The following is a 71,831-nucleotide window of genomic DNA, read 5'->3' as shown; positions in this document are numbered from 1 at the left end:
AACTAGTTTGTGCAGGAATGAAAACCATAAAGAGCATGAGCTGAGAGAGAGGAAGACGTGCAGCCTTCATCCCCGAAGACCACCGGAAGACCCCTTGGCTGTCACTGAGCATGCTCTAGCTGGGATGAATTAATATAAATGATTTCTTAGAAATAATTTGCATAACCCTGCCTTTTCCTAGAAATTATAATGACTATGTAGAATTAATCTGTATCAATATGAGAAATTTGTCTTTAATGGGCACAGACATTGGGAGGAGCGATCCCCTGTGTGCCCAGAGCTGCAATAAGGGATCCCTGCTTAACAGTCACCAAAGCTATTGAGTTTTGATTCTGGCTTTCCGAGGCATCAATAAGAACCTAAACCTTGGGAAAGAAACTTTCAGCTGTGTAACTGGTAATTTGGATGCATGTGAACCTCTGGACATTAAGCCAAGCCAAGCACAAGGTTCTGCACATGGGTCAGGGCAATCCCCATGATGAGGGCAGAGCAGGGGATGAAATGATTGAGAGCAGCCCTGTGGAGAAGGACTCTGGGATACTGGGGGGTGAAAAAATGGATGTGAGCTGGCAATCACAGAATAATCAAGGCTGAAAGGGACCTCTAGAGATCATCTAGTCTAACCACACCTGCCAAGTAGGTTCACCTAGGGCATGTCACACAGGAATGTTAACAGGCAGGTTTTGAAAGTCTCCAGAGAGGGAGACTCCAAAACTTGCAGCCCAGAAAGCCAATCATAACATGGGCTGCATCCAAAGCAGTGTGGAGGAAGGGGATTCTCCCTTTCTAACATGATCTCATGCTCTTTCTCCTGGAGGACAACATGCAGTTATTCCCCAGTACAAGACATACTGGACTGGTTAGTGACTGGAAAAGGGGTACAAGCCATCTGCCTCTGGAGGCTGAATCAGAGAATCTCCTGAGCTGGATATGACCCCTAAGGATCATTGAGTGCAGCTCCTGCCCCCCCACAGGACCAGCCAATTCAGAGCATGTGACTTAGTGTATTGTCCAGACACTTCTTGAACTCAGTCAAGATCAATGTTGTGACCACTTCCCTGGGGAGACTGTTGAGCACGCTCTCAGTAAAGCACTTCTTCCTAACATCCAACCTCAACCTCTCCTGTCCCAGCTTCATGCTGTTCTATCACTGGTCACCAAAGAGAGGAGATTGGCACCTGCCCCTTCTCTCCACCTCATCAGGAAGCCACAGACTGTGATGAGGTCTCCCCTCAGCCTCTACTTCTCCAGGCTGTACACACCAAAGGACTTTAGCCTCATAAGACTGCCTTTCCAGACCCTTCACCATTCTCACTGTCCTCTTCTGGACACTCTCCAATAGCTTTTGTGCCGCTCTTCTACCATGGTGAAAACACAGGGAGAGCAGAAGGGGAATGGAATACTTAAAAAAACAATTCTTTGGATGTTTCCTTGGAAGCAACACGGGATGAAAAGCCCATTCTTCAGTCAAGGAGTGCAGTACATCACCTTTGATTGAAAAGCAGCCCTTGGAAATGCAACATCTGAGAGAGTGTTATCCAATGGTCAGAATCACAGGATCAAACCTCAAAACAAGCAGTGTAAAGCAAAGAATTCTCTGTGGGTGGGATTATCACAGGGGAAGCAGAAGACTGCTGGCCTAAGATAAATTCTGGTAAATGTGCAGAGAATGGGAGACAGGTTATTGTTGACGAAGCAGCTTCCACTGGGATGGATTCCATAGTGCAACCTGGAGCTCCTTGTTCCTCATGCTGTAGATGAGGGGTTAATTGCTGGGGGCACCACTGAGTACAGAACAGGAACCACCAGGTTCATTGGTGTGCAGCACAGAATAGAGAAACCCACTGGCACAGGCAGCTGCAGCCATGTGGACACAAGCTCTGCTGCCCAGGAGGGTCCCGTAGTGCAGGGGGTGGCAGATGGCAACGTAGCGGTCATAGGCCATGACAGTGAGAATATAATACTCTGCTGTAGCACAGAAAAAAACCATCAGAAAGACCTGTGCAGAACATCCCATGTTAGAGAGATGGCCCTGGTGTTCCAGACGAAGTTGGCCATGGCTTTAGGGACAGTGCTTGAGATGTATCCCAGGTGGAGGATCGAGAGGTTTAGGAGGAAAGTGGAGGACTCTGCACTTGGAGTTGTTAAACCTCATCCCGTTGGTCTCAGCCCACCGGTCCAGTCTGTTCAGACCCCTCTGAAGAGCCTCTCTACCCTCAGGCAGATCAACACTTCCTCCCAGTTTAGTGTCCTCTGCAAACTTACTGAGGGAGCATCCAATCCCTTCGTCCAGGTCAGTGATAAAGATGTTGAACAAGACTGGACCCAGGACTGAGCCCTGGGGGACGCCTCTTGTGACCGGCCTCCGGCTGGATTTGGTTCCATTTCCCACCACCCTTTGGGCCTGGCCATCCAGCCAGTTTCTAACCCAGCTGAGGATCCACCTATCAAGGCCAGTGGCAGCCAGTTTCAGAGCTCAGAATGCTGTGAGAAACCGTGTCTCCTGGAGTGATCGAGCAGAGTGTGGTGCTCAGCCACTGCTTGGGGCTGAACCAGTTCACCAGGGATAGAACTCGAGTGAGAGGAATGAAGCTGTGACAGGGGAGGTTTAGGTTGGATGTTAAGAAGAGTCTCTTTACTGAGGGAGAGGCCGGTCACTGGAACAGGTGTTGGTCTTGTGTGAGCTTTCTGGAAATGAAAGGTATCTATTATTTTACAAACTAAAACTGTTCATGAAGTCAGCTTCAAACCCACCAGAGAGGTCATTGCCTGTCATTGGCTTGTCCTCTGCTGCTGATCTCCTGGGAAGAAGGGAGCTCATGGCAAGCAGGCTGTGCTGCACAGAGACAGCTCTGCCCAGGAGCAGATCCTCTGCAGGTCACCACAGGGCTGAGGGCTCTGCCTGCAGGCACCAAGGGTAGAACAGCGAGGCAGAGAGAGGTTAAAGGCAGTCAGGAGTGTGAGGATGACTAAGAGCTCACTGAAGGAGAAGTCTTCAGAACCCTTGACACGATAACTCTCTGGGTTCCCAGTGTCGTGGTTTAACCCTGGCTGAGAGCCAAGATCCACGCAGCTGCCTGCTCCTTAAAGGAAAAGAGCAGGGGAAGTGGAGGGGTGGGGGGGTGGGGGGGGGGAGGACAAGGGAAGGGAAAAGGAAGGGTCAAATAACCCCAAAACCAAGAAACTAAGAGGCCCGTGGGTTGGGATAAGGATAGTTTACTAAGATAACAGAAAGATACAATGTAACAATACTAACAGGACTTTAGAGCAAAAACATATGAAGCTGTTGCTACACAATGCAGTTTCTCACCAAACCACACAACTCAGGCCGTGCCACCCAGAGCCGTCCCAGAACCCGACCGTCCCCCAAGAACCGCGCGTCCCGGAGCCGCCCCAGGCCTTCCTCCCGTCAGCCCCCGATATCCTGGGCAGGACGTAACTGGCGTGGAATACTCTCTTTGGTCAGTTGGGTCACCTGTCCTGGCTTCGCCCCTCCTTTCTCATGAAGAGCTGAGAAAGTCTTTGACTCTCTGACAGCAACTAGAAACATCAGGGTGTTATCAGCACTGCTTTCATTTTAACTCCCAAACACAGCATTCCATCCGCTGCTACAAATGAAGTTAACTCCATCCTGCCTAAAACCGGGACATTATCCACCCCTTATTCCATACCATTTATGTCACAACCAGATCCAACCATTTCTCTGAGTTTGTTGAGTGAATGAACATTTAGTCCATGATGATTTTCAGGCTTCATTCGCCGTAACAGTCTCTCATGGTGTCAGTATGCTCCATTGGATCATTGCATGCTGCATCTTGGGCTCTCGACCGATACACCTGACACGGTCCATGCTCATAGTCTGTGAATCAAAGATGTTCATTTTCAAAGGGAAGGAGGAAAAAGTTCTTGGAACATCAGGTCTTGGTCCCGTCATCGTGGCACTCTTCCTTCATTGACTTGTATGACTCCGGCTGTAACTCCATTGGTACAACATACAACAACATACAGCAATAATAGCAATAATGGACGTACAGTAATGGGTTATTTTGCAATTACTATAATACAATTTCTACCTTATTAATTATATTGGCTATTCTCACCTAAAATCAAATCCCTCTGGGGTACACATCGAACTTCTCCATCCTTCTGCATTACCCACCAAGTACAGCCAGGTCCTTCAGCAAAAACAATCCCAGACATGCGTTTACCTTTGCCTGAAGCAGGGATGACCCAAACTGTTTTCCCTAATATACTCTTCATATGCACCACTGGGACTCTGTCTCCTTCTACAGTACGTGGGAATTTTGACTGGGCAGGACCAGCTCAATTGGTGGATCCCCTAGAGTTAACTAACCATGTGTCTTTGGCTAAATGTGTATCCCAGTGTTTGAATGTTCCACCACCCATCGCTTTCAGGGTAGTCTTTAAGAGCCCATTATATCGTTCAATTTTCCCAGAGGCTGGTGCATGATAAGGAATGTGGTACACCCACTCAATGCCATGGTCTTTGGCCCAGGTGTCTATGAGAGCGTTTCGGGTATGAGTCCCATTGTCTGACTCGATTCTTTCTGGGGTGCCGTGTCACCACAGGACTTGCCTTTCAAGGCCCAGGATTGTATTCCGGGCAGTGGCATGGGGTACAGGATATGTCTCTAGCCAGCCGGTGGTTGCTTCCACCATTGTAAACACGTAACGTTTACCATGGGGGGTTTGTGGGAGGGTGATGTAATCAATCTGCCAGGCCTCCTCATATTTATATTTCATCCACCATCCTCCATACCAAAGGGGCTTCAACCGCTTCGCTTGCTTGATTGCGGCACACGTCTCACATTCATGGATAACTTGTGCAATAGCATCCATGGTTAAGTCCACCCCTCGATCTCGAGCCCATCTATATGTTGCATCTCTCCCTTGTGCTTTCTGCCAGAGACTCCAGGTAGGGCCATTCTCCCTGGCTGCAGTGTAAAGCACATTTTTAACATCTGTCCCTGTCCGGACAGGACCAAGGGCCACTGCATGGACTATCTCGCGTTTGATCTGCTCAAAGGCTTGTTGCTGCTCAGGGCCCCATTGGAAATTATTCTCCTTCTAAGTCATGTGGTAGAGTGGGCTCACAATGAGACTGTAGTTTGGGACATGCATTCACCAAAAACCTATAACACCTAAGAAAGCTTGTGTTTCCTTTTTGTTGCTTGGTGGAGACATAGCTGCTATTTTATTGATAATGTCCTTTGGGATCTGACGACGCCCATCCTGCCATTTTATTCCTAAAAACTGGATTTCTTGTGTAGGCCCCTTGACTTTACTTTGCTTTACAGCCAAACCATCTTCTAGAAGGATTTGAATTATCCTTTTTCCTTTCTCAAATACTTCCTCTGCTGTATTGCCCCATACAATGATGTCATCAATATACTGCAGGTGCTCTGGGGCTTCACCCTTTTCCAGTGTAGTCTGAATTAGTCCATGGCAGATGGTGGGGCTGTGTTTCCACCCCTGGGGCAGACGATTCCACGTGTATTGGATGCCCCTCCAAGTGAAAGCAAACCGTGGCCTGCACTCTGGCGCCAGTGGTATTGAGAAGAAAGCATTTGCAATGTCAATTGTGGCATACCACTTGGCTGCCTTTGATTCCAGTTCATACTGCAGTTCCAGCATGTCCAGTACAGCAGCACTTATACCTGGAGTGACTTCATTTAGGCCATGATAATCTACTGTCAGCCTCCACTCTCCATCAGACTTCCGCACTGGCCATATGGGACTGTTAAAGGGTGACTGGGTTCGGCTGATCACTCCTTGACTCACCCAGCAATGCAGATGCCGTTCCTGGAGGCATCCCCTCAGGCTGGCAGAGCCCACAGCTCACAGGATCAGTAAGGTTTCAGTTTCCTCCTCCTGGTTGGCTGAGTGGGGACTGAGAATTACTCTCACTGGTTTGGAGAAGGCACTAGTTGCCAAATCTGTTTCACTAAATCTGGGAGCATCAGATTGACCCTCCACAGCTTACAGATCACCAGCATCACCTGCGATGACCCTGGGCAGTGTCCTGCCACTGGAGGTGTCTGCAGGGCAGAGCTGAGCACACCCTGGCTGGGATGGGATCTGTGAGCAATGGCAGGGCAGAGGTGGGTCAGAGAAGCAGCACCCAGCAGACAGCTCCAAGCAGCAGAGACAGAGGCATGGAGTGAGAGGAAATGTAGAACAGAAATTCCCTCTCTGGGGCTAGACAGGCACCTCCTGTCATCCCCTGCAGCACGTATCTCTTCTCCTGAGACACTCCCTCACCTCACCTCACCGCTCATCTCCCACTCAGCTGAGCATCTGTCCTCACAGCTGGGGGGGTCCAGGGCATGAGACACCTCTGCCTCCCTGCCATGTCGCATGTTGCCACCTGGGAGCTGGTGTGAAAAGCTGGGAAAGGGGAAGTATTTCCTACATGCCTGGCTGTCTCTCTGAAAGTCTTCTATGATGGACTATGATTATAATCTCTCCACCTGTCTGTGCTGCTCTTATTGCTGACTGGATGGGAGTTTCAGCTGCAGAGTCAGGACCTGACCTTGTCCATCCTCTCACAGAGACATGTGTGTCAATGGGAATCCAGTGTCCTGGTTTTTCTCTAAGCTCCGGCGCTCTGGGCTGTGCAATCAGTGGTGGTGAGGAATGAGCTGACTTCATGAGATACTATCACTGGGACACTTGATAGTTCTTTGGGATGTCCTTCACAGCTGTGTGCTGCCCTCCAGACTGCACATCCCTCCCACAGCATCTGTGGGGAACCTGATGGAGAAGAGCAGAGATACAACAGGCAGGAAAGTACTGCTGGGCTGGTGAAAGGAACTCTGTGTCCTTGGTATTTAGTGGGGTGTGGAGACCTTGTTCAGGTTCCTGGAGGCAGGGTGAGACACTTAGTGACCTGTAGCAGATCCCCATGCTCTCAGCGGGGTGTGATTTCTTCTCCAGGTAACATCAGAGTGCAGTGCTCCTCTATCTGGAGAAGAAGCACGCACAAGGCAGCTGGGAACAAGACATCTGGACAGACCAGCTGGCCACCCCTATCCCCCCACACTATGCCACAGCAAATCCTTTTGCTTCTCTGTACTGCTCATCCTGAGTTCAACAGAGGTGCTCAGGACTTCTGACTTCAGAGAAGACAAGGCACGTTGTTCACAAGTCCCAGGATGAGAGGTGATGGTTTTAAACTAGAAAAGAGTAAATTTAGGTTGGATATTAGGAAAAAAAATCTTCAATATTTGTTGGTAGATCACTGGCACAGGTTGCCCAGAGATGTAGTGGAGGCCCCATCCCTGGAGATACTCAAGGTCTTTCTTCACGGGGCCCTGAGCAACCTGAACTAGTAAAGATGTCCCTGCTCACTGCAGGGGGTTTGACTAGATGACCTTTGAATATCCCTTCAAACCTAACACTTTCTATGATTCTGTGATTCCAAGACCCCAGGGGAGAAGGAGAGGGATTGGGAAGGGCTGTCCAAAAAGAAACGAATGTCTAAAGCTCTTTCTGCAACTAACTTCCTCTGGTATTGGGGGAACAGTTGCTGCCCCACTCTTGAATGTTGAAAGGGATTTTAGCCCTTTGTCAGATCTGGCCCCCAGATCCCTTCTGCTCCCAGGCAGACCCTGAACGAGAGCATGACCAACCCCTCAGGAGCCCATGGGCAGAGGCTCTGCTCTCCACAACACGTTCAGCCAGCACAAAGAAGGACTCCATCAAGGGAGCTGCATGAAGCTCCTGCCAAGCTGGAAAATGGGTGGGTAGGTGACAGGAGAAGGGTCTGTGAGAAATATGTTTGTTTTTTCTCCAACAAGACTGTCCTCACCCTCGACAGGTCTCTATGCCCAGAGGGAGCAGATGTCCAATGGAAGTTCCATCACTGGGTTCCTCCTCCTGGCCTTTGCAGACACATGGGAGCTGCAGCTCCTGCACTTCTGACTCTTCCTGGGCATCTACCTGGTTGCTCTCCTGGGCAACGGCCTCATCATCATCACCATAGCCTGTGACCACCACCTCCACACCCCCATGTACTTCTTCCTACTCAACCTCTCCCTCCTTGACCTGGGCTCTGTCTCCACCACTGTCCCGAAAGCCATGGCCAATTCACTCTGGAGTACCAGGGCCATCTCCTGTAAAGAGTGTGTTGCACAGGTCTTTCTGCTTGTCTTCTTGATCTCAGCAGAATATTCCCTTCTCACCATCATGGCCTATGACCGCTACGTTGCCATCTGCCACCCCCTGCACTACGGGACCCTCCTGGGCAGCAGAGCTTGTGTCTACATGGCAGCAGCTGTTTGGAGCTGTGGGTTTCTCTATGCTGTGCTGCACACAGCCAGTACATTTTCACTGCCACTCTGCCATGGCAATGGTGTGGATCAGTTCTTCTGTGAAACTCCCCCACTCCTAAAGCTCTCCTGCTCAGGCTCCAACATCAGGGAAATTGGGCTAATTGTGCTTACTGCAGTTTTAATCTTTGCATGTTTTATTTTCATTGTGGTGTCCTATGTGCAGATCTTCAGGGCCGTGCTGAGGATCCCCTCGCCTCTGAGCAGGGAAGGCAGAAAGCCTTTTCCACCTGCCTCCCTCACCTGACCATGGTCTCCCTGTTTATCAGCACTGTAATTCTGGCCTACTTGAAGCCCCCAGCCATGCCCTTCCCAGCTCTTGACCTGATGGCTACGGTTCTGTATTCCGTGGTATCTCCAGCTGTGAACCCCCTTATCTACAGCATGAGGAACAAGGAGCTCAAGGGTGTGTTGAAAAAATTCATCCTACTGCTGCTGTTTCAGAAGTGGTGAAATGGACAAGTGATCTTCCATTTATCTCAGACAAGTGGTATGTATGCTTTGGATGTCCTGCCATTGATGATCATGGTCATACATGAATGACAGCAGCCATCCTGCTTCTCCAAGGACACCAGTCCTGCCTGTCTGACCCAGAGGCCCTCTCTACATGTTCTATCACTACTCTGTGGCTGGAATCCTGTGTGTCAGCTCTCTAATAAAATGGAGTTGTGTCAGTTCAGAGTCTGAGACTTGGCATTTATTTCCTAAGCTGGTATCAAAAATATCTTCAAAGAACTGCAACCTAAAAGGGTGCAAGGATCATCTTCTCATCATTTTCTATCAGTGAGTCCATTGGTGATTCATCTAGAACCAGCTGTGCCAGGCACAGGTTAGCCCCTTTCTTCTTCTCAAAGAGAGGAACCTCTGCAGCACCCCTGCTACCTATATCAAATAAATGGTGTGGTCCTTCTCCTCTCTCTATCACCCTCATCACCTTGTTTACCTGTTTCTTTTTGTCAGACCCCCATGTGTTTCAAGTCCCTTGGACCGAAGATCCACTTTTCCAGCTGTAAAAGCAAATGAGAGATGTCTCATCCTCCCTTGGATGGCTCTAAGAGGATAGCAAGGTCATGAACTGAAGGACATCACAGGCAAGGAAATACGCATTGAATGGAGTTGATGCCTGACACAGCAAGAACCACAGCAACCAGCTTAGAAACAGCAAAAGAAGATGCAAATAATTCAGAGCATGTTGCATGTGGGAAGGGATAGCAGGGTAGGTGGATCTGAGAGTATAGAGATGTTAAAGAAGGTGAGATGGGGAGAAGAGGGTAAATGGGAGTGAAGGAAGACAAGGCAGCAGTCAGGGCTGTTTGGGGTACCTGTGAGGCAGCCCTGCACTTGATGTGAATTGCATCTCTGGTAAGGGACAACCCGGGTGCTTCCTCTAATGCTGACAATGGGGAAGGAATGACAGTGCCATTTTGCCTGGAAGGAACCTCAGGAGGCCTGTAGACCAAGCTCCTGCTGAAGCAGACTCATACCACATGAATAAGCACTGTGTCTGGATGGGTCTTGAAAACATCCAGGGATGCAGCTCATGCAGCATATTTTCTCTAGGAAATCTGGGGGAAGTTTCTGTCTACATCTGGCCTGATGCCCTCTTGTCTCCCGTGGCCTGTTGTACTTTTATTCTGTACTGTCTGAAAATGTCACCTTGGAACCTTATCATAGGCAGTTACACGGCTACGTTGTGGTGAATTGACTGTCCAGACCCCAGGTGCCCACCAAAGCTGCTCTATCACTGCCCCTCCTCAGCTGGACAGGGGAGAGAAAATACAATGAAAAACACATGGATCTTGATAAGGCCAGGGAGAGATCAATCACCAATCACCATCAGGGAAAAACAGATTCAACTCAGGAAAATAAATTAATTACCAATCAAAACAGAGTTGAGTGATGACAAATAAACCCAACTCTCAAAAGCACCTTCCCCCAGGCTTCTTCTCACAGCAGCCACCCCTGTAGCCCCCTCCACTACCAACACCTTGGCATGCAAACCCAACATATACATGTTCCCCTTCTCATTCCCAGGCTGAACAAGACCAGCTCCCTCTAGATGTTTTCTGAGAAGTGCTGAGCCAAGGGGGATCAGCACTTCCACTGGCTGTGCAGTGGACCTATAGCCCCGGATATCTACAATCCAGAGCCTTGTACGCAGGGCAGAAAAGCAGCCAGGCAGTCCCAAGCCTCTGTCATTGCAGTGGGCTACTCAAACCAGGGGCAGGACCTTGGATTTGTCCTTGCTGGCTAACATAATGTTCCTATCAGCCCACCACTCCAACCTGGCTAGGTCCCTCTGGATGGCAGCCCTGCCATGTAGCATCTTCTTCCCTAATTTCATGTCCTGCAGAACCATTATGAGCAAGCACTTTCAGCTCCTTTCAGTTCATGAGAAGCATCTTTGGACTGGCTGGGGCTGGCACGCAGTTGGTTTTTTCCTTGCAGCCTGTACAGTGCTGAGCTTTAGATTTGTGACCCAAACTGTGCTGAGATCACATGGATGCTTTAGCTATTGCTGAGCAGGGCTTGCACAGCATCATGGCCTTCCCTGTTCTCACTCTGCCCATCCCAGGGAGGTGGCTGGGGCTTGGCAAGGTTGTGGGAGGTGACACAGCTGACCAAAGGGGTTATTCCATCAACATGACATCATGCTTGGAGATAAAACTGGGCAGGGCTTTCTTTCCAAGGGGAACCTGGCTGGGCATCAGTCAGTGGGAGGTGAGAGTTGGTCAGCGACTGCCTTTACACCACTTCTGTTGGGGGGTGGGGGGCTGAGGCCCTGTGTTTCCTTCACTTTTTATGCTCTCTGTATCTTGAGCCCAAACTTTTTAGTACATTGACTCTTCTGTTTCTCTCTCCCAGCCCACTGTGTGGGCAATGATTGAATGTCTGGTGGGTTTTTAAAAACAATCTGGGGTCAATCCATCACAGATAAGTTTGGAAATGTGTGTGAACAAGACAGATATACTGTGTGGTTAGTATTTACACTGTGGTGTGGCTCTGGGAAGGTCTCAGTGGTGCTCGGTTGTGTATGGTTGTTTGGTCATCAGGTGAGAAACTGGCCTGTGTGTTACCCGTTGTGTATATTCCAGTCTAAGTACTGTTGTTGTTATTTCCCCTCCATTTTCTGTCCCAGTAAACTCTTCTTACCCGAAACCATAAAGTTTACCTTTTGTCTTCCCATTCTTCTCCCCATCCCAGCGGGGGAGAGCTGAATGAGTGGTTACATGGTGTTCATGTGCTGGCTGCAGCTAAACCATGACAGTTCTTTATGGAAACCAAAATGGAGCTCAAAGGGTTGATATAATGACAGCTCTGACAAGCATGTTACAAAAAAGGTAAGTCCCTGGTCGCAATGATCTTGTCTTTGCTTACGTGGCTGTAGTATGTAAACCTTTACTTGCTCAATGTATTCTCTTTGGTGTGGTTTATCATCCTGTGGGACAGATGTCTGCTTATTTATGGAGATCCACATTGTTGGTGTGAGAAGCAGCCAAAGGATGGAGTCTTACAGCAGCAGGGTGGGCCTGTTTTGATTAGAGACTGAAGAATAAACATACAGATGGTTTCTACACAGAATTTTGACGGCCTTGGTGCCCAGAGGGAGACCTTTTGATGCGTTATTTGCAAAATGAAAGCTGACACCCCTAAATTTGCTCATGAGCAAAAAGAAGTACATGCTAAAGATGTATGAATGTAGTACTCCACTCTCTACCCAAATTATGTGAGATGTCACCCCTGGGAGGGAACAGCTAAGATTAGGCTATATAGGGTGTTGACGAAGCTACCTCAGCATGGAAGAGGGAGACAAGTTAATGAAGAACCTGAAAAGGCAGTTGATGGGTTGTGCTCCTTCTCCTCTACCCAACAATGGGATGACTTCTTGGTAAGCAATTGCAACTTCATCCTTTGGGTGGGAATGCCCAGGATAGTATTTTGCTAGCATTTTAATGCACAGCCTGACTCTACTGTGGATGTCACAATGGACAGCCTGCCTCTGTACCGCATGTGTCATAACAGACAGCCTACCTCTGTACCAGGTGTTCATAATGGACAGCATGACTATGTACCAGGGTTGTCATAATGGACACTCTGGTTCTGTGCAGCAGGTATCATAATGGAAAGTCTGCCTCTGTCCAGGGTGTGTCTAGCACCCCTTGCCTCTGTACCAGGCTGCTGTAAAGGACAACCTGCCTCTGTATTGGGGGTGTCTTGCATCCTGTGTGTCTGCACAGGGTGTGTGGTAATGGACAGCCTGCCTATGTAACAGGGGTGTCATAATGGAAAGCTTTCCTCTGTAGTGGGTGTGTCTGGAACCCCGTTTCTCTGTACCGGGTGTATGTGGCACCCCATGCCTCTGTACCACACTGCATTAAAGGACAGTCTGCCCTTATACCAGGGGTGTCTTGCACCCCAAGCGTCTGTACAGGGTATGTCGTAATGGACAGCCTGACTCTATACTGGTGGTGTCTTGCAACAGATGCCACTGTACCAGAGGTGTCCCAATGGACAGCCTGCTTCTGTACCGCGGGTGTCGTAATGGACAGCTGTCCTCTGTAACCGGGGTGATGCAATGGACAGCCTGGCTTTTTACTGGGTGAGTCTGGCAGCCCATTGCTCTGTACCAGGGTGCTATAAAGGACAGCCTGCCTCTATACTGGGGGTTTCTTGCACCGTGTGCCTCTGTACAGGGTGTCACAGTGGACAGCCGGCCTCTATACTGGAAGTGTTGTATTGGACAGCCTGCCTCTGTAGCGGGTGTGTCATAACGAACAGCCTACCTGTGGAAGAAGTGTGTCTTGAACCCCGTGGCTATGTACATGGGATGCCAGAATAGACTGCCTTCCTCTGTAAGGCGGATGTCATAATGGACAACCTCCCTGTGTGCTGTGGATGTCACAATGAACAACCTGCAGCTGTAGCACGGATGTCACAATGAACAACCTGCCTTTGTACCGGGGATGTCACAATCAACAGCATGCCTCTGTCCGGGTAGCCTCGCACCCCGTGCCTCTGTACCGGGGTGCTATAAAGGACAACCTGCCTCTATACCAAGGTTGTCTTGCACCAGGTGCCTCTGTATGGGGTGTGTGGCAATTGAAAGCCTTCCTCTGTACTGGGGGTGTCTTAACACACAGCCTGCCTCTCTACCAGAGATGTCATAAGGGACAGCCTGCCTTTCTACTGGGGATGGCATAATGGATCATTTACCTCTGTACCAGGTGTGTCATAATGGACAGCCTGCCTCTATACATGGTGTGTCTAGCACCCCTTGTCTCTGTACCTGGGTGCACTAAAGGACATCCTGCCTCTGTAACCCCTGGGTGCACTAAAGGACATCCTGCCTCTGTAATGGGGGTTTCTTGCACCCCATGTGTCTGCACAGGGTGTGTTGTATTTGGCAGCCTGCCTCTGTAACGGGGGTGTTGTAATGGAAAACTTGCCTCTGTAGTGGGGGTATCTGGCATCCCATGCCACTGTACTGTGGTGCAGTAAAGGCCAGTCTGCCCTTAAACCGGGGGTGTCTTACACCCTGTGTGTCTGTACGGGGTGTGTCATAATGGACAGCACGACTCTGTACAGGGTGTATCATAATGGACAGCCTCCCTGTGGAAAAAGTGTGTCTTGAACCCCGTGCACCTGTACATGGGGTGCCAGAATAGACAGCTTTCCTCTGTAAGGTGGATGTCACAATGGACAGCCTGCCTCTGTACTGGGGATGTCACAATGAGCAACTTGCCTCTGTCTGGCTAGTCTCACACCCTGTGCCTCTGTACCAGGGTGCTATATAGGACAACCTGCCTCTCTACTGGGGGTGTCATAATGGAGAGCATCCCTGTGTAGCATGGATGTCACAATGGACAGCCTGCCTCTGTACCAGGGGTGTGATAATGGACAGCCTGGTTCGCTGCCACTGGTTTCGTAATGGACAGCCTGGCTCTGTACAGGGTGTGCCTAGCACCCCTTGCCTCAGTACCGGGGTGCTGTAAAGGACAGCCTGCCTCTGTATCGTGTGTTTCTTGCACCCTGTGTGTCTGCACGGGGTGTGTGGTAATGGACAGCCTGCCCATGTACCAGGTATATGGAAATTAAAAGCCTGCCTCTTTATCAGGGTGTTGTAACAGAAAGTTTGCTTCTGTACCAGGTGTGTCTGGCACCCTGTTCCTCTGCACTGGGTGTGTCTGGCATCCCATGCCTCTGTACTGGGGTTCTGTAAAGGACAGCCTGCCCTTATAACGGGGGTGTCTTGCACCCAGTGTTTCTGTACAGGGTGTGTGGTAACGGACAGCCTACGTCTCTACCAGGGGTGTCATAATGGACAGCCTGCCTCTGTAACAGGGTGACGAAAGGACAGCCTGCCTCTGTACTGCGGATGTCGTAATGAACAGCCTGCCTCTGTAACGGGGGTGTTGTAATGGAAAGCTTGTCTCTATAGTGGGGGTATCTGTCAACTCTTTCCTCTGTACCGGGTGTGTCTGGCATCCCATTCCTCTGCATCGGCAGCATCTAGCACCCCATGCCTCTGTACCAGGGTGCTGTAAAGGACAGCTGGCCTTGAACCAGGGGGTGTCTTGCACCCTGTGTGTCTGTACAGGGTGTGTGGTAATGAACAGCCTACCTCTATAGTGGGGGTGTTGTAATGGACAGCATGACTCCATACCGGTGGTGTCTTGCACCCGGTGCCTCTGTACCACAGTTGTCGTAATGGACAGCCTGCCTCTGTACTGGGGGTGTCATAATAGACAATCTGCCTCTGTCTGGGTCATCTTGCACACTGTGCCTCTGTACCAGGGTGCTATAAAGGACATCCTGCCTCTATGCTGGGGGTGACTTGCACCACATGTCTCTATAAGGGGTGCATAGTAATTGAAAGCCTTCCTCTGTACTGGGGGTGTCTTAACACACAACCTGCCTCTCTACCAGGGATGTCATAATGGACAGCCTCCACAGCTACTGTGGATGTCACAATGGACAGCCTGCCTCTGTACTGGGGGTGTCATAATGTACCGTTTACCTCTGTACCAGGGTTGTCATAATGGACACCCTGCTTCTGTGCAGCAGGTTTTGTAATGGACAGCCTGCCTCTGTCCAGGGTGTGTCTAGCACCCCTTGCCTCTGTACCAGGCTGCTGTACAAAACAGCCTCCCTCTGTATCAGGGGTTTCTTGCATCCTGTGTGTCTGCACAGGGTGTGTGGTAATGGACAGCCTGCCTATGTAACAGGGGTGTCGTAATGGAAAGCTTGCCTCTGTAGTGGGTGTGTCTGGCACCCCGTTCCTCTGTACCAGGGTGCTGTAAAGGACAGCCTGCCCTTATACTGTGGGTATCTTGCACCATGTGTGTCTGTACTGGGTGTGTGGTAATGGACAGCCTGCATCTATAATGAGGGTGTCCCAAAGGACAGCCTGCTTCTGTACCGGGGTGCCGAATGGACAACCTGCCTCTGTACTGGTGGTGTTGTAATGGACAACTGTCCTCTGTACATGGGGTGCTGCAATGGACAGCCTGACTTTGTACCAGCTGTGTCTCGAAGCCCGTTCCTCTGTACCAGGGTACTATAAAGAACAGCGCCTCTATACTGGGGGTTTCTTGCACCGTGTGCCTCTGTACAGGGTGTCACAATGGACAGCCTGCCTCTGTACCAAGTGTGTCATAACGAACAGCCTACCTATGGAAGAAGTGTGTCTTGAACCCCATGGCTACGTACGTGGGATGCCAGAATAGACTGCCTTCCTCTGTAACGTGGATGTCATAATGGACAACCTCCCTGTGTGCTGTGGATGTCACAATGAACAACTTGCCTCTGTCTGTGGCGCCTCACACCCCATGCCTCTATACCAGGGTGCTATAAAGGACAACCTGCCTCTATACTGGAGGTGTCTTGCACCAGGTGCCTCTGTACAGGGTGTGTGGTAATCGAGAGCCTTCCTCTTTACTGGGGGTGTCATAATGGACAACCTCCCTGTGTGCTGTGAATGTCACAATGGACAGCCTGCCTCTGTACTGGAGGTGTTGTAATTGACAGCTGGCCTCTGTACCAGGGGTGCTGTAATGGACAACCTGACTTTGTACCGAGTGTGTCTTAACGCACACCTGCCTCTGTAATGGGGATGTCATAATGGACAGCCTCCCTGTGTACCTAGACAGCAAGGCTGGTGATGCTCGTGCCAGCCCATTGTCAAAGAACCCAAAGTTCTGCTTCTCATCTCATGCTCTGAGCCAGGTATTAATTTCCTGACTCTTCTCGTTCCATCTCTCCTCATTGCCTATATATAGGAATGATGGAGAAAACCACTACCTTGCACCATGTGTCCCAGGGCTCTTAAATCCTTTTTAATGGCCCTCTGTTTTCTTTTATGGATTTCATTACTACCTACTTGGCAAATTAAAGGTGGATAATAATCTATGGGCCTGACCAAGGTTGGAAGTCATTTTAAGTCCCTAACTGAGGCTTCCTGAAGGCAGCAGACCTCCCTATGTAACAGGTTTGGCTTACAAATCAGACCCTCAGTTCTCTCCAGAAGGGAGTCCCCTAAGACAATGACACGTCTTTTCTTCTTAACAGAGGCTGCTTATGGGATCTTATCAGGTACAGTTATCCTATCAGCCATCTCATTATCTGGTTTCCAGTAGGGCCTCATATCTATTACTCAGGGGAACCTGGGGAGAAAGGACAGCCATGAAAGGCACCTACTTCCTACTTCCCTTGCCACATACCTGCTTCCATTCATCCCTTTCATTTAGTCTATCCTGCCTGGGGCAGGGTACAAGGTCACTATGATCCTAGATTCTACCTGCTGGTTGCTCACATTTCCCTTGCTGAGAGGACAGAGCCTGGCTCCACCGATCTGTCTCCATCTCAGCCTCCCTAATGCTCATGAGTCTTTCTAGCTTGTCTTTGAGCACATCTGCCTCATCTTGCAGGGATGAGCTCGACTGAGGAGATCCCTTATCTGTTCACACAGCCCTGATCAGAGCTGCCTCCTGCTACCAGCAGGCTGTGGCATTCCCTGCACCCTGAGACATTCACAGCTACATGCTGCTGTGGTTGGTTGAACTGGGTACCTACTTCCACAATGGAAGGTGCTGGGGTCCTGGAAGGTGTTGGGATCCTTTGCAGAGTAGACACCATTGCTTAATTCCTTACCAGTGACCCTCACCAGCCAAACTCACTGGTTGAGCTCAGCCTCCCTTCCTCTGCCCGGTGGGTGGGCGGGCTGGCTGGCATGAGCTCTCCTGCTTACCTGCCTGCACTGAGGGCAGTGACTATTCCCTGCCCTCCTGGACACCTTTTAAAGCTAGGGGGAGGTGGAGGTGGGGTCACCTGATGTCAGGGGGAGAGCAAACTTGAGCGAGCTTGGGGTTTCTGCCACGGTTTGAGAGAGCTGTACGAGGTGCCCTGATCTCAGGAGCCCCTCTGTATAGCCCCTGGGCTTACCTCAGTGATCAGGCCCTGGGCTTACCTCAGTGATCACTGTCACCACTGCTCATCACCTCGACGACTGATACTCTTGTACTCAAATTTTTTATCATTAAGACCAGTGTTTCTCCAACTTGTTTTCACATGGCTCCTTTTTTTGAGTCCTGTGTTCTCAACAGCTGAGTCCTTCAGAAGCAAGGAAGTGAAAAGCAGCTGAAATCACTTGGCCACAAGTGTTAAGAAACAACCAGCAATGAGAAGTAATTTGCTATTGCCCCCTTCCCAGGTCTGAACTGACACGTGAGTTCCATAGGAACTGAACTGTCTAGTCACTGGTCATGTGAGTTCTTCGTTGACCTCAGAGCACTCCTGGGACTCTCTTGGTTCAAGCAAGGCTTCCTTATCTAGATTGTGTGGTGGTTCAGCCCCAAACAGTGGCTGAACACTACATGCCGCTTGCGCACTCCCAGAGGAGACTCAGGCAGAGCCTATGTGGGTTGGAATAAAGACAGTTTACTCACAAAATCACTGTGAAAGGAGAACAGCTGAAAAGGGGATGGATTGAGTGGCTTTGGTGGGCATCTGGTATCTAGCCATGGCCAAACCTCCACACATTGCTGAGTCGAATCAGTGTGTTAGAGTTACTGTTTCATGATTCCCAAGACATCCCTTTGTGCCCTGTGTCCCTTCAGTTCCTTCTTCCAGAGACTGCATCACACAGGTTTTGGAACCTATATAGAGACAACTCCGTATGCCTCATAGCCTTTTCAGATCTGGAACAGTGCTCAGTCCAGACAGGAGGAGCTGGAGCCCCATGCCCATGTCTCCTTTTATTCCATTAGAGAGAAGAATAGCTGAGGCCTGTTAGGACAGCTTCCACGGTTGAAGTGCTTTGACAGGTGAACAAAGGGTTATCAGGAGAGCTGTGCCAGAAAGATCCACTGAGGGGGTGCCCTCAGTGTGAAGAAACTGCTTAGATATGTGGAGCTCCTCTACAAGGAGCTCAAGTAAACTCAAAGGGAAGCAGAAGACCTATAAACTGTGGAAACAGGGTCTGGGATCATGGGATGACTATAAGGATGTTGCCAGGGCCTGCAGGGATGCAACTAGGAGGGCTAAAGCCTGCTTAGAAATTAAGCTGGCAAGGGACATAAAAGATAATAAAAAGAGTTTTTTCAGGTATGTGAATAGTAAAAGGATAACCAGGGATAATGTAGGTCCCTTGTTAAATGAGGCGGGTATCTTGGTAACGGGAGATGATGAGAAGGTGGAGATACTGAATGCCTTCTTTGCCTCGGTCTTTACTCCGAAGGCTTCTCGGGACCCACAGATACTAGACGAAAGTAGCAGTGGTTGGGGAATGAACGGCTCACCTCTAGTTGAGGTAGGGGTAGTCCAGGAGCGACTCAAAGGATTGGATGCACACAAATCCATGGGTCCAGATGGGATACACCCACGTGTGCTGAGAGAACTGGCGGAGGTGATTGCGGAGCCACTCTCTATCATCTTCAATAGGTCCTGGACTACAGGAGAAGTGCCTGAAGATTGGAGAATAGCCAATGTGACTCCAGTCTTTAAAAAAGGCAAGAAGGAGGATCCCAGTAACTACAGGCCAGTCAGCCTCACTTCTGTCCCTGGAAAGGTGATGGAACAGTTTGTTTTGGATGCCATCTCCAAACAACTGGAAGAGAAGAAGGTTATGAGGAGTAGTCAGCATGGATTCACCAAGGGGAAATCGTGCTCGACCAATCTCATAGCCTTCTATGATGTCATCACCAACTGGGTGGACGGAGGGAGAGCAGTGGATGTCGTCTACCTTGACTTTAGCAAAGCTTTCGATACTGTCTCCCACGACATCCTGATAGAGAAGCTGAGGGAACAAGGGTTAGATGAGTGGACAGTGAGGTGGGTCGAGAACTGGCTGTCGGACCGGTCTCAGAGGGTCGTGATCAGTGGAGTAGAATCTGAATGGAGGCCTGTGACTAGTGGTGTTCCCCAGGGCTCGGTGTTGGGTCCAGTCCTGTTTAATATCTTCATTGACGATCTTGATGAGGGTATAGCATCCACCCTCAGCAAGTACGCCGATGATACAAAGCTGGGAGGATTGGCTGACACGCAGGAACACTGCGCTGCCATCCAGCGAGACCTTGACAGGCTGGAGAGCTGGGCTGGGAGAAACCAGATGAGGTTCAACAAGAGCAAGTGTAAAGTCTTGCACCTGGGGAGGAACAACCGACTGTATCAGTACAGGCTGGGGGATGACCTGCTGGAAAGGAGCTCTGTGGAGAAGGACCTGGGGGTCCTGGTTGATGACAGGTTGGCCATGAGCCAGCAGTGCGCACTGGTGGCGAAGAGAGCCAATGGGATCCTGGGATGCATCAGGAAGAGTATGTCCAGCAGGTCGAAGGAAGTGATCCTCCCCCTCTACTCTGCGTTGGTCAGGCCCCACCTGGAGTACTGTGTCCACTTCTGGGCTCCATGGTATAAAAAAGACAGGGATCTCCTGGAGAGAGTCCAGAGAAGGGCCACGAAGATGATTAAGGGCCTGGAACATCTCCCATATGAGGAAAGGCTGAGTAAGCTGGGTCTGTTCAGCCTGGAGAAAAGAAGGCTTAGGGGAGACCTAATTAGTGTTTATAAATATCTTAGACTTGGGACGCAGGGGGATTTGGCCAGCCCCTTTTCAGTGGTCTGTGGGGACAGGACTAGGGGCAATGGCTGTAAGCTGGAGCATAGGAAGTTCCGCACCAACATGCGGAAGAACTTTTTCACAGTGAGGGTGACGGAGCAGTGGAATAGGCTGCCCAGGGAGGTGGTTGAGTCTCCTTCTCTGGAGATATTCAAGTCTCGTCTGGATGCCTGTCTGTGTAATATGAGATAGCGAGCCTGCTTTGGCAGGGGGGTTGGACCCGATGATCTCTTGAGGTCCCTTCCAACCCCTAAGATTCTGTGATGAAGATGGATACGCTTGGTGAGTACCTGTGCATGAGGGCCAGAGGAAAGGCTGGTAAAGATGGTATTGTGGTGGGAGAAAAAGTAAAACATTAAATCCCCCAGGAAAACTCTACTATTGTCTGGAAGGGGTCCACCAAAGTTTTCAATCAGTCTTGGAGGTTTTACTCAGTTTCGCTGGACAACTAGGCTTCTCACAAGCACTTGCTCACTCCCTCCTGGCCAGAGAGATGGGGGCTAGAATCAGAAAGTGTGAAATCTCATAGGTTTAGATAAAGACAGTTTAATAAAAAAAAAGCCACTGTGAATGCAAAGCAAGTCAAGGAATCCATTCACAACTTCAGATTGGAGGCAAGCATTCAGCCATCTCCAGAAATAAAGGGCTCTATCACACGTAACAGTTACATGGGAAGCCAAGCGCCATCACTCGAAACACAAATGCCCTCCCCTTCCTTCCTCTTATCAAACCCCATATAAGCTGAGCAGGACATTATTCATATGATATGGAACATCCTGTTGGCCAGTTGGGTTCAGCTGTCCTGGCTGTGTCCCCTCCCAATGTTTTGTGCAGCTCCAAAAATCCCCCTGACGGGGCAGTGTGGGAAGCAGAGATAGCCTTAACCCTGTGTAAGAATGGCTCAAGAGTCAGAAAACACATCTGTATATAACACAACACTGCCTCCAGCACAAATTCAAACCACGTCCCTGTGCTAGCCACTATGAAGAAAGTTTACTCTATGCCAGCTGAAATCTGGATAATACGTTGTGATGTCACATTCTGTACCTATCTGGGGTCAAACAGGACATGGTTAGGATTTGGGTCTTTGGATACTTTAAAGTCCATCCTCCAAGTAAAGTGTGAGGAAGAGACTGGCTGTCTCGGGCTTTTCCATATCCATATCCTGGATAACATATGAAGTACATTTCCCTTGTCTTCCTTTTGCTCTTTATGCAGTTGTAGACACTGGTTTTCTTGTCCTTCTGGTCACTCACAAGATTCACATTGGGCTGGGCTTTGACCTTCCTAATATCATCTGCAAAAGCTTGTGAAATTAGCATTGATGTCCTCCACAAAGCTTCTGGGTGAGTGAGGCCCTGCTATATTGTCCCTTAGGCAGACACCAAGGTGGCTTTTTCCAAGACCAGGAGGAGCAGGGTTTGAGAACATGAGGCTCAGCATAAACAGACATGCATTCAAAGGTAACTCGTGTTGGCCTGCTTGGCTAATCCTGACTCACAAACTCTCAGCAGGCTCATCAATAAAACTAAGGCATAGATCCTGGCTTTACCATTTATTTAAATTAGTATCTGCCCTTATTACTTATTGTTTGTCATGTCCTTCAAGAGCTGTTGCTGTGATCTTGTTAGAGTCACCACAGGTCAGGTGAGCCATCTGCATGCATGCATTAACCCCTGACACAGCGGAGTTTCACTACAAAAAGACTCTGAGAAAATCTGGTGTGTGACAAACACAAACCTCAGGGTTTTTTTCCAATGAGAAGGGATCTTCTCCTTCTGATCTTGTGATGTTCTGCATCAGGGGCAGAACCACCCCATTGCACTGGTTTGGGCTGGCATGGAGTTAATTTTCATTGTAATGGCCCGTGTGGTTCTGTGGTTTGGATTTGTGACCAAACCAGGGCCAGCAACACACCAATGGTTTGGTTATTGCTAAGTGGTGCTTGCACAGCATCAAGGCCTTCTGTCTTATTCTGCCTCAGCAGCAAGTAGCCTGGGAGAGCAGGAGCTCTTCTGAGGGGACACTACCAAGACAGCTGTCCCATACTGCAACTGCCCAAAGGCATCTTCCACACTATATGACTTCATGAGGGAGTGAGCGGCTGTGTAGCCCTCAGCTGTCTGGCACATAAACTCACAAAACACACACACACACATCAAAGCATGCTCAGACATGACTGGCTGAGGAGCAGCCTCAAGGACAAGGCATTGGGCATTACATGGTGCTAAACAGGAATCTGGCCATGAGCACATTGGGCTGCACTGGGAAGAGTGTGCCCATCCAGACAAGAGCACTTCTTGTTCATCTTGACTCAGCACTGGTGTGGCTACTTCTGGAGCAGTCAGCCCCAGTGTGTGGCTCTCTGGTCTGGAGGAATGGGAAGAAATTCTCACATGGGAAGAGAAACTCTGCCGAGAGGAGTCTTCGGGGGAAAAACCTGCCTGGACAATGCCCTGTGCAGCCTGCTCTAGGTGACCCTGCTCTGGCAGAGGTTGGACAAGATGATCTCCAAAGGTCCCTTCCAACCCTGATCATTCTGGGATTCCATGGTTTGATGAGGAGAGGTTGAGACCCAGGTTTTTTTAGCCTAGGGAAGTGGAGGCTGAGGAAAGCATAGGAGTGGCTACAGAGAGCTTACAAATGAATTTCCAAGACAATGGAACTCTCTGCGGTAGGAGAAAAGAGCATGTGAAAGGAAATCCAACACACACTACAGCTTTGGAGGTGAGAGTGGATGTGAGGATAAATAAATGTCATTGCTGTGGTGCAAAAAGTGGCTTTGCAATTCCAGGAACAGGTGGCGAGGAGGGAGAGACAGCAATATGGGCAGGGACATCATGAGGTGAGATCAAGCTGGGGAAGGGCATTGGGTGCCTGCAACCTGGATGGCGCCCAACATAGGGCTTGAGGAATTTGAGATAAGGACACTAATTGCATGAGGGAATGGGCAGAACAGACTGAACAGAGCTAGCCTGGCTAGTTCAGTCAGTAAAGCATGAGACTTTTAATCTCATGGTTGTGTGCCATAGAGGACTGAGGTGGTTTGGCCCTGGCTAGTGGCCAAATACCCACCAGACCCACTCTATCGCTATATGTTGGGAGGCTTAGGAGTTGAGATAAGGGCAGAGGTGGATCACTGTCATGGGCTAAACAGACTCAACACAGAACAAATAAAACTAATTACACTACAACTACACACACAGTGACACCAGAGCCAGGTAATGAGAAGCGTGACCAGGTCTTAAAGCACCTTCCCCCCACCCCTCCCTTATCAGCAGCCTTCAGTTCATTCACGATTTTGCTCCCTTCTTCCCCCCATCACGGCATGGGGAGGGGCAGGGAATGGGGACCACCCCTCCCTTCTTTGCAGACTTTAATCATAAATTTGCTCCCTTCTTCCCTCCCATCGTGGCACGAGGAGGGACCGGGAATGGGGAATGGGGGTTTCAGCCCGTTCCTCCTGAGCTGTGTTTCTTCTTAGCTGGGGGGGTTGGGGGGGAGGGCATTATACACACACACACTCTTCTCCTGCTGCACCGTGGGATCCCACCCACGGCAGACAGTCCTCCATGAACTTATCCAGCATGAGTCCTCTCTACCAGGGAGTCATCTCCTCATCAAGGGCCCCAACAGGGCTTCTTCCATAGGGTGCTGACCTTTGGGGTTTTTTTCTCCTAAATGTGATTTCCAGAGGTGCTGTGACCATCACTGATGGGTTTGGCCTTCAGCAGCAGCAACTCTGGCCTTGAATCAGCCAATGTTTACTTTCTGGTGCCTGCAGAGAACTTCTGGCTGCTTCTTGCAGCATCCATCTCTGCAGCTCCCCCTTCTCTACCAGCACATTGCCATGTAAAACTGCAACACTGCTGTATCACAAAAAGGTCTTCCCTTCTGATGGCTGATCAGTGACCTTTCCTTCAGTTTCTCCTCCCAGGCAAGTGCTCCAGCTCCTGAGCATCTCAATGACTCTCCACTGAAGTCAACATCTTCCGTGCTGTGGTGGATAATCTCCAGCCAACAGCCCACCAGCCCCCCCAACAGGTGCACACTCACTCCTCCCCTTCCCTAGTGGGGGGGCCCAAGAGGTGGCAGAGCACTTTGCAGGTGGTCTAATGAGTAGTAGGGAGGGAGAGACCATAACTTCATTCACTCTTTGGTTAGACTTCAGGATGCTACTGACTGCCTGCCTTTGCTACCAGGTTGTACTGCTGAGCCATGTTGTGCATTCTGTGCCCCAACACCTGGCAGAGCTTATCCTCAGCCAGGCATTCTTCATGCCCTTCCACTGCAGGGTGTTTGCCTATACCAGGCACAGGGCCTGGCCTTCTTTCTTATGAAGCTCCTGATACAATAGTCATCCTGCCTGACAGGTTTCACCTGAACAACATACCTAGGGCACAGGAATTGTACTACCAATTTAGTGCCAGTGACAAACACAGTGACAGCTGCCTCCTCTGGGTGATGGGTACACACATAAAACAGACAGGGCTCAGGAGAGCCCCCTGTGTTACTCCACTGTGATGGTTCATCCACACCCAGTGGCTGAGTATCACACACCTCTCAATCCCACAGGAGAAACAGACAGACCCTCCAAGGGTTGGGGTAAAGAAAGTTTACTGACAAAAGCACCATAAAAGTAGATCAATAACAGACAGTTACACTCACAGCCAATGATAACACTGAGTATCTTACCAATCCAATAATTACAACATGCTGCACAACACAAGGACCCAGCCACACTCAGACTGCCCTAAAGGCAGCCATCCCCAACCAACCCCTTTTATGGGGAATTTTACATCAGGTGCTGTGGAAAACAGCCCAGGCTAACTCAGCTCACCTGTGCTGGCTGCTTGGGGAGGTTGACTCCGGCCTGTCCAGAGCCAGGACACCCACAATGCTCCAGGCATTGATTCCTGGTTATAGTGTTTGCACAGCGTCAAGGGTTTTCCTGCTTCTCATGCTGCTCCAGCAGCAAGTAGGCTGGGGGAGAATGAAAAATAAAAGAGGAGACACTAGCAGAATGGATGACCACAACTGACAAAAGGATTCTCCCATACCTTACAATGTCAAGAGTAATCAGAGTAAAACTGTAACAGCTGTACATCAGGAGACTCAGATATGGTTAGTGGCAGAGTGTGAGAATTATGAGGCATAGTATAGCAGCCAGTGGTGCTGAACAGGAATCTGGCCATGGGAAATTGGGCTGCACTGTGAGGAGGATGGCCATGCAGAGGCCATCTGGGCTCAGTACTGGTGTGGCCATTTCTGGAGCAGTCAGTCCCTGTTGCGATGGAGGGAAGACATGGACACGCTCAATATGAGTGATCAGCAAGCTTTGTTTATTATCCGTTACCTTCACCTTATATAGCATCTCATAATTAGCTCATACATAGTGCAAAGAGCAAGCTCATAATTGGTTATCCCCATAACAGACACCTCCACCCCTAGTTCCCCTTCTGTAGCTTCCAACTTCCCTTTTTCCCATGCCAGAGCAACCACAGGCATCCTGTTGTTCATCTGCAAAGACCGCCAAGGGCAAGGTGTCCTTGACCGTTGACCAATCAGAGAAGCTGGGTTCAATGTTGGACAAGTTCTTGCTTAGCTAGCACAATCATGTCCTCATGACCCTTCTCAAATAGCCATTCCTCCACAAGTCCCAGTGTGGGGCTTCCCAGACTGAAGGAATGGGGAGGAACTGTGCTGAGGGCAAGAAAGTTTGCCAAGATATGCTTAGGGGTCTTGGGTGGAGACGTTGAAAGTCAGGGGCTTCTTTAGCCTGAGGCTGAAGGAAGAATAGGAGTATCCCAAGAAAACTTGAAAATTACTTTATGAGCTAGTGACACTATTAGTTTGATGTTTGAAAGATCATGAGCAAGGAAATCAACCAGGAACTGTAGCTTTGGAAGTCCAGAGTGGACATGATAATAAGAAAATGTCATTCTGAGGGTAGTGCTGTGGTGCAAAACAGCTTTCTCGGGTAACAGGCAATAGGATGAGAGGAAATGGTTTTAAATTGCAACAGGGGAGATTTAGGTTAGATATAGGAAGTATTTCCTCACTGAGAGGGTAGTCAAACATTGGAAAAGGCTTCCCAGGGAGGTGGTGTAGTCGCCACGGCTGGAGGTATTTAAAACATGTGTAGCTGTTGTGCTCGAGGACATGGTCTAGAGATGGACTAGGCCTCAATGATCTTAAAGGTCTCTTCCAATCTAAGTGATTCTATGATTCATCTAATGGAGAATCAGGGAGTGATTGGTAGAACCTGTTCACCCTTCAACAGTCTAATCTGGACAGTGCAGAAGTCCAGTCGAGATTGGAGGCTGACACTGAGCTGTCGTGGCATGAATCAATTCACGTAGCCTTGTGAGTGCTGCAGTGCCAGGCATGCTAGAATTCCAAGTGGTACACCACAATTGACATTGCAAACGTTTTCTTCTTGAGTCCTTTTGCAGCAGAGTGCAGGCCACAGTTTGCTTTCACTTGGAAGGAAATCCAGTACACCTGGAATCAACTGCCCCAGGGCTGGAAACACAGCCCCACCATCAGCCATGGACTGATACAGACTGTGTTGCAACAGGGTGAAGCCCCAGAGCACCTGCAGTAAATTGATGACATCATTGCATGGGGCAACACAGCAGAAGAAGGTTAAGGAGAGAGAATAATCCATATTCTGCTAAAAGCTGGTTTCACTATCAAATGAAGTGAGGTCAAGGGACCTGCTCCAGTAATCCAGTTTTTAGGACTAAAATGGCAGGATGGACATCATCAGATCCCAATGAATGTTATCAATACAATAGCAGCTATGTCTCCATCAACCAACACAAAAGAGACACAAGCTTTCCTAGGTATTATGGGTTTCTGGTGAATGTCCTGATTCTGGGCAGGCCAGTCAACCTCCCCAAGCAGGCAACATAGGTGAGCTGAGTTAGCCTGGGCTGTTTTCCACACCACCTGACATTACTCCCCCATAAAAGGGGCTGGTTGGGGAGGGGCTTTCCTGGGTGCCTACAGGGTAGTCTGAGTGGGGACAGGGCATCTGGTTGGTCCTTAGCTCATGTAGCACTCTGTTATCATTGGTTTAGTAGGGTACTCTGTGTTATCACCTGTTGTGACTGTTGTTTGTCAAGGGCTGTTATTGTTCCTCTTTCATAGTGCTTTTGTCAGTTAACTGTCATAGAATCACAGAACATTAGGAGTTGGAAGGGGAGCTTGAAAGATCAACTTGTCCCACCCTGCTGCCAGGGCAGGATCACATAGACTAAATCTTTATCCCAACCAACAGAGGCTCTGTCTGTTTCTCCTCCAGGAGTGAGTGAGTGAGCGGTACTCAGCCATTGTTTGGGGGTGAACCACCAGTTTCCAAGCCACAAGCAGCGATCTTCTCCAGGAGAAGATTCTGGGAAACTGTGTCCAAAGCCTTCCTAAAGTTAAGGTAGACAACATCCAGAGCCCTTCCCTTGTCCAGGAAGCAGGTCACCCTGTCATAGAGGGAGATCCAGTTGGTCAAATAGGACCTGCCCTTATGAACCCAAGCTGACTGGGCCTGATCACCTGGGGGTTCTTCATGAACTGCATAATGCTGCTCAGGATGATCTGCTCCACCAGCTTCTCTGGGACTGAAGTCAAACTATCAGGCCTGTAATTTCCCTGATCATCCTTCTGTCCTTTCTTATACAGAGGGTTACGTTGACTGATTTCCAATCTGCTGGTACCTCTTCAGTCAGCCAGGACTGATGGAAAGTGGCTTGGTGACCCCCCCTTGCCAGCTCTTTCAGCATCCTTGGGTGCATCCCATTCAGGCCCACAGATCTATGCACATCTCTGTGGTGCAGCAGGGCCATCTCCTCCTGGATTGAGGTGGGCTCATTCTGCTCCCTGTCCCTGTCTCCTAGCTCAGGGAATTGGATTCTCTCTGTACAACTGCTCCTATTACTAAAGACAGTGGCAAAGATTTCATTAGGCACCTCAGCCTTGTCCTCATCTTGTGACAATGTTTCATCCTGAACCTGATAGGGGATGGAGGGTCTCCCTGGTCTTTTTTATTTTTAAATGGAGGACAGATGGGTTTCTAGCTGGGCTTTGGGCCAACAATGAGGATAAACTCTCATCCTGTTGTTCTTCCCTCACCATTACACCCCCCACACTGCCCCAGGAAGAGCCTGAGCAACACCTGAGGGTCAGGACCTGTCTTCCCCTGGCTTGGGCGTCAGGGCTTGGCCTTTCTGCTTCATAAAACCAACCCAGGGCTTTCTCAGCATCTCAGCTGCTTGTACATTGCCTTTGCCTACCAGCCAACATGGCCTCCAATTACCTGTTCTAACGAGTCCCTGGGGAGGCTCAGCCAGCAATGGCTCTCAGATGGACTCATTAATACTTCAGGGGACTTTGGCTTTTTACACTGAGTTTTTTGTGTCATTTCCTCTCAGTACCTGAGCTTCAAGGACTCAGCACCAAATGCACCCAAGGGCTCATAAAAATAAAAAGCAAGCCCTAATGAGCTATGTCTCTTTCTGTAATTATCTTCAAGTCTTCAAGAGATGTACAGATCATTGAAGCGGTTTCAAAGGGAGTTCATAGTAAATTTGATTTATTTTTAAGGGTGTAGGTTATTATTTTCACTTTAGAGGAGAGGTGACAACCTCTGACTGATATTGATGCAGGTTGCCTCCTAAGGAGGTCTGTACTGGTCCAAAAAAATGGTCCCTTGAGGTCTGACACAGTGGGGACAACCTTGCTGCACATCTCCACAAGCCCACTATGACTCTTGTCAGCCAACTGGGACTTGCATCCCTTGTCCTTACATCAAGTCTTTCTACTGGACTCCACAGTGGGGCATTACAGCCCCTCTGTACCAGCTCCCCTTCTTTCCTTAGAGAACTGGCTGCACAGAGGCAGCACAGAGGGAGTTATTTTCCCACCAACAGAAGAAACTTGAAAAGATTGACCATTAAATTAAACACTCCTCACTCTATGCCAAGTGCAATCAGACACCAAGAAGTTTCACATTCCACAAAGCTCAACCATGTGAGAAATGTTCTAGTGAGGAAGGAGACTGTGAAATCACTGCAACTAAAGAGCTGGCAAGAGACAGAATGAGACAGGGTTTAACTCCCTGAAACTCAAAGCAGCAGCTGGATGGTTGAGAGGTGTCTGAATGGTCCAAGAGGAAGGGAAATCTAGAGAGTAACCATAAGTGCTGGTATGCAGATCCACTGCTAAGTGGTGATTTCAGACATGGTCAATTGAATTTGGACAGGTGGAAATACATGATAGATGGCTGAGATCTAATGTACAGCCCAATAAAGAGAGTTCTAGCAATGCCCCTCGAGTGGAAGTTCAGCAGCTCACCTCTGGCAATGAATACAGGCACGGTCCATGTGCTGCAGGTGGTAGAGGACCCCATGAGGAGAAGGGCACTGCTGGACATTGCACTAATGAGCAAAGAAGGTCTGGTTGGGGATGTGAATGTTGAGGTAATCCTTGGCTGCAGTCACCATGAGATGGTGGAGCTCCAGATTCACCCATATCCTATGGCAGACTTGGAGCAGACATGATGCCAGTATGCTCCATGTTTCAAAACCCACTTCAGTGCTGTAGCTGCATTGTATTAAAACAAACAAAAGTTGGTCTACTTTTTCAAAGAGACAGTTTCAGTGTGGAAAAGTAGATTAAATTCACAAATGCCGAGTCCCATCTTAGAAAGAGAGAAGGTGCATATGTGTCACCTGGAATCCCAAGTTCTTTGTGGGATAAGGAAATTCCCACGGGCTGTGGGATGTTTTCTGGAGTTGGTCCTGTGGAAAACTGTGGGGGTTGGACCCCTTGGCTCTATCCTGCTGCACTCACATTTCCAGCAAGGAGAAAAGTTTCCAGTGGAGGCATCAAAATTGTGACTATCCTGTTTGGAATTTAAGGACCAGTAGACCTCACAACAGCCGGGGTCATGGTGAAAATGGAGGCAGGGTGACTTGAGATGGTTTGGGCTCCAAAGGAAGCTCAGCTCCTGAGCAGGCCAGACATCCCTGGCTGCAGGTAGGCAGGAGTTCCCTGACATGAATGTGACTTCAGACCTAGTTGTCAGACTTTCTCACACAGCTTGGTGAGGAAAACCATGAGTCAGGGAGAGGGCATCATGCCTCAGTTTCCCAGGTCCCACAGAGTCAGTGCCCGGACCTTGGTTAGGGCATGTGGTGATGTTTATGGCACACCTGAGCTGGGGCCAGAGGGGCCATTTCTAGTTCCAGGACTGCTGACTGGAAGTCCTGTCAGGACTTCATGCCAGGAAGCTCTGGAGAAGAGGATCATGATGAGGGAACTCTTCCTGAAAAGGCAAAACCACAGCTAAATCCATGGAAGCAACAGCACAAGGAGAGCTGATGTCCCACTACTCCCTTCCAGAGTGGCAAGAGGGAGCAGGTGACTCATCGTGGTCAGAGCAAAGGGTGATGGCAACTAGCTCCAGCTCCCCCTGAGGCAGTGTAACCATTGCCAACACAGTGGTGACCACAGCCCTTACCCTTAAAAGGCATCCCAGGCGGGCAGGGACTAGTTGCTGCCCACCCAGCACAGGTAGGTTGACAGGACTTTAAACTAGATGTGAAGGGGGAGGGAGTTAATAATATCAGGACTGTCTGTGACGAGCAGCAGGATGACACACAGGGTTGGAGGGATGGGGTGACAGAAAGGGCCCACAACCTGTTTCCCTGAGGCATGTAGTGGGCATTGTAGCAAAGGCTAAGTTTTTGTCGCAGTTTTGTGTGGCTGGGTCCTGGTGGAGAAGGGTGGAGGGGCTGCAGGGATGTCTTCTTCAGGAAGCAGCCAGAAGCTCTCTTTGCACCACACAGAGCAAACACCAGCCGACTGAAGGCCAGAGTCGCTGCTGACCAAGCCCGAGCCCATCAGCGATGGTCACGGTGCCTCTGGGAATCACAGTGAGGAGAGGAAAAAAACCATTAGCAGCTGCATTTTGCCCCCAGAAAAGGGAGTGAGAAGGTGTAAGAAGCCATGTAGACACCAAGGCCAGGGAAGAAGTGGGGGGTGGGGGAGAAGAATGAGGCACTCCAGGTGCCGAAGAGAGAGATTCCCCTGCAGCCTATGGAGAAGCCATGGTGAAGCAGGCTGTCCCCCTGCAGCCCATGGATGATGAGGGGGAGCAGAGATCCCATCTACAGCCCATGGAGGACCCCACGACACAGTAGGTTTGCTGGAGGAATTGTAACTCTGTGGGGAACCAGGCTGGGGCATCTGGGCCCAAAGGTCAGCACCCCATGGAAGGAGATGCGCTGAGGCAATTGGCAAGGAGATGACACCCCGATAGAAAGGACTCATGCTGGAGATGGTGGTGGAGGACTGTCTGCCATGAGTGGGACCCCATAGTGCAGCAGGGGAAGGGTGTGTGGAATGCCCCCCCCGGCCCCAGCTAAGATGGAAAATAGTTTGTGAGGAACTGACTAAAACCCCATTCCCTGACCCTCCACATGCCACAGTGTGGGGGAAGAAGGGAGTAAAATCATGGATAAAGTGAAGTCTGCTAAGAAAGGAGGGGTGGGGAGAAGGTGCTTTAAGATCTGGCCGCACTTCTCGTCACCTGACTCTGGTGTCACTGGGTGTGTAGTGTAGCGTAATAAATGAGTTTTCTTTCCTTTTTTCTGTGTTGAGTCTGTTTTGCCCATGACACTAATTACAGAGTGGTCTCTCCCTGTCGTTTGATGCCTCGGAAAGCCGGAATCCAAACTCACCAGCCTTGGTGACTGTGAAGCAGGGATCCTTTACTGCAGCTCTGGGCACACAGGGGATCGCTCCTCCCAATGTATGTGCCCATCAAAGTCAAATTTCTCATATTGATACAGATTAACTCTACATATTCATTATCATTTCTAAGAAAAGGCAGGGTTATGCAAATTATTCCCAGGCAGTCATTTACATTAACTCCTCCCAGATAGAGCATGCTCAGGGCCTCTCAGGGGTTCTTCCAGTGGTCTTCAGGCATCTTCCTCACTGCTCTTTACGTTTCTTGTCTGGTTATCTGAGCTCAAAACCACATTCCTTTTCACTGAAAACAAGATATACTCTGTCTCTTAAGTGGTCATTAGTCTCATTATTTATGACTCCCCTATCTTCACTAGCTTCAAGGCTGTTGCACTGTTCTGGCTCAGTTTTGTAGCCGCTTTCATGAAACAGCCCACACAGTTACAGCCATATTCTACTAAAATCCAAAACAAATCTAATCTTAAAATACACAAATTGAAGTTACATTAATTGTCTCAAGCTACGTCTACATCAATGTATTCAGCATTATTATATTTCACTGAATCACCTCATCTCGAATCCTTAGCCTCTCAATAGATATTTTCTCCCCTTTCCAGCTGAAAAGGGGAATGATAGAGCAAGTTTGGTGGGCATCTGGCCTCCAGCCAGGGTCAAACCACCATAGCTTTACAAAGATAAGCCAGAGGCTTCTGATGTAATAGGAACAGTTTCCATGGAATGCCCTGGGGGAAAAAAAGGGGGTGTCCCTCTAAGAAGGTGACACGTCCGCTCGCCCAGCTGAAGTGCCTCTACACAAACACACGCAACATGGGCAACAAATAGGAGGAGCTGGAAGCCACCTTGCTATTAGAAAGCTATGACATGGTAGCCATTACTGAAACTTGGTGGGAATCCCACATCTGGATTGTGGTTACTGATGGCTACAGACTGTACAGAAGGGACAGATGAGGAAGGAGTGGAGGCATTGTTAAGAAATGGATAGAGTGGGAAGAGATATCCCTGAAGAATGGTCATGAGCAGGTTGAAAGCTTATGGGTGGTAATTAGGGATTGTGACAAGGGGAGCCTTGTGGTTGGAGTCTACTACAGGCCACCTGATCAAGGGGAGCCTATTGATGAAGTCTTCTTGCTCCAGCTCCAGGAGGCATCGAGCTCCCAGGCCCTCATCCTGCAGGGGGATTCCAACCACCCTGACATCTGTTGGAAAAGTAGCATGGCAAGCTGTAGCCAATTTGAGACACTCCTGGAGTGTCTAGAGGACAACTTCCTAAGACAGAAAACAGCCCTACTCCAGGTGAAGCAATATTGATCCTGATGACCACCAGCGTGAGGGAGCTCATCAGGGATTTCAAGATTGGACAGATCTCTGGGCTGCAGAGATCATGCACTGGATGAGAAGCATGGTCAGGACACTGAATTTCAGGAAAGCTGACTTCCAGCTCTTCAAGGAGTTAAGCAACAGTGGGATTGAGTGCCAGAGGGATAGGGTGCCATCCAGATGAACCTGTATAGGCTGGAGAAGTGAATCCATGTAAACCTCATGAGGTTCAGAAAAGCTAAGTGCAGGGTCCTGAACCTGGGTTGGGACAACCCCTGTTATCCATACAGGTCAGGACATGATGTGCTGGAAAGCAGCCCTGAGGAAAAGGACTTGGGGTGACTCATGAGGGAGAAGCTAGACATGAGCCACCAATGTGCATCTGCAGTCCAGAAGGCCAACTGCATCCTGGGCTGCATGAAAAGAGGTGTGGCCAGCAAACCCAGAGAGGTGATTCGGCCCCTCTACTCTGCTCTGGGGAGACCTCACCTGGAATACTATGTCCAGCTTTGGAGCCCTCAAGACAAGAAGGACATGGAACTGTTGGAGCATATCCAGAGGAGGGCCACAAAAATGATCAAAGGGCTGGAGCACCTCTCCTACAAAGACAGGCTGAGAGAATTGGGCTTGTTCAGTCTGGAGAAGAGAAGGCTCTGGGGGGACCTTATAGCAACCTTCCAATAGGTGCCTATAAGAAATCTGGGGAAGAACTGTTCCCACTTCTGGAGTAGTAAGACAAGGGGTGATGGTTTTAAACTCAAACAGGGGAGATTTTGGTTGGATATTAGGAACAAGTGCTTCAATATGAAGGTGATGGATTACTGGAACAGTTTGCCCAAAGACGTATCCCCATCCCTGGAGATAATCAAGGTCATACTTGATGGTGCTCTGAGTGACCTGATCTAGTGGAGATGTTCCTGCTCTCTTCAGGGAAGTTGGACTAGATGACCTCTAAAGGTTCCTTCCAACCTAACACATACGATTCTATGGTTCTATGACATGGCATGGGGGCTGAACCCCTTCCCTCTGCAGTAAAATCGAGACCAATCCCTGTCCCTGTCTGGATGTCCTGCCTAATATGGGACAAGCAGAGGTTATTCCTGGATCTCTTGGAGAACTGACACTGCTGGCCGTCTCTCCCCAGCTGAGATACAGATCATCAGTGGTTCCTTCAGCCTGTTTCACAGTAGGTTCCCCTGGGACATCTGTGGGGGACAGAGGAAGTGACACCTGGGGCTTCTCATGGGCCAGGCTCCTGGGATGGATGGAGCTCATGGCAACCAGGCAACACTGCATAGAGGAATCTTTGCCCAGGAGCAGGGCTGAGGGCACTGCTTCAGGCACTTACAGGAGACCTGTGATTCTGAGAGATCTTAAAGGTATGTGGAGAGGGAAGATGCTGAGAGCTCGCTGGAGGAGAAATCTTTACGGGTAAGTCTGTGGGTGCAGGGCAGAGCAGCTGCAATTCCTGGAGGGGTCTCTGAAAGCTGGCACATCCCACTGATCACAGGATCTGTAAGAACATCTCTCAGGGTGTCTCTGTTATAGTTCATTAGGACTGGGGAGAAGCTGAGGGCTGAAGGAGCAACATCCAGCAGGGCAGGGCTGGGCATGGCAAGGTCCTTCTGCCACCCAGAGAGTTCTGCATAAGCCAGGGCTTCTCACAGATTCTGCTCCATCTCAGGACATTGCCAGGGGCACTTCTCAAGAAGCACACACAGAACAGGGATCAGGAAAGAGCAGGACCTTTCCTGACTCTGGGGGTCTGGGCTTTGCACTGCAGATTGAAATTCTTGTTTCTGCTGAAGGAGAAGCCTCTGAGACTGCTGGTCTCTGACAGGGAGAGATGAGTGATCCTGGGAGAAGCCCCTCAAAGTGCTGTACCTGGCTACCTGCACCCAGCTCAACAACCCCTTCCCCTTTGCAGCCACATCAGGCTTGGTGAGGAGCTCTGGTCCATAGCCTCTTCCCAGGCAGAGCTGCCCCTGGGCAGTGCCCTGCCCTGGGAGAGGTGTTTCTAGGCATAGGTTAGCACCCAGCAGGAGGGATGGGCTTTGTGAGCCCTGCCAGGGAGCAGAGCTGGGTACAGGGAGAGGGCTCCTGGCAGGAGCAGCTCCAAGCAGCAGAGCTGGGAGCAGGGAGGGAGAGGGAGTTGCTGCCAGAAAGGCTGGGGAGGGGGATGTGGGTACCTGCCTATTGTCCCTGTGGCACAGAGCCCTTCCCCTGAGCAGCTCCTGCTGTTCTCCTTTGCCAGCCTCAGCAGAGCTGCTGCCCTCAAGCCTGTGAGCTCTTGGGCAGGCATTGTGCCTGCAGCAGCCAGAGCCCAGGCCAGGACCAAGCCCTCATTTCCAACTGTCTCGGGGTGTCCCTCCTCCCTTGGCAGGAGCACTGTGGCATTGCCCTGCCATCCCCTCCTGCCTGTGCTGTCTTTCTCACCTTTGGACTAGGCTTTTCAGTGTGGGGGGTGGGCTTGGGGGGGGTGGCAGGTTCAGGTCCAGTTGTCACACCCACCCTTTGGGTCATGGTCTGCAGACCTGTCTCTGGGAACAGAGTGACCAGGTCTCCTGTGGGCCCCGTGGGGACACCCAGGGATGTCCCAGGGGTGTCCTGTGGGGCTGCAGGGTGCCCTCCAGAATGGCACAGCTCTCCCACGTTACCTCTGTACTGCTGAGGATCCCTGTGGAGAAAACACCTTGGTACTCAGGCTGTGGCAGTGCTGCTGGGCAGCTGCAGTACCTGGGCAGCTGCAATGATCCCTCCTTGTGCCAGTCTGGGAGGCGAGTGATGAGAACAGATGGGGAGTCCCTTTGAGGGTAAATACTCATTATCACAGTTCCTTTACCGGGACTCTTTGGGAGCCCATAACAGAGTCCTTGCTTTCACTGGCCTCCTCAGTCAGAAAATCCCAGACCTCAAGTGATACAGCTCTAGGGAGCACTTCCTGAACAGGGAGAGCTTGAGTTTTGGGTTGCTATGATATATACAGTAAGTTCTGCTTAGAGATGTCTGGCCTAACTCACTCCTGCTTTTTTTCAATCAACTCATCACCGTACTCAGAGGCAGCAGATGTCCAGTAGCAGCTCCAGCAGCCAGTTCCTCCTCCTGGCCTTTGCAGACACACGGGAACTGTGGTTCTTGCAGGCACATGAGGACAATCTCTTACTTGGGATTTGCTGCAAAGGTCTTTCAGTTTGTCTTTTTATTTGGGGCAGAATTTTCTCTTCTGACCCTTGTGTCCTACGACTGCTATGTTGCCATTTGCCACCCCCTGCACTATAGGACCCTCCTGGGCAGCAGAGCTTGTGTCCACATGGCAGCAGCTGCCTGGGACAATGGGTGTCTCTATCCTTTGCTGCACACAGCCAATACATTTTGACTACCTCTCTGCCATGGCAATGCCCTGAACCAGTTCTTCTATGAAATCCCCCAGATCCTCAAGCTTGCCTGCTCAGATGCCTACCTCAGGGAAGTTAGACTTACTGAGTTTAGCCTTTGTTTATTAACTGTGTGTTTTGTGTTCATTGTGCTGTCCAATGTGCAGATCTTCAGGGCCTTGCTGAGGATCCCCTCTGAGCAGTGACAGCATAAAGTATTTTCCACGTGTGCCTCTTGCCTTGCTCTGTTTCCCTTTTTCTCAGCACTGGCATGTTTACCTGTAGCCCCCCCTTCATGTCCTCCCCATCCTTGGATCTGGTGGTGGCACTATTTTATGCATTGGTGCCTCCAGCAGTGAAACTGCTCATCTACAGCATGAGGAACACAGAACAACTTGTGGACCCCTGTTCTAGAAGTAGTCTTTCAATGACCTTAAGCCTCCCATCTCTCTTCACAAAGTCACTCTAACAGATCTCTCAAATTTTTTTCCCCACATGGTACTGGGTATAATCACGTTTGTTGAGATCTATTTGGTTTCACACTACCTCTCAGGAGGATGAAATTTGTCTAGCCCAAAGGACTACATCAATGAGTCAATTACTACCCTAACGCTGGTCTCATTTGTGGAATGTCAGTAAAAATGGGGTATCTGCTCAGTGTAGGGTGTGAGTCTTGGGTTCTTCTTTCTGACCTGGAGTGCTGAATACACTCACTGAATTGCAGGCTAAGAGGCCCTGCTGTTGTCTTTGGGAGCTGCATTGGTTTAGTGTGACAAGGACATGGGCTGGTGCATAAGGGGTGTAATGATTGTTTACTTGATTCCAGTGTCACTGGAGATCCTGAACAGTCAAAAGGCCATTTGACCTGAAAGGCCAAAAGAGCTTAAGGATCTCTTACATATGGAAGAGCTGGTCAAGGGGATCCAAATCCAACACTAGAGCCTAGGGCATCTCTGGGGAAACTAGGTGGCTTGGTGGAAGAATGCTCAGTCTAATGGGTGCTCTGCAATGCCAGAGAGGCAGTGGGACACAAAGAGCATGAGGAAGGCCGCCTCAAGAGGGACTTGTGTCATCTCCAGTGAGAAGCCATTGACGGGATCCAGTGACACCCAAGAAAACATCGCGAAACACCCTGTGATTTCTCTGAGTATCACAGCCACAGACCCACTCTCTGGGGCAGTGATGCTGGTCTGGCCAGACCTGCTTCTTTCCTGGATGAGTGTTGCCAGTGCGTCATCACCCCCATGGTGTCAAGACACCTCAGCCCGCTTGCTCTGCAGAGCAGTAGCCACCAGCTTGAGGCACTGTGGGTGCTACAGGGGAGGCACCCAACCAGCTCAAGTCCAAGTCTCTGCTCTTACAAAACTAAAACTAAACCATGTGACTTTTCATCAGTCAAAACAAACTGGGAAATAGCAATTTTTATCTAAGACCTCCCCTCAGTGCAATGAAGTATCCATTCATGGCACTGAAATACTTCTGTCACTCTTCTGACAATGCTAAGAAAACAGAGATACTTGTTAAGATCTTACTGCAGGGGAGGTCAGGATCAGCTAATGATTATAGAAACTTTTATAATAGTTATATCTAGAACTCTGTATTGCTTTATCTGAAATCAGCAATGATGATACTTCAGTAAGTTACATCACATAATCAGGAGCGGGTTCCCTGTCTGTACCTAATGTAGGGCATGGCAACTAGCATGTTGTGCACTAAAATAGATTATCACTTGAAGAATTGCATTCTCTCTCAACAGCATAGACTTCTCTCTGGGCCACTGATCATATTCAATGCTGATACATAATTAATTAAAGCATCCCATACTTCTTCTGTGACAGTGAACCTTGGTACTGTACAGATTGATGCTTATTTTTAAAAGCCAGTGATTTCACTGATACTGCTGAATTCTTGCAGAGCACCAGGTTCTAGCCTTGGGACTCCCACTTCACCTTGGTATGTCCAAGAGCAGGTGGGTCTTGAGGGTATTCATTCACTTCCCACACACTTTAAAATAAGCAATTGTTGTGGTTTAACCCCAATTGGCCACTAAGCACCACACAGCCACACATTCAAAGCCTTCCCTCTGGTGTGATTGGGGAGAGAATTGGAAGTGTAGAAGTCAGAAAACTCGTGGGTTTAGACAAAAGAATACCTACATAATTTCTAAAAAACTCCATAAAAATAATAGCAAATTATAAGTAAAGAAAGACGTGCCAAAGAGGGATAAAAATAAAAAGAGGACAAGTGATTCAGATTATAACAACTGCTCATCACCAGAAACTGACCAATGCTCAGCTGTTCCCTGAGCAATGACCCTCCTCCAAATTCTAAGATAGGTTCATTGCTGAGCATGGTATCACAGGGTATGGAATATCCCATTTGTCAGCTGGGGTCAGCTGTCCTGGTTGTGTCCACTCCCAACCCCCTGTGCACCCAGAGTTGCTATTCCCACTGGCCCCCTCAGCCAGCCTGGTGATCAAGGGAAGAAGCTTCAGAAAGGCCTTCCCAAAAAGAGTCTGAGTGTGAGGTTGCTGTGAAACACACAATGTTTTTTCAGAGAATTCTAGCCTAATTCAGTAATGCATTTTCCTTTTTAGCACATCACCATACCCAGAGGTGGCAGATGTCCAACAGCAGCTCCATCAGCCACTTTGTCCTCCTGGCCTTTGCAGAAACATGGGAGCTGCAGCTTCTGTACTTCTGCCTCTTCCTGGGCATCTACATGGCTGCTCTCCTGGGCAACGGCCTCATCATCATCACCATAGCCTGTGACCACCACCTCCACACCCCCATGTACTTTTTCCTCCTCAACCTCTCCCTCACAGACCTGGGTTCCATCTCCACTACTGTTCCTAATGCCATGGCCAATTCCTTGTGGGACACCAGGGCCATCTCCTTCTTGGGATGTGCTGCACAGGTCTTTCATTTTTTATTTTTTGTTGGAACAGAGGTTTCTCTTCTGACTGTCATGGCCTATGACCGCTATATTGCCATCTGCCACCCCCTGCACTATGGGACCCTCCTGGGCAGCAGAGCTTGTGTCTACATGGCAGCAGCTGCCTGGGGCTGTGGGTTTCTCAATTCTTTTTTGCACACAGCCAGTACATTTTCACTACCCTTTTGCCATGGCAATGGTGTGGACCAGTTCTTCTGTGAAATCCCCCAGATCCTCAAGCTCTCCTGCTCACAGTCCTATCACAGGGAAACTGGAGTCATTGTGGTCAGTGTCTGTTCAGCTTTTGGCTGTTTTGTGTTCATTGTGGTGTCCTATGTGCAGATCTTCAGGGCTGTACTGAGGATCCCCTCGCAGCAGGGACGGCACAAAGCCTTTTCCACCTGCCTCCCTCACTTGGCCGTGGTCTCCCTATTTCTCAGTACTGGCATGTTTGCCTATGTGAAACCCCTCTCCATGTCCTCCACATACTTGGATCTGGTTGTGGCGATGTTGTACGTGTTGCTCCCTCCAGCAGTGAACCCCCTCATCTACAGCATGAGGAACACAGAACTCAAGAACGCCCTGAGGAACCTGATTCTAGCAGTAAGTTTTCTAAGGCAATAAGGTACACATAAGTCTTCTCCTATTTATGTTTGGGAGATTATAGTTTTGGTCACTGTCGTCGTTTAGATCTTGTTTGTTTCATTTGTTTGTTTTCATGCTGTTTCTCAGGAGGATGAACCCAGTCTGGCCCAAAGATAATCCCTGAAGAAGTCTGTCACTACACGAGTGCTGGCCTCATTTGCGACTTGTCTGTAAACAGAGGGATTTCCTTAGTGGACTATGGGAAGCTTGGACTCTTCTTTCTGAACTGATTGTTGCAGTGCTATATGCCTTGATCCCTCCAGCTGGGAACACCCTCATGTGTAGTATGAGGAATCAGATCTCAAGCACGCCCTGAGGAACCTGAAGCTAGCAGTACTCTTTTCACAGTGATAATCTGCCCATCTCTCTCTTCATGAGTTGTCTCAGATTTATCCCAGCCAGATTGTGTCTGTTGAGCATTGTACTGTTTATAATCATGTTTGTTCTGACATGTTTACATTGATGTCACTTTTCAGGAGGTTGAACACAGTCTGACCCAGTCTGCTGCAGCATGTGAAGTGTGAGCTCTTTTCTCCAAACTGGAGTGCAGAATACACCCAGGGAATGGTGGGCTACAAGGACCTGCTGTTATCCTGTGGTGCTGCATCGGCTTCAGGGACAAGGCTGATGTGTAAGGGAATGAGGGATGAGCTCATCCTTCCCTTTAGGGGCTGCCCAATGCCACTGGAGATCCTGAATGGTCATAAGGTGTCTACTTGAGGCTCTCTCTCCTATGACAGGGCTTGTCAAAACCGCCCAAACTCTATAAAAGGGATCTGAGCCAGACACTAGAGCTTAGGGCATCTCGGGGGACACTAAGGGCCTCAGGGTGGCATGTGAATGGAGAATTTCCAAACTTCCCAAGATAAGTGGGTGTGGGGTGATGACTGGAGGTAATGGTAACTTAAAAGATAAATCCTATCTTGAAAGGCTCAGCATTTACAGAACATCCCAGGGTGATAAGCAGCTGAGACATCAGGTACTCACTCAGCCATAAAGTTACTAAACATCCCCCTTTGTAATAAGTTCTGAGTCAATATTGAAGGTTAATCATGTCAGGGAAGCTTGACGTATTGACCCCTCAAGGAAGTAGAGATAAGCTTAGAGAAGTGTATAAACTGTCACCCAAGGAGCACAGTTGGCACTGTGAGAGCTCACATCACAGAGGGTTAAATTATATGACGTAGGGAAGGTGGCAAAGCATCCAAATATCTAGAAAACTGGTCATAAAGCACCTAAAGTGGAATTTATGTGACTAAATGTAGGCAGATAAGCTGTTTTTATTGACAGAATAAATGCTTTAGTGGAAGAAGCCTACCTTCAGGTGGCCATAGTCCACCTATCGGACAAGGGGAAATGGCTTCAAGCAGAGAGAGGGTGGGTTTAGATTAGATGTTTGGAAGAAATTCTTCACTATGAGGGTGGTGAGGCGCTGGAACAGGTTACGCAGAGAGGTTGTAGATGTCCCCTCCATGAAATGTTCAATGGATGAGGCTCTGGGCAACCTGTAATCCCCCAGCACTCAGATATTCTTTGGCTTCTCAGGCACTAGAATCCAGCCTCTAAATAGGACTGGTGGTAGCAATTACAAAACAAGGTGCAAAGATCATTTCCTGTGAGAAAACTGTGAGCAAAGGGTGCTTTGTTCCTGATAAATTTTGCACAAAGGCTCCTTTTAACCATCATCTTCAAGAAAGACGATGGTGAATTCCAGGGAGAATCTTCCCCTTCCTGTGCTGCTGCTTCCAGTCTATTTCCTCCCCTCTCTTCCTGCCCATCAGTCTTCATTTAGCCATTGGTTAGATCTTTGGTCTAACCCAACCCCCACACTGGGATAGACCGAAGACCCACCTTATCAACACCCCTGCCTTCTGCAGTGTCCAGTTGCTCATGCTGTGCAGCCATGGATACTGCACAAAGGGCTTGTCGTGCAGCCATCCCGGCCCTGACATCTGCCTGTTCCTGGCAGCTGACATCCTGTGGCAGTTTTGCGTAGCTGGGTGCTGGGAGGAGCTGCTGGAATGCTCTGGAGGCCAAGCCTTAGTTCCATCATCATGGCACTCATCCTTCATTAACGTGTGTGACTCCAGCTGTAATGCCCTTGGTACAACATACAGCAATTACAGGAATCATGAATATACAATCATGGGTTATTGAGCAATTATTATAACACAATTTTTACTTTATTAATTATATTGGCTATTCTCACCCAAAATCAAATCCCCTTGAGGTATGCATCGAACTCCTCCATCCCAACAGAAATTCTCTACAATTATTCCCCCACTCAGCTCTGGTCAGTATGTTCTGCCCGTTCCCTCATCCAATTAGCGTCCTTATCTCAAATTCCTTGAGCCCCACATTGGGAGCCAAAATGGACTGTGGGGGTTTCGCCCCAACTGAGACCCAAGCACCATGCAGTCTCTTGTTCTTTAAAAGGAAGAGGGGGGGAAGTGAGAGGGGGAAGGGAAAGAAAGGGAAGGGAAGGGAAGGGAAGGGAAGGGAAGGGAAGGGAAGGGAAGGGAAGGGAAGGGAAGGGAAGGGAAGGGAAGGGAAGGGAAGGGAAGGGAAGGGAAGGGAAGGGAAGGGAAGGGAAGGGAAGGGAAGGGAAGGGCAAGGCAAAGGCAAAGGCAAGGGAAAAAAAAACCCCAAACCCAAAAAACCAAAACCCCATTGGCTGGGATAAGGATAGTTTACTAGAATAGTAGAAAGATAGATATAACAATGATAAGAGCACTTTAGAGCAAAACATATGAAACTGGTGACACACAATGCAGTTTCTCACTGAACCATACAACTCAGGCCATGCAGCCCAGAGCCATCCAGAGAAACTGGACTGTCCACAAAAAATGCCTGTCCTGGAGCTGCCTGCTCCTCCTCCCACCAGCCCCCCTTTATACTGAGCATGACATAATTGGCATGGCATATCCCCTTTGGCCAGTTTGGGTCACCTGTCCTCACTGCGTCCCCTCCTTTCTCATTAATAGGGAAAAATGAACAACTGAAAAAGTCCTTGATTGCTTGGCAACAACTAGAAACATCAGGCTGCTATCAGCACTGCTCTCATCCTAACTCCCAAACACAGCATTTCATCCCCTACTAGAAAAGAAATTAACTCCATCCTAACTGAAACCAGGACACATTTTTATCAGAGAGGGAAGTCTTCAGCCACTGTAGGTACTACGCCTGCAGTGGAGGTTCTGCCTGCTCATAGCAGGGCAGTTGGAACTAGATGATCTTTAAGGTCCCTTCCAACCCAAACAAGTTCTAAATAAGAAGAATCTTAGACTTATTCTTCTATATATTCTTATTCTTATATATATAAGAAGAATCTATATAAGAAGATTCTATCCTATATTATTAGCCAGAAGAATTTCAACATAAAATACATCTGCAATGCCTTTCTGAGTCATGATAGTTCTGCTATATATATAATATATGTAACTGTATATATATAACTGTGTAGTGTATATATATATAACTGTGTATATATATATATAAAACTGTTATATATATATAAAACACAACTGTAAAATCCAAGACTGTGCTTCTCAGCCAGGTGTGAGTCTAAGATCATTAAATACACAGCAATTACACCCCAGAAGACACATCTGTACAAAGAGAACTTTGGGTGGACCTGCATCCAACATCATAACATCATAGAGAGCAGTGTGTTCATGTTATTGCTTTTGACAGTCTTTATTGTTTTAAATCAGTTCAGTGGCCTTCCAGCTCATCAGATGAGGGTCAAATTTCAAATTTTGACACTCAAAATGAGGGTCAAATTTAAAATCATAACCAAATTTGTCTTTATGGGCCAGAAATTGTGTGAAAATTAAAGTATGATTAATCTGAGAACTTCAGTTATTTAATGTGCTGGCACTGAGCTGAGAAGGAGGATCACGTGAGACTAGGCAAGAAGTCACACAGAAAATTCATCTTCCAAAGCTAAAAGAATTACTGCAGCCCCCATGGTGATGAAGCCATTAGTAGGGCAGCTCCTTCAACGAACAGCCCTGTGACCCTGTACAATTCATTTGCCAAGGAGTTTGTCTGCCTCCTGTTGTACCAGATCACTCAGAAAATACTACTTGGAGGAATGTGTGGCAATAAATGTATTATTTGTGGAGTCAGTACCGGGGAAGAGTGAAAATCACAATGGAAGATTATATTATACCATTATATATTATATTAAAATAAAATACTAATATATACTAATTATATACTAATATTAATAACCCCTCCATTCTCGGGGTTCATTTCCCACCTCCCTCCTACACACTGGGTTTGCCAGCCCAGTCCTTTCTCTTTCAGTGTATGAGACCTGGTGCAGCATCTGGAGCAGCACTGTCACTGCACAACCCAAGAGCTTCAGGGGCTACAGATGCAACGGAGCATGCTAAGACTCTGGGAGGGTATTTAAGGAACACTTAACCACAGTGTGAAGAGTAACTTTCCTAAACCAGGTTACACCTACTTGTCTGGTTGCTGCTGAATCATGAACCATGAGGGTCAAAACTCTGCTGACTACAGGGTTTTCAAACTGTGGCTCTGGTTTAGATAGACACTGCGTCTCAACTGGTAATGACAATTTTTCCTCTTCGAAGTCCCCACATTAAGTGCTATGGAAGAAAATTATTAGCAAAACCATAAATGCCTTCTTTTCCCTCCTGTGTACAAAAATAGTACCATAAAACCAGGCTGGTTTGCATGGCTTTAAACAGAATCATAGAATCACAGAATCACAAGGTTGGAAGAGACCTTTGAAGATCATCAAGTCCAACCATTCCCATCCTAAATTAAACCATATCCCTAAGTACCTCATCTGCCCTTTTTTTTTTAACACATCCAGCCCCCTCCCTGGGCAGCCTGTTCCAGGCCCCAACAACTCTTTCAGTAAAAAATTTGTTTCTAATATCCAATCTGTCCCTGCCCTGGCACAGCTTCATGTCATTTCCCCTTGTTCCAACTCCTGTCCCCTGGCTGAAGGGACCATCGCCCACCTCTCTACAACCTCCCTTCAGGTAGTTGTAGGTGGTGATAAGGTCTCCCCTCAGCCTCCTCTTCTCCAGGCTGAACAACCCCAGCTACCTCATCTGCTCCTCAGAGGATTTTCCCTCCAGCCCCTTCCCCAGCCTGGTTGCCCTTCTCTGCACTTGCTCCAGAACCTCAATGTCCTTCTTATGGTGAGGAGCCCAGAACTGGACCCAGCACTCGAGGTGCAGCTTCACCAGTGCCCAGTCCAGGGGCACAATCCCCTCCCCAGACCTACTGGCTACACTGTTTCTGACACAAGCCAGGATGCCATTGGCCTTCTTGGCCGCCTGGGCACACTGCTGGCTCATATTCATTCAGCAGTCAGCCAATACCCCCAGGTCCTTCTCTTCCTGACAGCTCTCCAACCAGTCTCCCCAAAGCCTGTAGTGCTGCATGGGGTTGTTACATCCCATGTGCAACACTCTACACTTGGCCTTGTTAAACCTCATCCCACTGATCTCAGCCCATCGGTTCAGTCTGTTCAGATCATGTCATGTCTCTCCCACCTTGGACAAGGTTTATTAATCTTTGAGTGCTCATTTGTCTACTAATTTTCCAGGCCTATATGTTAAGATGTTTAAGGTGGCTCAGTTTAAATCATCAGCTCCAGTCATGTTTTACAGCAATAACGTGGAATTTGGTTTTCAGTAGCGTATCTGACCCTTCTCTTTAACTGTAGCTACTACTACCGGGCAGAGGATGTAGTTGATCTGCTGAACCAGAAGTGGTGAAAACTGCACTATTGTAGATGATGTACGTTGGTTCCTGAAACACTTGCAATATCCTTTCAGTTAATGTTTACATTTAAATTAATGCAATATAATATTCATATATAATATTGTATAATTATGTATGTATTACAGTAATTATTATATTATAATATAAAAATTAATATATTCACGAATATATTATATTAATACACCATACATATAGCATATATGAATATGTGTTCATGTTATATAATAATATAATATGTTAATAATTATATATTATTATGTCTAATATATTATTTATAATATATGGTATATATAATAAATATATATAAATATATAATGATTTAAAATTATATATGTGATTTTTATATTTATATATTTTAAAATATTTATATATGTTATATAATATATATAATATTATTATGTATAGTTATGATATATATATTTAATGTTTACAAATGGCTTGGGTGAGTGGCTTTTATTCTACCTTGTTAATTACCTACTCAAACATTTGCAGTTAATTGCTTCATAGTTATGAAATACAAGTTTCTTCATTACAGTGCCTGTGCCCCAAGATAACTGTAGCTGTCTACTTTTATGTTAGAGTATCAATTGCAGAACATTATAGGCACTTAGAGTATAATGTGTGCACCTACACTTAATCTGCCCAGCGATCACCTCACTTTGGAACCACTTAAGGGGTCCATTACTAAAATCACTCAACATGAAATTTGTCTCATTTGGAAGACTAGCAAAACCAGAGGTTTGTCCATAAATTGAGCAGTGGGAAATAGCTATTTTGGGGTTTGAGTGTGGGAGACAGGCTGAGCCTTGAGTGGGGGAGAGCATCAAGGAGTGTGAGCAGAGACCTTCCCAGTGAAACCAGAGCAGAGCTGTTGGGGCCAGGGGGCCTTAGTCCTTTTTGGAGGTGGGATGGTCCAAAATTGGATGGGTCCTGACACTGCAGAGTTCCAGGGTGTTTGCCAACCCCATCCCATATGAGGGGCATTTGAACTCTGAGGGGAAATGAAATAGCCAAGCTTGTGGAGTTTGTTTCCCTGCCAACCAGTGTGGGCGTGGGCTGGAGAGCAGGAGCAACTGGGAGCCAAACCCAGGCTCCGTTACTGTGTGGCCCCATCAACATCTCAGCTCAGTGTGGCCTGGTGGAGGTTTTGTTTTTCACTTGCTTGTGTAGTGTTAGAAGTAAATGAACTTCTGGAAACAGGCTGGATCCCAATCTCTCTGATAAAATTGCTGTCTTAGCAATTAGACTATAATCACATTCTTTTAGTTCCCATGTGCTCTCTCTCTGGGCCCTCTCCCAAGGTAACTCCAAGGGGTAGGTAATCCTTACTGTTTCTCTGATGTCATGTGCACACCAGAGTGGTCTGAAGCAACATGAAAATCAATTGGGGTTTGGTTGATAAGAAGCTGGCAATGAATGCTTGCAGCCCACAGAGCCAACAGTATCCAGGGCTGCATTAAGAAATGTGACAAGCAGGTCAAAGGAGATCATTCTGCCCTTCTGCTTCACTCTTGTGAGAAAGCTCCTCAAGGCTTCCAGAAGCTTCTCAAAACCTCTGGAAACTTCACTGTGATAAGTAAGACTAACTAAGAATTGTTCTCAAACCTACTATGACTGTAAATAGGTAACTAGGGCATCATCACTAGCAACACCCTGAAAGAACTTCAGGCCTTGCTGAGTTGGTGCCTGTGGCAGACTATGGCTGTGAATAGGTAACCAGGGCAAAGGGGAACCATTGTTTTATCATTAGCAACATCCTGATAAAATTAAATGAGTTAACCAAATAAGGCACGGAACACAACATAGAGGAGGACTACAAGGGACCAGGACGACCCCCACCACCAGCATACACGGCCACAGAAGAATACCAGGATATGCCACGTGTACCCAGAACTACGGGACTATAAAAAGGGGACTTCAGAGGGGTAAGGTGCGTGCCGTTTTTAGGATCAAGGGTCTCCTCTGGACACCCAGTGTTGCAGAATGGCTTGAGAAGCAAGGCCATGAGCCGATGGAGCAGCTGTCCAAGCAGTCACCTGTGTAGCTTAGTAAGACTAGGCCCCACACCGTCTTGGTGAGAACAGAAGGGTCAACAATCGGTCAGTGTATTTTTGTGTATCATACAGCATGGTCACAAGATGTGGGGGTAGGAGGTGTGATAAGGATTCAGTGTTCCTGGGACTGAGAAAGAGACATGATTCCCAGGCTGCAAGATGGGTGGAGTATTGTAAATGTAACTTTTAGTTAAGAGCCAATTAGAATATGACAGGTATAACGTGGTAGGAATAGGATAAAAGGAAGTGTGTGCTTGCAATGAAGTTGAAGTGCTTTATCAATCACATTGATTGGCAGCATCTTCCCTCTCGTTGCAGCAAGTGGCGCCCAAACGGGCCTGTTCCCCACAGACAGGACAGAGGACAGGAGCCCGGAGTGCATACGGACCTGTCCCCCAAAGTGGAGACGGATACGGAGCGGTGAGAGTTTGGGAAGGCACCGGGAGCAGCGACCGGGGAGCAGATCAGTGAATGCCGGACATGTGCGTCTGATCGAATGCTTGGGACCGTCCTGATAACAGGGGCTCATCGTGAGCTGGCCTGATAGCAGGGTCCTGCCATCCGGGGCTACAAACATGCAACGAGCTGCACAATGTGGCGCTGCAAGGAGCCAGCACCATGAAAGAATCTCCATGGAGTGTGAGGTAGCCTTAAATTTATTCTTATGCTTTTTAGAAAAGTGGCAAGTAAAGGACATTATCCTTAAAAAAGGAGTTAGAAGGTTTGTTAGTGTTTGGAAAGGCAGGAGTCAGGGAGGAAAGGCGAGGCGGTAGTGAAACTCCTTCACGATACGCTCTCTAAGAGAGTGATTAAAAATTATAAAAAGTCTTTAAAACCCCTCCTTTTTGTGGAGCAAAGAAAGAAAACTGATAACAAGCCTTGACAGCGCTTTTGATTTACCTACTTGGGAAGCTATTGGAACTCAAAGTTAAGTCGTTACTAACTCTCTGGAAATTAAGTAAAAGGACTTTAGCAGAACGCATGGCTGCTACTTCAGCCTTTGCAGCTTTAGCTCCAGTTCTGGGTTCTACAGAACTGATTTAAAAAGGGAAAAAATCTGCTATGGAGAATGTGTATTTGTTTCTGGGTGCTCTTTCACCTACCCCAGTTCCTATGCTAAGTAATAATGCCGTGTTATCAGAGCAAAGTGATAAATCTGTCAGAACTGACCGGGAAGGGGAGCAAGTAGTGCACGTAAATCTGCCACCACGGCCTGCACCCTCCCCCACCACTATACCTTTGGAAGGAAAAATGTGGAAACAAACGTACAACCGACTGTCTAACTTTTACAGAGCCTAAAACACCCCATGATGCAGTCGAGAATGTTAACTGGCATCAACAACTCCAGCCTGTCCTTGAAAAGCTCTAAAAAGCGGAGCGGGCGACAGCATGCCGTGCTGTGAAAGGGTGTGCAGAACTGCCCACCCACCCACCCGAAAACTACTGAGAAAGAAACTACCTATGTGAAGAATCACCAACTAAGGCACAGAGCAATGTTGCCCCCATGGATAAGGAACCTAAGCAGTGGGGCAAGAATACTACCGAGATGGACACGTATCGGCTTTGATGACCATCAGATCAGGGACGCATTTCATTTCAATATCCACCACTCACACCCACACCTCCCAGCGAACTCATCAATACATCACTGTCTGCTGACACCCGAGACACTCTGCAGACTGCTCATCCCAGCCTGGGCACGTAAGATGGCGTCAGAATGGGAAAACCAGTTACATCAGGGTATGTTGATTCCTACTCAGTTGCGAAACTTACTGGGGAAATGTTTATGTGGGAATGAGCGGGTGGTGGAGAGAGTTAATAGTGGGCCGGTGGGAGGTGGACGGAACAGGGGGTCGCGCTGTGGCTCACAGCAGGGGTAGAAGGGCACTGCGAGCAGCAGCCCAGACCACTGACACCAGGCTGCACAGCCGAGTGCTTTGACAGAACTGCCATAGAAGTGGGAGAACTGCCCCCCACACACACCCACCCACCCACCCATACGGACTGGATGTGACAATTCGCGTCTTGCAATGTTTTTTGTTTGATGACTTGCTTGCAGCGTTTGTATGTGCTGTGGGTTCAGGGATGCTTTTATCCACTGAGAGCAAGGCTGCCTACTTAGCAAAGAGATTTTTGATAGCGGTCATTGAACTTGGGGAGCTTACTTTAGAACTTTAACCTGGAAAACAGAAAATCCCCGTTTGGGACGATTAATGGCTACTTGCTTGGAAAAAAAATTGCCCATTTGCAACATTTAATACAGGAGCAACTGACTAAGGGGCGTATAAAGCCTTCTGCAAGTTTGTGGACCATGCAAAAATTTTAAGAAATTGGGGTTTTTTTCGAAAGATATTATTGGGTCTTGCTTCCACAAGGCATAAAAATTCACCGACTATGTGCCAGACTTATGTAGCTTAGACACTTGCTCCAGTATGAAAAACGCATCCTGATCTAATCTTTTATCATTACATGGATGAGAATTTTATTACAGAAAAAACTTGGACATTGAAAGTTTGATTCATGAGTTACCAGTGCAAGGGGTTACAATTACTGTGTTTTCTGGCAGTGTGAGCTACTGCACAAATGGGGGAATCCAGTAAGTGTGCTCTGCTACAGCTACACTTGAATACCCCGTGAAATCAAACTGGACAACAGCTCAGAATATATGGCATGAACATTGCCTACGTTACAGGGACACCACATTTGCCTATAGGCAAAGCCATGGTAAAACATATGAATCAAAGTCTCACAAAGCTCTTTATGTTTTGAACTAGTTATGTCTCTCACAGAAGAGTTTGGTACCTCCAATGGTGAAATATGCAGGAGGTTTAAAAGAAGGTTTGAGAAAAAAAAAAACACAGAGGGGGAAAAAGCAAGAGAAAAGTCAATGTCAAGTGTTATTAAGAATGAAGTTACAGGTACTAACTTGGGAAGGAGATCTGCCTCTGTCATTACAGATATGGAAGCCAAGCAGATAAAGCTGGGGATCCAGAAGAACTCGAGCTTGCATGAACCAGGACGAGATCCTGATCCCAGTAACTGAAGTCAAGTGTTCCAACTGCAGCCACAGTAGACTATGAACTTTGCTGTGGGATATTTTGAATGGTCTAACAGTCTTTGAAAAATGCATGTGTTTGTGCTAAATGAAAACTAGGGAAAGAGTGATTTCTGAACAGCCTAAGGTCACAGATTGCGATCGGTGCCTGCAGGAAAACGTGAGGCTGCTGTTATCTAGACTTCTGACACTCCTGATTGGCAAAACAAACAAATGCAACAGCACAGGTATCAAGGCACTTACAGTTGGTTTCATGACTGGGGAATTTCAGGATGGATATTGTCAATGGTCAAATTTGGATTATTGGATTTGGTAATTACAGTACTTGTCTTACATTTACTGTCATGTTCATTGAGCTTTCTGCAAAGGGCCCTTGCAGAGACCTCAAAAAGCAGTTTTTGTAACACAGATACTAAAAAGGAAAAAATTGGCAAGGAGGACAGTGGGCCTGCCGGCGGCCTGGCTCTCCTCACAGAAGGCAATATCCTTGAATTCCCATAAGACAGGAAAATTACTCATGCTGAGAGGTATTTGGTAATTAAATTCTCAAACATAGTGACCTTGAAGACAGAGGTACACACTGCCTCAGATCAAGAAGGAGTTGTAGGAGAGTATTTGGAAGTAAGTGAACATGTCGTTAACCAGCCATAATAAGATGGCCAAAACACAGCAGGTGTGCAGATAACTTTTAGACACCAAAGGTAAACTAACAATGATTAACTATAAGATATGCTTATCAAAACTCGTTATAAGTACTAATTAATCACTTTGGTGTGAGCAGTATGTGTAGCCAATTAGCAGTTTTTAGCTTGCCACGCTTTGCAGTATGGTTTTCTGTTTATGGGATGGTTTTTAGATTTAGCTAAACAAGGGCTTATGTTTTTGTCAGTTATTTTTGCCTTAGTATTATTTTTGCCATGTATGTCACAGTATTTCCCTGGCAGGATGGATAATGCTCTTCGCAAAAATCTGGCTGGTCCATAAACAAGAAGGGGGAATTGTAGTAATGCAGTTTGAGAGGAATGGTGGTTTTGGCCCATCCAGATTTATTTCTCACCCCCATATGATCAGACCTGGGGAAGCCAACAGAGACATGTCAACAGGAGAGCAGATGTCTGAGAACAGGAGCTTGTCAGAAACTCCATGAGATAACAAACTGGAAGAACGTTAACAACTGCCTTAAAGAGGAACAAAGTGACTGTGTGGCCTCAACCAATTATTAGCAATTGTGAGACACATGAACAGAGCATCTAACCAATAGCAATGTAATGTAACTCGTATACTGATATAGAAATTTATATAAGCTCTGTGTGTGTTTCAATGAAGGAGCTCACTTGACCATATTGAACCGAGTTGAGTCCACAAAACTTCAACTCTGGCAAATCAGCACTGGCCCCTGGGGTAGCAGCTGCTGCTGCGTTAAAGAAACTAACAAACTTAGGCTGTTGGCTGAGTGAACAAACCAGTGCTACATCTCTTGCTCTTAGTGGCCTGCTTACTGATGTAGATAGTGTGAGAATCATAGAATCATAGAATCATAGAATTATAGGGGTTGGAAGGGACCTCAAGAGATCATCGGGTCCAACCCCCCTGACAAAGCAGCTCCCTAGGACATATCACTCAGATAGGCGTCCAGACGGGTCTTGAATATCTCCAGTGAAGGAGACTCCACCACCTCCCTGGGCAGCCTGTCCCAGGGCTCTGTCACCCTCACTGTGAAAAAGTTTTTCCGCATGTTGGTGCAGAACTTCCTATGCTCCAACTTGCAGCCATTGCCCCTTGTCCTGTCCCCACAGACACTGAAAAGGGGCTGGCTGATTCCCCCTGCATCCCCTGCTGCAGATAATCATAAACTTTTATTAGGTCCCCCCTTCGTCTTCTCTTCTTAAGGCTGAACACTCCCAACTTACTCAGCCTCTCCTCATAGAGGAGATGCTCCAGGCTCTTAATCATCTTCGTAGCCCTTCTTTGGACTCTCTCCAGGAGATCACTGTCCTTTTTATACCAAGGAGCCCTGAACTGGACACAATACTCCAGGTGGGGACTGTCCAGGGCAGAGTAGACAGGGAGGATCATCTCCTTTGACCTGCTGGCTACACTCCTCCGGATGCACCCAGGATCCCATTGGCTCTCTCAGGCCAAGGGCACACTGCTGGCTCATGGCCAACCTGTCATCAACCAGGACCCCCAGGTCCTTCTCCACTGAGCTCTTCTCAGGCAGGTCATCTCCCAGCTTGTACTGATACAAGTGGTTGTTCCTTCCCAGGTGCAAGACTTTACACTTGCTTTTGTTGAACTTCATCTGGTTTCTCCCTGCCCAGCTCTCCAGCCTGTCCAGGCCTCTCTGGATGGCAGCACAGTGTCCTGCGTGTCAGCCACTCCTCCCAGCTTTGTATCATCGGGTACTTGCTGAGGGTCGATGCTATTCCCTCATCAAGGTCATCAATGAAGATATTAAACAGAACTGGACCCAACACCGAGCCCTGGGGAACACCGCTGGTCACAGGCCTCCAGTCAGATTCTGCTCCACGAATCACAAGCCTCTGGGCTTGGTCTGACAGCCAATTCTCAACCCACCTCTCTGTCCACTCATCTATCCCATGCTCTCTCAGCTTTGCTATCAGGGTGTCATGGGAGACAGTATCAAAGGCCCTGCTGAAGTCAAGGTAGATGACATCCACTGCTCTTCATCTACCCAGCCTGTCATGAGATCCTAGAAGGCTATGAGATTGGTCGAGCACGATCACCCCTTGGTGAATCCATGCTGACTACTCCTCATGACCTTCTTCTCTTCCAACTGCTTGGAGATGGCATCCAGAACAAGCTGTTCCATTACCTTTCCGGGGACAGAGGTGAGGCTGACTGACCTATAGTTACTAGGTTCCTCCTTCTTTCCCTTTTGAAAGACTGGAGTGACATTGGCTATCCTCCAGTCTTCAGGCACTTCTGTCCTCCAAGACCTGTTGAAGATGATAGAGAGCAGCTCAGCAATCACCTCCGCCAGCTCCCTCAACACACGTGGATGAAACCCATCTGGGCCCATGGATTTGTGTGCATTAATCACTTTGAGTCACTCCTGGACCTCCCTTACCTCAACCAGAGGGAAATTCTTCATTTCCCAAACACTCCTACTTTCATCCAGTGTCTGTGGGTCCCGGGGGGCCTTTGAAGTGAAGACCGAAGCAAAGGCAGCATTCAGTGTCTCCACCTTCTCAGCATCCCCCGTTACCAGGACACCCTCCTCATTCAGCAAGGGTCCTACATTATCCCTGGTCATCCTCTTCCTATTAACATATCTAAAAAAACCCTTTTTATTATCCTTTATGTCCCTTGCTAGCTTCATTTCCAAGAGGGCTTTAGTCTTCCTAGTCACATCCCTACAGGCCCTGACCAGATTCCTGTATTCTCCCCAGGTGCTCAGACCCTTTTTCCACAATTCATAGTTCTTCTGCTTCTCTTTGAGTTTACTCAATAGCTCCATGTTCATCCATGCAGGTCTTCTGCCTCTCTTTCCCGATTTCCTGCTCAAAGGGATGCATCGTTCCTGTGCTTGGAAGAAGCACTGTTTGAATAACAGCCAGCTCTCACAGGCTCCCATTCCTTCAAACAGCGTAGCCCACGGGATAGCCCCTATTAAGTTGCAGAGGAGATCAAAGTCAGCTCTTCCAAAATTCAGGGTAGCTATCCTACTTTTTGGCTTGTTTCTTCTGCCCAGGATCTTGAACTCAACCATTTCACGGTTGCTTTGTCCTAAGCTGCCCCCAACCTTCACTTCCCTAATGAGCCCGTCCTTGTTAGTGAAAACAAGGTCCAGCACCCGCCCTCCCCTTGTAGGCTCCTGCACCATCTGTTTCAGGAAATTGTCTTCAATATAGTACAGAAATTGTCTGGACTGCATACGACTGGCCGTGTTGCTTGCCCAGCAAATATCTGGATAGTTGAAGTCCCCCATAAGGATCAGTGCCCGGGATCTTGAGGCTACTTCTAACTGCTTACAGAATGCATTATCAACCTGCTCCTCTTGATCAGGGGGCCTACAGCACACTCCCACAACAATGTCACCCATACCAGTTCGCCCCTTGATTTCAACCCACAAGTACTCAACGGATGGTTCATCCTTCCCCAGGTGGAGCTCAATACATTCTAGGTGCTCTCTCACATAAAGAGCAACTCCTCCACCTCGCCTCCCTAGCCTGTCTTTCCTAAAAAGCACATAGCCATCCATGACAGCGTGCCAGTCATCCAGGTTGTCCCACCATGTCTCTGTGATTGCAATGAGATCATGGCCCTGCGACCGCACAAAGATCTCTAATACTTCTTGTTTGTTCCCCGTGCTATGTGAATTTGTATAAAGGCATTTTAGTGGGGCAGCAGATGTAGGTATCCTCAACAGCCCACAGTGAGATTTCTGACAGGGGACTGGCAAAAGTGGCTCCACTGAGCAGTACTCAGGGCAATCCACAGAATTTTCCCTACTGTCACATGGAAAAATGTTCCCAAGTCCACCACTGTGCTGTTGGTATTTACCTTTTTCCACCGTCAACTCCCGTTGTGACTCCCAAAGCTTAACCCCAGCAGCCTTCTTAATATCCCCTTCCCCCTTCCTAACGAGTTTAAAGCTCGATCAATGAGCCCTGCTATCTCCTGGCAAGACATGCTACTTTGCAAAACAGAGCTGCTATTGATTTTTTGTTGCTCGTACACGGCCACGGTTGTGAAGATTTGGAGGGCATGAGTGACCATTCCCAGTCCATGCACAGAGATTCATACTGTTACTTATTGCTATTGTAATAAGGCTTTGTTGCTTAAGCTGTATATTATCGTTGGTTTTTAATCATTATAGTTGTAATTATAATAGTACACATAGCATATGGATTATTATAAGAGGAACTGAAAAGGCAACTAACCAGGAGCTGCTTGTACAAAAAGAAAAAGGGGGAATTGTTGCAGAATGGCTTGAGAAGCAAGGCCATGAGAAGCAAGGCCATGAGCCTATGGAGCAGTTGTCCAAGCAGTCGCCTGTGTAGTTCAGTAAGACCAGGCCCCACACCGTCTTGGTGAGAACAGAAGGGTCAACAATCGGTCAGTGTATTTTTGTGTATCATACAGCATGGTCACAAAATGTGGGAGTAGAAGGTGTGATAAGGATTCAGCGTTCCTGGGACTGAGAAGAAGACATGATTCCCAGGCTGCAAGATGGGTGGAGGATGTAAATGTAACTTTTAGTTAAGAGCCAATTAGAATACAACAAGTATAACACGTGGTAGGAATAGGATAAAAGAAAGTGTGTGCTTGCAATGAAGTTGAAGTGCTTTATCAATCACATTGATTGGCAGCATTCTTCCCTCTCGTCGCGGCAGCCCAGCGCTGTTTTTCCTGCTCGCATCTTGCTTAAATAAATTGTGTTTGGAATTTGTCACTGCCATTTATAACATTCATGAGGCCTCTAGAACCTCCTAGAAGAAAGTTCTTGGGGTCTGCAGAAGCTTCCCAGTTTCTAGAACCTTCCAGAGGCTCCTCAAAGGGATCTGAGTGGAGGTTTTGGGGTCCTATCAAGGCCCCTGGAAGCTCCTCAAGGCTTCTAGAAGCTTCTCAAGACCTCTGGCACCATCTCAAGACTTTCAGAACCTTCTAGAGGCTTCCAGAACCTTCTCAAGGCCTCTGGAAGCTTCTTGAGGGTTCCATAAGCTTCTTGGGGCCTCCAGAAGCTCCTCAACACCTCCAGAGCCCCCTCTGGACTTCTAGAACTTTCTGGAGGCCTCTGGAAGCCCCTCAAGGCTTCTGGAAGCTTCCGTTGGGGAGGCCCCGCCCCTCAGCTCATTCATCAGGTAGGGCTGGAGCCTGTCCAGGGCCTGCAGGAAGCAATGGCGGCCGCACCGGCCCCAGGCGGGGGACAAGTCCAGGAGCCGCCTCATCCGCTCCTGGGGGGTGGAGCCAGAGGTCACGTGGGCTGCGGCTTCCGGGCTCAGCACCCCCTTGGCCAGGAGCTCGTCCAATAGCGGTGCCACCAGTGGCACCTGCTGGATCAGAGCCGGGCGGTGGTGGGTGAGGAAGGAGGAGGAGGGGGAGGAGGGGGTGGTGGTGTCATTGGTGACGTCATTGGATGGCCCTGGGGAGGGAGGGGAAAGGGTTGGGGGTGGGGTTGGGTGACTCCCAACCTTGACCCCCACTAATCCCCCACCCCTACCCCACCCCCACCCATCCCCCACCTCCCCCTTCCCCCCCAATCCCTTGACCTCCCCCAACCCTTGACCCCATCTGACCCCATCTGACCCCACCCCTCCCCACACCCAACCCATTGACTCTACCCATCCCCCCTCATTCCTCCCCCACACTCACCCCTCCCCCAACTCATCCCTTCCCCCCTCACCCCTTGATCTTGCCCAACCCCTCCCCCCACCCAACCCTTGACCCCATCTGACACCCACCCCTCCCCCCCGCACCACCCCTCCCCCACTCACCCCTGCCCCCTCCACCCCCTTGACTCCACCCAACCCCCTCCCAACTATTGACCTCACCCAACCCTCACCCAACTCTTGACCTCACCCCTCTCCACCCATCCCCCACCCTCCCCTAGCATACGCCCTCCCCCATCCCAATCCCTTGACTCCTCCCACCCATCCTTCCACCCCTGCCCCTCCCCCAACACCCCCCTCTCCCCTCCACCCATTTCTTGACTCCACCCAACCCCTGACTCATCCATTCCCCACTCATGCCCACCACTCCCCATCCTCCTCCTCCACGCCTTGGCCACCACCCAACCCTTGACCTCACCTGACCTTTGACCCCACCTGACCCCCACCCATCCTCCTCCCCAACCCTTGACCTCACCTGACCCCACCCAACCCTTCACCCCTCCCTCCTCCACCAACTCATCCCCCCTTGACCTCACCCAACCTTTGACCCCTCCCCCATCACCCCACTCCCCCTCCAGCCCCTTTACTCCACCCAACCCTTGACCCCACCCCACCCCTCCCCTCACTCACGCCCTCCCCCCTCCACCGCTTTGACTCCACCCAACCCCCACCCAACTCTTGACCTTACCTGACCCCCACCCATCCCCCACCCATTCCCCAACCCACCTCTCCACCCCCCACCACTTTGACCTCACCCATCCCTCCACCCCCATCCAACCCTTGACCCCTCCCCCCTCGCACCTCGCCCTCTCCTCCCCACCCCCTTGACCCCACCCAACCTCCCCTCATCCCCCCACCCCCACCCCAGCCCCACACAACCCTTGACCCCACCTGACCCCACCACTCCCCCTTCCCATCCCCCACCCCACCTCCCACTCCCCCCTCCCCCTTCCACCCCCTTGACCCCACCCAACCTCTACCCATCCCCCCAACCCCACCCCTCCCCCACTCACCCCCTCCACCCTCCACCCTCAGGGCCAGGTCACTCCTCTGGATCCTCTTCAAGGCCTCAGCCAGCACGGTGACCCCGTATCTCTCCCCATAATGGCCTCCCAGCAGCGCAATGATGTCACAGGTGTCTGCCTTCTCCAGCCGCCCCCACGTGATGACATCATAGCCTGCCATGACAGGGCCCCAGTTCAGCTCCCTCTTCAGCCGCTTCAACTCCTGTTCCCCCAGCTCATCCAGGGCCTGGAGCATCCGCCAGTGGGAGGAGGCCATCTTTTGGGGTGGGGGAGGGGCTGGGAGGGGTGTGGGGGAGTGTGGGGGAGGAGTGGAGCCTTCTGGGGGTCTGTGGGAGGAGGGGGGATGGAAAGAAGTTGGGATGTCTTGGGTAAGATGGCGGCCGCGGGGTGGTGGGTAAGAAGGGAGGGGGTGGGGGGAGGGGTGGAACCATTTGTGGGGTGGGGGGAGGGGTGGGAATTGGGCAGCCTCGTGGTGACATGTAAAGGGGAAGGGGTGGGTTTGGGGTGGGGAGAGAGGTGGAACCTTCTGGAGGGGATGGGTATGGGGAGGGGAGGAAGGAAGTGAGGGTGTTGAGGGAAGATGGCGGCCGCGCGGCGCTGGGAGAGGCTTGTGGTGCTTGGGGAGGTAAAGGGGGGGTGGGGGATGGGGGAGAGGGAAGGGGGAGGGGTGGGAAGGAGGGAAAGGCTGTTGCGGGCGGGGTAGACGGGGCATCTTGGGAAGATGGTGGCCGCACGGCCTGGGGGTTGGGGGTGACTTCTGGGGGGGAGGGGGGATTTGGGGAGTGGGCGAGGGGTGATGGAGTGGGGGAAGGGGGTCTCTGAGGGTGGGGGAGGGGCAGCAGTGGGAGGAGGGGGGTGAGGAAGGGGTTTGGAGGGGTGGAGGAGGGGTGGCAGGATGAGGTGGGGGAGGGGAAAAGGCCCCATCCGGCACCATGGGGGGAAGGAAGAGGAGCCGGGGGGATGGGGGAGGGGGGATGTGTGGTGCTGGGGATGTTTCTATGGGACAGGGGGGATCTATGGTGCAGGGGGGGGATGTGTGGGGCAGGTGAAGGGGTCTCTATGGGTCGGGCCCCACCCCACACCCCGAGCTATGGGGAGGTGGGAGGGGGATGGGATTGGAGGGGTATGGGGGAGTGGGAAGGGGATTGGCGATGGGGGGATGGGGATTGGGGGGGGATGGGGTGGGGGAGGGGCAGGGGCGGAGGGGTTGATGGGAGGAGGGGGTGGGATTGGGATTGGGGATGGGAGAGGGGCAGGGGGCGGGGGGAATTGAAGGGGGATGAGGGGATGGGGGGAGGGGGTGGGAATGGGATGGGAGGGATGGCTTCTTCTAAAATTCCTATCGAATTGCGTGTTGCTCCCTGCCCATCCCCACAGGGAATCAAAATTCCTGTGTCATATTTAAACAAAAATGAAAATATTTTAATTACACTACGGTCACCTGGCTGAAGAGACCATCGCCCACCTCTCTGCACCCTCCTGTCAGGGCAGTGTAGGGGTGATAAGGTCTCCCCTCAGCCTCCTCTTCTCCAGGCTGAACACCCCCAGCTCCCTCAGCTGCTCCTCAGAGGATTTGCCCTCCAGCCCCTTCCCCAGCCTGGTTGCCCTTCTCTGGACTCTACACTTGGTCATGTTAAACTTCATTCCATTGGTCTCAGCCCATCGGTCCAGCCTGTTCAGATCTCTCTGAAGAGCCTCTCTACCCTCAGGCAGATCAACACTTCCTCCTAGTTTAGTGTCATCTGCAAACTTACTGAGGGAGCATTCAATCCCTTCATCCAGGTCATTGATAAAGATGTTGAATAAGACTGGACCCAGGACTGAGCCCTGGGGGACGCCACTTGTGACCGGCCTTTAGCTGGATTTGCACCACCCTTTGGGCCCGGCCATTCAGCCAGTTTTGAACCCAGCTGAGGGTCCACCTGTCCAGGCCAGTGGCAGCCAGTTTCTCAGTCAGAATGCTGTGAGAAACTGTGTCAAAGGTTCAATCAAGTCTGGATCCTCTGTAGAGCAATTAAGAACCCTTGATGGGCACACAAGACACTTTGTAGAGCACCCAAGACCCTCTCTAGGGCAACAAAGATGCTTTGATGGGCACCCAAGACCCTTTTCATGGAGCCAATAGAGCTTTAAACGAGATAAGAAGGGGGAGGGGAACAGGGCCAGGCTAGATGGAAAAAAGCCTGGCTGTGGTGGTCGAGTTACTGAGGGATGGTGTGCTGGCAATGACCTCTGGGCAGGCACCCTACTCAACCAGAAGGGTAGTGTGCTAATTCAGAGTGGAGATGGAACTACTACTGATGGGCTAGGGAACTTAACAAGCTGTCACTGGGGAAGAAAGGCTTCCCTAAGGAGCATAATAAGATCAATAGACCAGATGAAGTGCATCCACACCAACGCAAGCAGCATGGGCAATAAACAGGAGGAATCAGAAGTCCTTGTTACTAAAGGAGACTATGGTGTGATTGCCATCACTGAAACGTGGTGGGACAATTCACATAATTGGAGTACTGCAATTGCTGGTTACAAACTATATATGCGTGACAGGCTGGGTAGGAGAGGAGGTGGGGTTGCCCTGTATGTCAGGGAATGCTTTGACAGCCTGGAGCTGGAGTATGGTGAAGACAGGGTTGAGTGTCTCTGGGTAAAAATCAGAGGAAAATGAAAGCTGGGAGCTACAGTGATGGGAGTCTACTATAGACCACCTGGACTGGAGGAGGAAGCTGGTGAGTTGTTTTTTAAACAACTGGGAGAAGTCTCACGATCACCAGCCCTTGTCCTTATTGGAGACTTCAATTTACCAGATGTCTCCTGGAGGTAAAGTACAGCAGGGAGGCAGCAGTCTAGCAGATTCCTGGCGTGTTTGGAAGACAACTGCCTGACCCAGCTGGTGAATGAACCCACCAGGGAAGGTGCCCTGCTGGACTTGTTTGTAAACAGAGAAGGCCTAGTGGGGGATGTGAAGGTTGGAGGACGCCTGGGGCACAGTGATCATGAGCTGATAGAATTCTTAGTACTGGGAGAAGTAAAGAAGGGAAACACCAGAACAAACACCTTAGGCTTCCGTAGGGCTGACTTTGGTCTGTTCAGGAAGCTGCTCAATAAGATTCCATGGGAGGCAGCCCTTGAGGGCAGAGGAGCCCGGGAGGGTTGGTTGCTCCTCAAGAAGGAAATCTTGGTGGCACAAGAACAGGCTGTCCCAGCCTGTTGGAAGAGGAGTTGGCGAGGAAGGAAGCCAGCTTGGCTGAGTAGGGACATCCAGGAAGATCTTCAGGAAAAGAGGGAAAAATATGAGCTTTGGAAGAAGGGGCAGGTGTCTTGGGACAACTATAGGAATGTAGTGAGATCATGTAGGGAGAAATTCAGAAGGGCTAAAGCTGAACTGGAACTCAGACTGGCCAGTTCTGTTAAAAATAATAAAAAGTCCTTTTATAGGTACATTAACAGTAAGAGGAGGATCAAGGAGAATCTCCAGCCCTTATTGGATGCAGTGGGAACATTAGTGACAAGGGATAAGGACAAGGCTGAGGTCCTTAATTCCTTCTTTACCTCAGTCTATAAGAGTAAATATGGATATTCCCTGAGTGCTCATCCTTAGGATCTGGCTGACAGAGAGGGGAGGAATAACAAAGTTCCCATGGTTCAGGAGGAAATGATTAGCGACCTACTTGGCCAGTTAGATACCCACAAGTCAATGGGACCTGATGGGATTCACCCGAGGGTGCTGAGAGAGCTGGCAGATGTGCTTGCCAAACCCCTTTCCATCATCTACCAGAAATCCTGGCAGACTGGGGAAGTTCCACTCGACTGGAGGCTGCAGATGTGACCCCCATAGACAAGAAGGGTCGGAACGAGGATCTGGGGAACTACAGGCCTGTCAGTCTGACCTCAGTCCCGGGGAAGATCATGGAGAGGGTCATCTTGGGAGCTATCATGCAGCACATGAGTGATGGCCAGGGGATCAGGCCCAGTGAACATGGGTTTACCAAAGGTAGATCCTGTCAAACTGAGGGGAGGGAGGTTCTTCAGAGGGATCTGAACAGACTGGACTGATGGGCTGTGACCAGTGGGATGAGGTTTAACAAGGTCAAGTGTAGAGTGCTGCACATGGGACAGAACAACCCCAGGCAGTGGCTGGGGAGAGACTGACTGGAGAGCTGTCAGGCAAAGAAGGACCTGGGGGTTTGGGTGACTGCAGGTTGAACATGAGCCAGCAGTGTGCCCAGGTGGCCAAGAAGGCCAATGGCATCCTGGCTTGTATCAAAAACAGTGTAGCCAGTAGGCTGGGGGAAATAATTGTGCCCCTGTACTCGGCATTGGTGAGGCCACACCTTGAGTGCTGGGTCCAGATCTATGCACCATAAGGACATTGAGGTCCTGGAGCGAGTCCAGAGAAGGGCAACCAGGCTGGTGAAGGGGCTGGAGGGCAAATCCTCTGAGGAGCAGCTGAGGGAGCTGGGGGTGTTCAGCCTGGAGAAGAGGAGGCTGAGGGGAGACTTTATCACCACCTACAACTACCTGAAGGGAGGTTGTAGAGTAGTGGGTGATGGTCTCTTCAGCCAGGGGACAGGAGGTGGAACAAGGGGAAATGGCATGAAGCTGTGCCAGGGAAGGTTTAGATTAGATATTAGGAAAAAAAAATTACTGAAAGAGTTGTTGGGGCCTGGAACAGGCTGCCCAGGGAGGGGGTTGAGTCACCTTCCCTGGATATGCTCAAAAAAAAGTAGATGAGGTACTTAGGTTTAGCTTAGGATGGGAATGGTTGGACTTGATGAACTTTAAAGGTCTTGTGATTCTGTGATTGAGAGACAAGAGGACTGCAAGGCAGGGGCATGGCGTGATAGATGGACTGTGAGGCAAGGGAACCATGAGGCCAGGGGAATGTGAGGCCAGGGGATTGTGTCACAGAGAGATTATGAGGCCAGGGGATTGTGTCCCAGATAGATTGTGAGGCCAAGGGATTGTGTGGCCAGGGGATTGTGAGTCCAGGTCATTGTGTCCCAGATGGATTATGAGGCCAGGGGATTTGTGAGGAAAGGGGATTTTGTCTCAGATGGATTGTGAGTCCGTGGGATTTTGTCCCAGATGGATTATGAGTCCATGGGATTTTGTCCCAGTTGGAATGTGAGGCCAGGGGATTGTGAGGCCAGGGGATTGTGTCATAGAGGGATTGTGAGGCCAGACGATTGTGAGGCCAGGGGATTGTGTCATAGAGGGATGTTGCAAGTTCCCGTGTCCAAAATCCAGATCTTGGGAAATAATTTATATCCAGGGTCTTTGGAAGTGCAGAGCGGGGCTAGGAACAGACTGCACTCCAATATGGGTAAAAACAGTCACTTCACTTTATTCAAGCCGGTAGCTGCTTAAATACATCAGATGACTATGTAACTAAGGACCAGGATAGAGGGGGGAAAAGACCGTCTGCACCGTATCAGGTCTCTATACCACAATGGAGTTTCGAAGTACCATGAGATCTCGTTACAGGTTCTCATTCCCAGGCTTTTCAGCCCCTTATTAGTGAATTCTTAAGGCTGTTTTGCAAGTGCAAGTAGCTGGGCCTTGATCAGTCAGCCAGGCTCCCACAATAATCTCTTTTTCAGCAAAACAGCTGAATTAAGGGCTTTGTTAATCAGTTGTTTAAGTATTTGAATCAAAAAAGGTACTATAATGAGCATAGACAATATTATCAGTAGGATGACAAATCCAGCATTAACAACATCTCTGAACCAGCCAGCAATTCCCAAGGTGTTAAACCATCTATCCAGCCAGCTACTCTCATACTTCAGCTTCACCATTTGTTGCCCCAATAAATCAATGCTCTTGTGAATCGATTCCGAGTGGTCTGACAGGTTCATACAGCACATACCCCCAAAGTCCTCCCACCCATGACCATGTGCCGAAAGTAAGAGATCAATAGCAGCTCTGTTTTGCAAAGTAGCATGTCTCACACTATCCACATCAGTAGGGAGTCCACTGAGAGCAATTGATGTGGCATTTGTCTGTTTGCTCAACCAGCATCCCAACTTTTTTTCAGAGCAGCTGCAGAAGCGACTCCTGGGGCGAGTATTGATGCAGCAATGATCTCTCTGGGCCCCCAAAAGGTTCCCTGATCATCACATTCCCTCGTCAATCAATGGACGCTCCGACGGATACGTCGTTTTGAGTGGATCATAGTGAGGTTGGGTGTGAGGAGTGTGAGGTGTCCTAAGCTGCAAGGCGTGAGGGAATACCTCCCCAAGCACGGTCCCCACATATTAAGAATACACCTGCAGGAAGGGTTACTGGAATAGACACAGAAGGTGAGATATTAGGAGAAACATAATTACACCATGCAGTGGCATTTCTATAAGTATTTAAAGTAGCATTAACATTCTGGACTTTTTGGTTTGTATTATAGGAGTAATTAAAGATTACACAGGCATCCATCACTACTGAACCTAATAATGCCAACTCCTGAGGCTCCTGGGCCTCTTGGGGAAGGTGTGTAAAAACACCATCCCAATTATTGACACAAGAACGAAGGGAATTACACAGGCCGGGCACAGGAGAGGAGTTAGGCCATTTGCCTACTGGCAGTCCAACCAACCAGGTAGAGAAGGGGTCTTCTGGAGTGGCCACAGACAGGCACATAATACCTTGTTTGATGGCGTTTGCTAAAGTCACCCAAACATTCTGTTTCGGTTGTGGATACTCCAACCTTCAACTTCCATCAGGGACTGCAGGTACATCAGGACAAGGAAGGTCTAAAAGGAAAGCAACAGTCACTCATTATTTTTCACTGTGGGCCATACACATCATGCAGGGACCCAAAGAGGGCTGTCCTTGGTCGATAGGCAGAAATACCCTCTTCCTACAAACACCATGTTTGCTGGACCTTCCCATTTCCCTGTTTGTGCATTTTTATCCATTACTTGTGGGCTGTCTGTAAGCATTTGTAGGTTAATAGATGCGTGATGCAGAGCAATAGCAGGAAGCATTCGCTGCCCTCTGATAAATAAATGATTTAAAGCAAAAAGTGTTCTGTCCACTAACTCTGCAATAGGCAAGTTCTGTCCTGACAGCCTATACAGATGGTCGTTTAACACGGCATGTGTCTGTTCAGTGATCACCTGTCCTGCTGGGGAATGAGGGATTCCACAAATGTGCTGCACTCCCCATTGTTGCAAGAATCCTTGGACAGACTGTGAACGATAAGCTGGGCCATTATCTGTTTTAATCTGTTTTGGGACCCCCATGATAGCAAAACATGAGGTCCAGTGCTTGATGACATGCTTTGCAGTCTCCCTGGTCACAGGGTTTGCCCAAATCATCCCTGAAAAGGTATCTACACTCACATGTAAAAATTGCAACCATCCAAAACTGGGGATGTGTGTGACATCAGACTGCCAGAACTCCAAGGCTTGTAAACCAAGTGGATTAGTCCCGAACCCTAAGCCCTGATTATGATGTGAACACTGTGAACATGATTGAACTATCAGTTTGGCATCTGCAGCTGAGATGTGAAATTGTCATTGTAGACCTTTTGCATTCTGATGGAACATTTCATGAGAAGCTCGGGCTGCCTCCAAGGAGCTGGTAGGTGCTGGTAGGCTGGTAGGCCAGGTCAGCTACTGCATTGCCTTCCCCTAGCCCTTTCTCAGTTTTATGGCTGCATACATGCAAGACTGCATATTCCTGAGTCCTTCTTCATAATGCAGCTCGCAGTTGAACAAACAATGTCAGTAACTGGGAATTCTTGTTTTCCCTTAGATAGGCATCTTCAAGTTGAGCGCATACACCCACAAAATACAGGGAATCTGGGACCACATTTAAAGGCTCCTGATCCCATTGGCAAAAGGCCCAGACCACTGCCTTAAGTTCTAATATCTGTAATGTGTCCTTTGGTTGGCCTGGTATTACCTCTTTGTGCCAATGATCATTATCCCACCCGACACAGGCTGCTGATTTACTGCGTTTCCCTGCATCTGGATATACGGTTTTACCTTGTACTGGTTGCAAGGAGAACAATGGCTCCTTTACCCACTCTGTTAGGGCTATCCACTGCACAACCCCATCATCTGGTCTTCTGTTCTGTATCTGCCCAGGATACCCTTCAATAGCTGGTGCTGGGGCATTGGAATGTTGCAGTGCCCAATCGAGAGTTGCCATTGTCAGCGGCAGACTCATGCCTGATGGCTCCTGGCCTGATATGGAGACAATCCACTCTCGGCCCTTCTGTGTTAGTTGGGCTACAACCTCCACCCTGATTATGGCAGAGGTGGACGGCTGAGTGGATGGAAAAATCCATCCAGAATAGAGGAAAAGGAAGAAACTCGAGGAAATTGAGAGTGATGAGGCTGATTTGGCAATGGCACAGCAGGAGGCTTCTGTATCTGTGGCTCTTGGGTGGAGTCCCCCTTTTCCTTTTGCCACTGGCAAATCAACACAAATGCATGGGCCATTGGGGCGAAAATGCCTCACGATAAGTGAGCTCCAGCGAGTCTCCTGGCACTGGCTGTGTTCCGAATTTGCTCAGCAATTGTGTGTCAGGCTCTTTGTGAGGCCTCTGATAAGCAGACAGGGTCAGAGGGATCGCGACCATGCAAAAGCGCAAGTCATAGTTCTATCTGTTGGCTAGAAATCCCAGCCTGGCGTCGTACCCATTGTATGTGCCCTAAAACTGTCTGCAGATCATGAAGGTTAGTAATTTTTGTAGCAAATTCCACTTTCTGGGGCACAATAATAACACCAGTAATTTTCCATCCTAGATACAAATAAGGTGTATTACTTTGAATTTTCTCTGGGGCTATTTTCAGTGGGAGAGTTCTTCATGCCCTGAGGCAGAACTACCCACTCATTATCGATCAGCTGGTTTATCCTTGATAACTGATGGCACAGAAAAGGCAAATCTTTTACAATCCTGTTCTGCAATAGGAATGGTAAAAAAGCAATCCTTCAAATCGATGATACGAGTATGCCATCTTGCAGGCAGCATTGTAAGCGACAGCAGACCAGGCTGGAGGGTTCCCATTGTTTCCATTTGTTCATTAGTTCTGTGTAAATCATGTAATAAACGCCACTTGCCATATTTTTTGGGCACAAGAAATATGGGGGTGTTCCATGGGCTGGTGGAAGGTCTAATATGTTTAGCATCCAATTGTTCCTTTACTAACTGTTTCATAGACTCATAGAATGGCATGGGTTGGAAGGGACCCCAAGGATCATAGAGCTCCAACCCCCTGCCACAGGCAGGGCCACCAACCTCAGGCCAGGATCTACACAAGGTTGCCCAGGACCCCATCCAACCTGGCCTTGAACACTTCCAGGGACAGGGTATCCACTACTTCTCTGGGCAGCCTGTTCCAGCACCTCACCACTCTTTCTGTAAAAAAACTTCCCCCTAATATATAATCTAAATCTTCTTTCCTTTAGTTTTTATCCATTCCCTCTTGTCCTGCCATTGTCTTTCCTTTTAAAAATTTGAATCCCCTCCTGCTTATAAGCTCCCTCCAGGGACTGGAAGGCTGTTATGAGGTCCCCTCACAGCCTTCTCCTCTCCAGGCTGAACAAGCCCAGCTTCCTCAGCCTCTCTTTGTAGGGCAGGTGCTCCAGCCCTCTAATCATCTCTGTGGCTCCTCTGATCCCTCTCCAACAGTTCCACATCTTTCTTTTGTCCCAGATCTGGACACAGTACTCCAGATGGGACCTAACGAGGGCAGAGTAGAGAGGGACAATCACCTCCCTGTCCCTGCTGGCCACCCCTCTTCTGATGGAGCCCAGGTTTAACAATATTCAAGCGCTCTTGACTCAATGACCACTGCTCCACCCATACTGGCTCATTAGTCAGCCATGTAAGGGCTACTGGTGGCGGCGCTACAGTGGCCCAGGCTAAAACCCCTGATTTGTTAGGTGCACTCCCATCTGGCCGAGCATGTCCCTACCGAGCAGCATCTGTAAGTTGCTGGGCAGGCAAGTTACATGTAGCAGCACAGTAACTGGATTTTCCCCAGTAACTTGTACGACAACCAGAAACTTTGATCATACTGTGCTGGTTAAACCCCCAACTCCCACAGTGTTACTGACTGCCTCTGTGGGCCACTGAGGAGGCCAGTGGACTGAGGACATGATAGAAATATCAGGTCCCAAATCTAGCAATTTGGTTACCGTGATACTACTTGAACCCTGCCGCAACGATCCCGTCACCAAAGGCCATTCTCCCAGCTGGATGGTTAAGCAGACCTGCCTCCTAGTTGAGCCAAAGCCCCCAGTCTGCTCCCGCCCCATGGCCATTGGGGCTTCCACAGGTACGGCTATGAGTTGTGCTATATGGGTTCCTGCTGGAATTGATAGAGGTGGAGTTATTGTGAACAGTAATGCATAGATCTCTCCCACATAATCAGCATCAATCAACCCTGGAACTAACACTACCCCAGACAACCCCAAAGAGGATCACCCCATCAAAATAGTGTGTAAACATTGAGAGGATGATAAAGGCCCTTTCACTTGTAGTTTGATTTTTTGCACACTGGTATCTTGTAGATGAGTATCTACTGCTGTTGCCACATCCACCCCAACACTCCCTCTGGTTGCTGGTTGGTGCTCATCAAGGTATCCTGGAGGGTTGGGTTGACGCTCAGCAATTGTGTCTTGGCGCGCCGGTGCTTCGCGCTGCGTTGACCGTTTCCCGACTGATGACAAACTCGAGAGGCAGGGGTGTCTTGATGACAGTGATCACACCAGACCATCTCCATACACTCTCAACGAACATGTCCCCATACTCCACAGTGGTAGCAATGAATGTCCTGTAGCTTTTGTCTATTTGATGTTCTGCCTTTTTGAATCAATGCAGCTGGTACAGCAGCAGCAATCTGAGTTACCTGACAACCTCGCTCTGCTCGAGCCCCTCCTTGCAGCATTTCCACAGATGATCCCTGGGGAAGTGAGGCTAGGATAGAACGAGTGCTAGGGTTGACAATGTCGTGAACCGTAACATGAACTAACTGCTGTTTAGTGTCTTCAGGGAACTCACTATCTCGAATAGCAATCCACATTCCATCTACAAATTGTCCAAACAATTCCGTAGATCCCTGCTTAATACTGGCAAAGGCAGGTTCTTTTTTGCCGACTAGTATAGCTTCTAAAGCAAGGTGAGCGGAGAGCTGCTGGAAAGTAGCAGGAAAAGTTACTTGGACCTTGGGAGATGCACACTGCCCCACTCCCACCAACATCTCAGCTGTTATCCCGTAAAAAGGATCATTCGGCTCTCTAGGAGTAGCTGCTTCCCGTGCAGCGCGCTCAAACCATTCTGAAAGAAACAACAAATTCTCTGAGGGAGTTAACAGCAAACGTCCCAAATTACGGCTATCAGAAGGCGTATTCACACCTGCAGTAAAGATCCACTGAATGATTTGTTTGGACGCTTCAGAACACAAGCCATGGTCAGTGACAGTTTTACGCGCCTGCTGCAACAGTTTCCAATCATGAGGGTCTCATTTACCCCCGTCTTGAGTATACACTGCGGGGCAGGCAACTCGCGATGCTGCTTCCCATTGTCCTTCTACCATCGCATTACGAATCACCCCTGTTCAACGTGAGGGAACTGTACCTGGCGCAACTCCCCCACAAGGTGGCTCTGAAGGCACAGGCATCTTGCACAGTGACGGTGTCGGCAGCACTAAATTAGCCATCTGATTATTCTGTCTTAATTTAATCATTCGGAGATGCTCAATAAGCTCTTGTACTTCTCCCTCTGTTCCCCCCAAATCAGAGGAGTTGTTAGATGTTTCAAGGGAACAATTCGGGCTGAGGAGCCTGCACTTTCAGGACACTTTGTAGGCTCTCATTGGTTGGCAGACCCTGCTGAGGGCAAAGTGCCGTCCTTTTTTGCTCCCTTCATCGAGTTTCGCAGTTCCGCGGCCGTGGAACACAGAATGTACTGAGCCACAGACCGGCATCTCACACACTGTCTCCGATGGAGCTGGAGACCCTGTTAACACCTGCACTGCAGCAGCAGCCGCCTGGCGTTCAGCCTGCATTGCTTTTAAAGCGTTACCCACCACACACCAGGTCGGTCCGAGAGATCGGAGCTGTTTCTCTTCTTTACCACCTGTAATAAGGGCATCCCACATATGATCCCCGATCTCTGGCCATTCAGAGACACTAAATATTAGTGCCACCTCTGTCAAATGTCCGGAGCAATGAGCCCATTTTATCAGCTCCGCTGTGTCTTTTGGAGACACTTGCTCCTCTGTGTTTTGCAAGCAGGACTGTGGAGATACGTAGCTCTGGCCTCGATCAGCCAGCCAGGTTCCCACACTGGGTGATTTCCTGTTCTGGAGAACCCACTCCTAATGCCACTGCCCTCAGGATTTTTCCCCTCTGGGCCAGAGCAGCCGCCCATTTGCAATGTGAGAAAAACCCAGCCTTAGCTCCCAAACCAAAGGAGCCATGGCTGAAAGACATACCCAGCCCCAACCCTCACCGCTGAGCCTGCTGACAGCCCCACTGACACCGGGTCTCAGGGCTTTCGTCTTCTGGGGCTTTCCCCCTCCTAATCCTACACCCTGAGGCACACTTCCCCTCAGGGCACAGGTGGCCGCCCATTGGAAACGTGACAAAAACCCAGCTGTAGCTCCCAAGCCAAAGGAGCTGGGGCTCAAAAACATACCCAGACCAAAACCTCACTGTGGAGCCTGCAGGCAGCCCCACTGATACTGGGGCTGGAGGCTTTCCTGTTCTGGGGAACCAACGCTCCTAATGCCCCTGCCCTTGGGATTTTTCCCCTCTGGGCTGGAGCGGCTGTCCATTGGCAACGTGCCAAATGGCCAGCCATAGCTTCCAAACCAAAGGAGCCGGGGTTGAAAGACATACCCACCCGAAACCTCCCTACAAAGACCACAGGCAGCCCCTCTGACCCTGGGGCTCCACGATTTCCAGTTCCAGGGAACCCTCTCCTAATGCCCCTGCCCTTGGGATTTTTCCCCTTTGGGCCGGTGCAGCCGCCCATTGGCAACATGCCAATCACCCAGCCGTAGCTCCCAAACCAAAGGAGCTGGGGCTGAAAGACATACCCGGCCTGTCGTGG

The 71,831-nt window shown here is 49.2% G+C and overlaps 2 protein-coding genes and 1 pseudogene across 3 annotated transcripts; 2 read left to right on the top strand and 1 right to left on the bottom strand.

Moving 5' to 3' along the window:
* The first annotated feature begins 7,665 nt into the window (after positions 1–7,665).
* Positions 7,666–8,804, top strand: LOC311201701 (olfactory receptor 14A16-like; annotated as a pseudogene). The gene is made up of 2 exons: positions 7,666–7,762; positions 8,006–8,804. The product of its transcript is annotated as an olfactory receptor 14A16-like (transcript).
* Positions 8,805–39,549: 30,745 nt separating this feature from the next.
* LOC311201700 (olfactory receptor 14A16-like) lies at positions 39,550–40,485 on the top strand (the record flags this gene model as incomplete). Its single annotated transcript, XM_084276129.1, has 1 exon — positions 39,550–40,485. One exon carries the CDS (start codon positions 39,550–39,552, stop codon positions 40,483–40,485), a length of 936 nt encoding a protein of 311 aa, XP_084132255.1.
* A 16,643-nt stretch (positions 40,486–57,128) lies between these two features.
* LOC311201699 (apoptosis-associated speck-like protein containing a CARD) lies at positions 57,129–59,024 on the bottom strand (the record flags this gene model as incomplete). The annotated part of the gene is made up of 2 exons (XM_084276128.1): positions 57,129–57,496; positions 58,757–59,024. 2 exons carry the CDS (start codon positions 59,022–59,024, stop codon positions 57,129–57,131), a joined length of 636 nt encoding a protein of 211 aa, XP_084132254.1.
* Between the last annotated feature and the right edge of the window lie 12,807 nt (positions 59,025–71,831).

This window comes from Gallinula chloropus (assembly GCF_964237585.1).
Source record: "Gallinula chloropus genome assembly, chromosome: 28".
Lineage (NCBI taxonomy): Eukaryota > Metazoa > Chordata > Aves > Gruiformes > Rallidae > Gallinula > Gallinula chloropus.
This window is presented reverse-complemented; position numbering and strand designations above follow the sequence as displayed.